The sequence below is a fragment of the Chenopodium quinoa genome, unplaced genomic scaffold (genome assembly GCF_001683475.1).
Source record: "Chenopodium quinoa cultivar QQ74 unplaced genomic scaffold, ASM168347v1, whole genome shotgun sequence".
NCBI classification, from domain to species: domain Eukaryota; kingdom Viridiplantae; phylum Streptophyta; class Magnoliopsida; order Caryophyllales; family Amaranthaceae; genus Chenopodium; species Chenopodium quinoa.
The window spans coordinates 318,431-390,519 of NW_018742951.1; the positions used below are offsets into that span (position 1 = coordinate 318,431).

The following is a 72,089-nucleotide window of genomic DNA, read 5'->3' on the forward strand; positions in this document are numbered from 1 at the left end:
TCAGGATTATTTGTTTCCCTTTGACAAGGGTTTTAAGATTAGTCTCCCCACCACGACTCTTGAAAACAACCATGTTTATGTAAAAAAGACGAGTAAGACGCGGGTATGCAATGTCACAAAGTGATGACATTTTAAATAAAGAAGACTCTCTAAAGACCTTAAAACAATTGAGAGTAGCATAATCAATTAGGTCAGTGTTCATAATTGCGGAAAAACAGAGTCCCGAGAATGATACCCATCTTTCCACTGACCTAGTGTTTGGTTATTTCTAAACCACGATGAAGGAAGGGAAGAAATTACCTCGGGTTTAGTCGGACATTTGTGAACTGGAGACCGTGGAACTGAAGAATCTGAGGAGAACACCGATGAGGAGGAAGGCTCGGAAGACGAGATCACGGTAACCTTCTTCTTAGAGGAAGAAGCGGTTCGAGCAGCTTTTGAAGACGAAGGTTTCGAAGAACTGGTCTTTCTTTTGGGCGCCATTGAAGCCGAACCACAGAATTACGGTGTTTTTTCCCAAAAAGTTCAGAGAGACGAAAAAAATCAGAGAAATTGGACAAGAGAAGTGACGGATGAGAGAGAAAGTGAAACGGGCTTAAGTGTAATAAAGGTAGGAATTCAAAAAAGGCTGGAATTCCCAAAAGCTCCTTACAAGAATCAAGGTTTTGAATAAGGGAAGAGTAAGAGACAGTAAAAGGAGGAGATAGATGACTTCTGTCACGTGACTAGACTACTCAAGAAGAGAAATAAATACATACTAGAACTAGTGTTGTATTGTTATTCAATACACAAAACAATGTTTCAATAGACATAAACCAACACAATTAAAAGCTACTACAGACATAAACAAACACAAGGTTTCAATACACATTTGACTTCTTAGTTACCAGCATCACCATCATCAACATCTGTTAAAACAGTAATATGGAAAAGCCCCTGACCAACATACCGGACCCTGAGAGTATCACCATGCTCAACATCATTGTTAGCCACAAAGTTCTCCCAACCAGAATACATGAACAGACCACGAGCGTGACTAAGATTAGCACCGAGCAATTCCACATGCCACGATGGCCCTCTCGGACCACGTTGAACACAAACAGGACCGGAAAAACCAGAAGCAAAAGACTTCCAACATCTAGGAAGAGGCTACGCAGAAAGAAAACAGGACAGGAAAACAATTAGGCACACGCCTATAATTATTCCACGAATACAAAGATAAATACACATACGCAAGTTAAAAACAATACCAGAGCATATCTGTGGTGGTTCTTATAATTAATTATGCATTCCATCTCAGCATCAACACCACCAACCTCGTTCCGTTCTCCAGGACCTCCTCCAACACCACCTTCATCCCCCACATGACCTCCTCGAACACCAACATTCCTAAGCCGCTTCAACTAGGCCGTCAAAACCCTCAATTCTTGTAGCTTTGCGTTATGTGCCGCTCTAATTGTAGCAAATTCTTCTGCCTCGAACTTCCACTGGGCACGAATTTTAGCCAATTCAGTGTACACCACTTCAAGCTGCTCTTGCAACTCACTGACTTCTTAGTTGTTCACCATGGTTTCGGTGTCGTAGGATTGGAATTACAGCAAAAGATTTCTTACAATTTGGATTAACCCTAAACGGAGAACTGAGAAAAATGACAAAGAAAACGGAGAAGTGAAAAGACAAGTAAAGGGGTTTTTACAAAAAAGGGTCTGATGGCAATGAACGAAGCAATGTTAGAAAGAGAAAATATTACGCTTGTTTCCCATGAACTCTGGCAGTGTTAGGTCATTGTCAACTGGTCAAAACTGTTTGCGTTTCAGAAAGTGTGTCATTGTCAATGTGTCTTCATTGTCGTCAAGTATCACTTTAGCCAAATCTTCATGATTTTGAATCGGCCTTTTACCACACCCATATTTTCACACATGACACATACCCACTTGTAAATCGTATATGTAGTGTTGGTAATGCAATCGTGGTAAGTGAACCTCTTAAGAGCATGCACAATGGTGGGGATTCATGAATCCCCTTAATTCTTCTCTCTCATTCTCTCCTTTTGACACATTATTTATCTTTCTTCCACATCATTTTCCACTATCTCCATCCTCTTCCTCTTCCTCTTTCTTTATTTTTTCCCACAACAAAGGGGATTCATGAATCCTCTTCCTTTTTATTTATGCCCCACCATCTTCTATTAAATTAGATATTTGCAAATTTAATATGACAAATTATTATAATTAGATTAATGACAATTTTAATATATTACAAAAATATGGAGAAAATGAAGATTTTGAAAATATTGAAAATATGGAGAAAATGAAGATTTTGAAAATATGGCAAATTTAGGTTAATTTTATAGAGAAAAAAAAAATATAACCGTTGGTTTTTTTTTTCAAAAATAAGTTACCGTTTTTTTTTACCGTTTGAATAATTTTAACCGTTGTAAATGTCAACCAATTACAAAACAACAAATGTCAGCAAAAGCAAGCAACACGTGGGCCCTTGCCAGCCCGGCCAGCCAGCAGGAAGCTGCCACGTCGCTCTTGCTTGTCCCCTTCCCCACCTTTTCCAATCCCGTTCCCCATCTCTTCTTCCTCTTCCCAAAGAGGATTTACCATATTCCTCTTTCTAAGAGGACTCCCCATTTCACCTCTACAATGAAGGGGATTCCTCTTAAGAGGAGAGAGAAGGCTAAGAGGAGGGTGAATCCCCTCCATTGCACATGCTCTAAGAAAGATCGCTTTTAATTTTTCATCCCCAATTCATCTCAATCAAGACGTGGCCTAAAATTCTGAAGAAAACACAATTAGCTTTGGAAAATAATTAATTACACAAAGATCACTTAAGAAAGACCAATTTAAAAAATTAGAGCAATTATTTAAAATTATTAACTGAATTTTACCATCCATATTATCTCTACTACTTATCAATTAGCTGATACTCCCTCCGTCCTTTAATTTTTGCCCCATTGCAAAAATATGGGTCAAACTTTTAAAATTTTGACCATGAATTCTCGTTGATCTATAAGTGATAATATATTCATGTGGGATTTTTTTAGAATTGTCTTATTGTATAGTTTATTAATATCAAATTTTTATAATTTTTACGCGTATAGAAATGGAGATATATGCGTTTGAAGACGTGTCTTGGAGACCGTGAAAATTCAAATGGGGCAAAAAATAAGGGACAGAGGAAGTATTATTACTAAGCCTTTAAGTGAAGAACGATTCAATTTTATTCGACTGGAGTTGAGGATGCTAAAGGTACACTATACCTATCATATTATTTAGTAGTTGTGTCTAGCTGCACAGTATGTCAAGTGCTTGACCCTTATGTCACGTCCTTGATATATATCGTGAATAACTAAATATTGGAACGACATATTTGGTGAATATTGTTGAAATACTTTTAATGAAAATATCTTTTAACAGTAGCTCTTCAAAATACTTTTGTGAAATTTTCTTGAAAAAAAAAACCATTTGGTTTCTCAATCTTATTTCTTCTCGTGTCTCGGTTTTCCTCTTTACTGCTTTTGATGCATGTCTACTAATTAATCCTCCCATTGATCCTCCCATTGAATTGTCAAATCAAACCTGTGTATAGGGTATTTAATGCATGTGCTACTTCACAATTTCGCAGTGAAAATAAAGTGTTGGAGGCATACAGTTTCTTCATCATTCCTATGTACTCAGTTTCTTCATCATTCCTCTCCCAAATTTGTTTCCCCTTTTAAATTTGGAATTACCAAAAACAAAAATGTCTGAACCTAATAATCAAGCATTGTCACCTTCAGTTGTTAATCCCTCATTCTCATACACTCATCAATTTCCATACCTATTCTCTAACCCTTCTGCCTCTCTTCCTATTTATGGTTATACTCCAGGTTTTAAAGAACAACCTGTTTATTCAGGCCCGGGTGTTGCATCAGCAAACTAGATTGTCAAACAATCTACCCCTTTTACTCCTTATTCTGTGGTATGCTTTCGTTTTCTATGAAAATCGGATACGTTTGTTTGTTTTTTTTAATTGATTTTATGGGTTATGATTGAGTTTCATCTGTTCTTGATACCGTTTATATTTACTGCTTGATAACATGTGTACTTCCAGTGAGTAACAATGCACAACACAACCTTTCAAAAAAACGAAAAATCAAAGAACCATGGTGTGATGTTTGCAAGATCGGGTGCACAAGCAATGATTGTCTTAAGAAGCATGTAGTGGGAAAGAAACACCAAAAGAACTTACGAAAGCTCTATAACCCCATTAATTAGTAATTTCTCCACTGTTGCTGATCTCAGTGCTATCCCTCACCCCACTTATTTCTTTCTGGTTGTATTATACTCCGTACTTATCTAGTTGTCTATTTGAAAAACAATATTAGAAGTGTAGTAGTATATGGTACATTGGTTGGACTATGTGCAGAGAATGCATTTTGCATATGAGCTATTCTGTGGACATTAGGATGTAATAGTTATTAAGGGCTTTGCCCTAGAATTATTGCATGCTTCTTACTGTGTTTATAAAGTTTGTTTAAGATTAGGACCGGATTGTTATCAGCAGTAAACTAATCGCATTAGTTCACAAATCATGTAAACATGTTTTAAAATATCTTTTGAAAGTATATTTTGAAAATAACCGATTACAGTTAATCTCCATATATGTCGAATAACATTATGATTACCTAAAACTCCATGTATACCTATACATTTGGGTGATTTTTGTGCCACTTTAGTCACGATATACGAAATTTTTCAGGGTGGTGTAAGAGAAATATACAAGATTGTACCACTTTTAAGACGGTGGTATAAAAGCCTCATATTTTGTACCACTCTCGAGACATGGTGTTACCCTTTTCAATTTCGCCTTTGCTGGTGAAAGAAGTAGAAGGCGGAGGGACTGAATTTGTTTTTCCTACTTGCCCAAGTGTGAAACTATGTTTTCCTGGTATCTGTACGTTGGAAATTTATTTGGGTTATCTTTGCTCCACTTTAGACACGAACATATGAGATTATTTAGGGTGGTAAAAGAGATGGATTACATGTCATACAAGACATTTTACTTTCCGCATCCTCGTCATAAAGAGATTGTTTAGGGTGGTAAAAGATATGGATATTTGTTGTTTGAACATTGTTTCTCACAGACGTAGTTTCGTAAATAACATGTACCACTTCGGTCATGGTGGTACATTTTATTTACGGAATGGATGATTAATATGTACCACTTTAGTGATGGAGGTACAGTTTATTTACGAAATGGATGATAAAATTGTACCACTTTTGTCACGGCGGTACATTTTATTTACGGTGGTACATTTTATTTACAAAATGGATGATAAAATTGTAACACTTTATAGTGTTTGTGTGTGTTGTTCCGAACTGCGAAACATATCATTACGTGTAACCTCAACACACAGTTGACAAATCATAATCTACGAGTTTGAAAAAAATATGTTATTAATACAGATCATATTCATTACACAGGGCCGGTGAGTAGACCACGTAGTATTTCATAAAATACGCTTATTTCCCTAATGCATTTACATGTTATACAAGACATTGTACTTTCCGCATCCTCGTCATAAAGAGGATCCCATGGGTTTAAGTTCTTCTCGTGCTGTAGTTTTTTTTTACAGAATAATTTTGGCTGTGGCATTATATGCTACAATCATATGATTGCGCATCCAATTTGACACGCCATCTGACGTAACTGCCTTCTGCACTGGACTATCCCTTCAGATCCGACGCTGTTGATAGTGTTCTCCAAAAGCTTAACACCCCTTTCTTCTTCTCCGGTGTATATGTATATGAGGCTTACTACATATTCTGCCATTGAATTATGCAACTCAGTTGCTCTTTCCAACATCGTCAAGCCTTCGTCTAGCACCAGGGTGTTGAAGTATTGTCGCTACGGTAAAGAAAAATGCTAAAACATTGATTAGAAGTCTACAACAAAATTTCTGACGAATAAAATTCCTAATAAATAAGAAAGAAGACGTACAAATCCAAAGTCAAGCATTGCCTCAGGATTTTCATTCTCCACGCACGTCATGAAGAACTTCTCTGCCGCTTCTCGGTGTGGCCAGAACATTCGTGTTTTAATCCAGCGGAGGTGAATTTGTTAAAGGACCCCTTTTTCTTCGGCTATCCTTCACAGTGTTTTACAACTATTATCATCAAGTTATACGGGTGAAATTAGATTATTACATTCTCTGTGTATGTGATGAGAAACAGAGTGCATCTTGCAAGTATAAACGTACCTTAATTTGCACCGAAATAAATCAGCAGGAGATGACTTGGCAATGAAACTTAGAATGGTCGCCAACACTTCTGACACCAGGATGTCAACCATAGAGGTTGTAAATTTTCGCCCTTTCGCTACTACATCCATTTTTGAATTTTTTAGAGAGGGAGATCGCATTGTCCGAATAGAAGGAAGTTAAATTTGTTGCAAAAAGAGTTTAACACATAAATAGACTTCAAAGTGACGGTTCACGGGAGTGGATGTAGTGGGTTGGGAGTTGTGATGATGATGGTGGATAATTGAATTCGTGGGGGAGACTTATAAACCGGCGAGGATTTCTTGGAAACTGCCAATTAGAAGTTAATTAGAAGTTCCGCATGCATATATTAATTTATGGTACATATCTTACGTAATAAATGTACTACTATCCCAATATTTCTAGATGGACAAGGTAAGTTACTAATAATTAAGTACTAGTCAAGTTACTAATCACTAATTAGTAGTCAAGTTACTAATAACTAAGTCGTCATAGTACACTAGAATCTTACTGATTTGTTATTTAGGACATAGTGATATTTACAATGAACTGAGAGCACTGTTGGGAACTCTTCACCTAACGGCAGTGAAAAGGATTCAATACCATTTTATGCCGTAACACATACATGTACCAACAGTAGAGTTGTCTTAGTCCTTAAATTCTGTCTTTAGATCGATGTTGGTGGTTAAACCATTATACAAATCAAACGTGTCAAGTTTGAAGTAGGCCTTGTTTGTTTTGTAATCATGGGTACCACTAGGTGAACTTCGGTACCGTTGAAGAAACGGTGGTACACTGGAACCTATATATGAACCACTAAATACGAAAATGGATTGTTAATAACCAGGGTGGTACAAATACCTGCGTCGTAGTAGGAGGACGTTTGCATCACCCAACTAGTGAAGTTACTAATAACTAATGACTAGTCAAGTTACTAATAACTAAGTCGTCGTAGTACAGTAGAATCTAAGTGATTTGTAATTCAGGACGGGTGGATATTTATGACGAACGTAAAGCATACTTGGGAACTCTTCAACAGCAGTGACCGGGTTCAGTACCAATTTTTTCCGTAACACCTACGTGTACCAATAGTAGACTTCTCATAGTGACTAAATCATGGAAATTGTCTTCAAACTCCCCCTAATCACCTACTAAACTTAACCTGAATTTAAACTTAAAAGGAATTGTGTAGATTACATAACTAAATATAAACAAACCAAGCTAATCCCAAGGATCGTTTTTGGGGAGAGGACTGCACCGCCTGTAAGCATCTGAATTGACCCAGAATCATCTTCTTCATCATCTTCAGCAGCTTCACCCCCGTCCTCATCCCCATGTTAATCATCTTCATCTTCATCTTCTGCCGCTTCCTCATCCTCATCAACTTCATCTTCTACATCTTCCTCATTCTCATCATCATCAGCGTCGTAGTCCTCAACATCTTCATCGTCGTAGTCCTCGTCCTCATCATCTTCATCCTCATCATCAGCATTCCCTTCTTGATTCTGGTCCTCATCAGCATTACCAGCATCAGCACCACAAATAGCCACATCACCACCCCTGTCCTCCTCGATAATCCTCTCATCAGGTTGGTCATTTCCAACCGCATAACCTGGCGTGGAACGGATTGCGTGGATTTCACTCTGAAGGCGTGCAATTCGCTGTTCCCGGAGTTGGTGCAAACGGCCCGACAAAACCCTCGCTTCTTCTAGCTTTGTCGTATGTAATGTTGTCATCTTGTCCATTTCTTCTAACCTTATCTTCTCCTGTGCATTGATTTCGTCCAACTCTGAGTACAACTTTACAAGACGCCCTTTTACCTCAGTCACGTCCCGGTCACCCATGGTAGCTTCTTCGACAACCCTGAGACAAAATTGAGAGGGTAAATCCATGATTCTGAATTGGTACGAAACAGGAGGGTTTTGGTACCATCCTTACTAAAGTGGTACAATGTGCTCATCCATTACTTGTACCACAAAAATCGCCCAAATAAATTTACAGAAATCATAAACCCGAAATTAATGGTTTATAAATTGGGCAGAAAGGAAAAACAGATAATTCTATACCACTGTGAGTAAAATAGTACAATTTCATCATCAATTTCATGTACCACCCTGAACATTGTCGCTGCATCTTTACTACAGTGGTAAAAACCCCAACAATACTCCGTAAAAATTCATAAACCCGAAATTATTAGTTTCAATCCCTCCGCTTCTTTAAGTCTAAATAGGAAATACAAATAAATCAGTCCCTTCCCCCTCCACCCCATTGTTGTCGTAATAAAGCAGGAAAGACTCACCCCATTAATGGCGACATGAGGAACAACAACACAAAAACAAGTGGGTACCAAACACAATATAGCAAATGTAGAATCATGATCACATGTTCACCACACTCCACACTACAACAAGAAACCATTACTGATAAGAAGGAAAACATTGGAGTTCACCACCTGCAGAACGAAATCAAAAAAACCAGCAAAAAGGAAACTACCAACAAAACCACTAAGTAAACAAATAACACATTACTACAGAGAAAAAGCAGGAAACATAATTAAAGAGTCCCAAACCAGTAAACGGCAAAATGTATAGAACATACCTTGGAGCGGAATTCACTTGGCGAGGTTTTTTTAGGTTTTCTAGACGGCTTTAAAGGGGAATGAACAGGTGTTTTACTCTTACAATGAAGTATGGAAGTAAAATGAATACGGTGATGAACTATGGAATTAATGCTCCCAATTCTCGAGGGGAGGTAATGATGGCGTTTCATTTAAGAATTTTAATTATCCAATTTTCCTGTTATTTTTTTTATTTAATTTTTTTTTAATTGGGAAACCTTACCAATTTCTAATTGTATCAATAATTTGTGGTAGTTATGTGTAATCCCCAATGTTCAAATCCAAACATCAATGATCATAATGAAAATCGCAATTAAACATTACATCTAGGATTATTATGAAAGTCGTAGTTAAACATTCAATTGTAATTCATTGTCTAGGATCATTAGGTTTCCTACAAAAGGGGATTCAGTTGATTTTATTTCATACGGCAAGGATCATTACGCTTGTTACAGAGGGGGATTAAGTTGATTTTGGTAATTTGTGATATTTATTTAATATGTTATTTTGACATGTTAGACCTTTACACTGGAATATGGTTCGATATAGAGCGGTTGCGGTTTGAAACAAATACGTTGTCATCATTTTTTTTGCGTACTATTATTTTTTCACCAGGTTTCCTTTATTTTGTTGTAAATTTTTTTACACAAAACGCTATAATTATAAAGAAATAACATAATTTTATTTCAACAAATAAATTGTTGGTGTAACATCAATCAACTAGGTATTACCCATACGCTATCAACCATTGCACAATCAGAACTTTTTAGCGAATAATAAAAATGGGAAAAAGGATTCCCCAAAAATAATACAAGTGCAACCATTACGTAAATTAAAATAACAAGGGCAATGATTTAATAATTAATTGTTATTGAATTTTTTGAGGAGCATTGTAATTTTGTACTAGTCCAATGAATTACTCCAATAATATGGTCTTAAATCTTGAGTATGGTTGAGTTGAGGGTGTTTCTCCTTTAAGATTGTTCTTCTGATTGAGTATTGGTTTCAACGAATTTACGGTTCGGGGCCCGTTCCGATTTCAACATAAGTTTTCGGGCTACGATCGAATAACAACCTTCACAGATTAACTTACATATTATCTTACAAAAATAAATACCAGGTTCAACTATACTTGTACATTTAATTATTATCCGACTCAAATTACCGTCGTATTGTAGTGACAATTATTTATAAACCTCATAAACGCAAATTGATAACCCCGAATTTATATACAAGGTGAATTATTGAATTTTTCTAAGCTCCGTCGAAGAATTATTACTCCGTCACAATTGCATTGCATTACCAACTTTGCAAGTACGATTTACGAATGGGTGCATGGGACACTTGAAACTATGAGTGTGGTAAAAGGACATGAATAAACTATGGTAATTCACCTTCATTCACGTGACACTTTTTCTGACAATGACATTTACACACTTCCTACTTTCCTAGTGATTCAAATATTGTTGACAATGACAACTCAATGCCAAAGTGTCTGAGACATTTGCAAGCAAGTCATTAGGACTGCTGTTGGCCAATTTTCTCTGCACAACAGTGACGGATGAGCTCAGTATCCTTTTGTGCAGAGAAGTAGAGAACCGTGATAAATTTGGCTTCGTTTGTCGAGAATTGATAATTATGTAAAACACAATAAACGAAGCAATTTTCGTTGAAAAGCCACATTTTAGAAAAGCCACATGTATTCCATCATTACTGCATAGAAAAGACAAGTGGGTAATCCACTTATTAATCCTCCCATTGTATTGTCAAATCAAACCTTTTCACTAACTTCATCCTTTCAACTTCACACTCCTACTCAACCCAATTCATTACTTACACCCAATTACTTAAACGGCGTTAAACCCAATTTCTTTCTCACTCTTCACTTTATAATATATGATCCGTGAAAAAACGTACTCGTATGATTTAATTTATCTCACTTAGTCATATTTATAATAAACATTGCAACTCTTCACATATACTCGTATGTGTGACCTCATAGGACCGGATTATTATTAGTAGTAAACTAATCGCATTAGTCCACAAATCACAGTTCGTTTGTAGCAAAACATTATGATTACCTAAAATAACCGATTACAAATAATCTCCATATTTGTCCTAAAGCATTATGATTACCTAAAACATTATGTTTACCTATACAGTTGGGTGATTTTTGTACCACTTTAGATACGAACATACGAAATTGTTCAGGATGGATATAAACTTGTACCACTTTTGTAACGGTGGTACAAAACCCCCCCGTTTTGTACCACTCTCGAAACATTGCATGGTCTGGCCCATTCAATTTTGTCGTATTTTATCACAGTGGTACAAAACATCCTCGAAATATGATGTGACCCTTTTAATTTTGTCCGTGCTTAAGAACGGAACGTACGACATTTTTCAAGGTGGGACATTAGTTGGAAATTTAATACCACTATAATCTAGTGGTACAAGATCTACTGTACATTTAACAACTACGATAACATTTGTACCACTGTAATTTGGTTGGTACAATACCTCTTATGATGAGAAACAAATGTAAGTCTACATCTAATGTAAGTCTACATCCATCTACAAACACAACAATATGACATGGGACTATGGGAGGTTACTGTACTTCTCTAAGATTTAACAGTTATGATGAACTGCTTAAGAAGTATCCGTATTTATATATAATCAAATACCAATAACAATAACAATGCATGTACTATGTTGTCAAAGTGAGTTAATTATGTGTGCACATCTTGGACCTATTTTAAAACCAAATATGAATACAATTAAAGTATCATAACATTCCTCAATTTATGTTGACTAAAACGATTGAATCCTAAAGTAATACTCAATACATTCTGAATTAAAGTTTCATATGGACTTGTCAAGGATGGTGTTATCGGTTTTCGGCTTATTTCAATTTTCTGCAGCAGCGTATCTCGAGGGAATTTTAAGGTGGCTTACAGCGTCATTATCCTGAAACAACCTAAGGATTTACTTATAGAGCAGAAGATTTTATAGTTTGGCTCTCCATCAGATGACTGAATCCCCTAAGACAACCGTCCCAATTGATCAAAATTACGGATAGTAAGGCCAGATAAGGGTATCATATCTCCCTCAAGTTTCGATAACCAATTGTAGACTAATCGAAACTTGAGGGAGATATAATACTCTTATCTTCACCGTTTTGATAGTCAGCGGGCCGTAAAATTCACAAAAGCATACCCGAAACTACCTCTCAAAGGAAGTAAAAACCAACAAATAAATAAAGAGAATGGATTGCAAAGTGCCGAACCGGGATGTTACGGTTCGTCAGAGAAGTGCAATCGCGAAACGGGTATCTCTCGAGGGATTTCTTAAGGTGGCGTACATCATCAATACGGAGAAATAACCAACCATAATTGAGGTAGTGAAGGAGGTTTTACAGAGGGAGAAATGGGAAAGTTTGAGAGAATTTAGAAATAATTCAGGAACTAAACAAAGAGAATTTGGATTTGACAGGCGATGGACTCTTTCGGGCGGCATTGCTAAAAAGAATGAGGCTTTGAGCTGGAGATATGATGGAGTTAGAAAACGGGGGGGGGGGGGTCATCCTTAAATAATGGATGAGGTGACGGTTTAAGAGGAGTGAGAAGGTGAAAATGTGGAGTGAAGAGTTGTGATTTGACAATTCAATGGGTGAAGGCAATAAGTACCGCTAATTCCCTGTACTTGGCAATAATGACATATGCATGTGTTTGGCAATAGGGACGCGGAAAGGTTTATAAAAGAGGTAGTTTCCAAAAAGAGTATTTCAAAACTTTATTTAATCAGTATCGAAAGATATATTCATCAAATCCTTATTTATTGCCATATTTGAAAATCGGACAGGTTTTATAGAAAATATAAGAAGATATCTTCATCAATTATTTTGTTCCAATTTATTATTTGCTGCCATTTTTCTGTCCCGATATTCATCAAATATTATGCCAATATTAAGTGAATTAAAGGGTAACACCATGTTACGAGAGTGATGCAAAACGGGTGGGTTTTGTACCACCGTCAGTAAAGTGGTAGAAGTTCATATCCTCCCTGACGTATTTTCGTGTCTCTAGTGGTACAAAAATCACCTAAATGTATTGTTATACATAGTGTTTTCGGACAGATATGGAGATCAATTGTAATCGGTTATTTTAGGTAATCCTAATGTTTAGCTAGAAACCAACTGTGATATGTGAACTAATGCGATATGTTTACTGCTAATAACAATTCGGTCCTATGACGTCAAACATACGAGTATATGTGAATATTTGCGATGTTTATTACAAATATGACTAAGTGACATAAATGAAAACATACATTTTGTTACTTATCATACATTATAAAGTGAAGAGAGGAAAAGAAATTGGGTTTAATAAATTCTCGTTCAAAGCATTTCCAGTTCTCATCATACTCTTTTTTTTAAAATAAACCCTTATCTTTTCAGTTCTCCGTTTTCTCTGTCTTTTTTTCTAAAGCACCTTAATTCTAATTAATCCAAATTGTTAGACAAATAAAGCTTATGCCGGGTAACTTACGGTGTACATTTTCATCTTATGCCGGATGAGAGAGAACAGATGTTTTATATTCAACATAGGGTCTGTATATATATTCCTGAGCATTTGCACATTGTATATACTTAGAGGAATCATAATCCACCAGTTTGAAAAAGAATGTTCATTAACACATATCATATGTACACAGGACCGGTGACCAACTAGTATTTCATAAAATACGCATATTTCCCTGATGCATTTACAAGTCATACAAGTTATTGTGCTTTCCGCATCCGCGTCATAGTGAAGCTCCCATTGGTTTAAGTTCTTCTCGTGCTCTAGTTTATGTTTGCAGAATATCTTCGTCTTTGGCAAATAATGTAAAATCATATGATTGTGCATCACATTATATTTCGCCGTATCACGTAACTTCCTTCTACACTGGACTATCCCCACGGATCCGATGCTGTTTACAGTCTTCTTCAAAAGCTTAACACCCCGTTCTTCTTCTCCGGTGTATATGTATATCAGGCTTAGTACATATGTTGTCGTCGAATTGTGCAACTCATTTTCTCTTGCCAACATCGTCAATCCTTCGTCCAACACTATGGTGCTGAAGTATTGTCGCTACATTAAAGAGAAATAATAAAACACTGACTATAAGTCTGCAACATAAATTCTAACAATTACAATTCAAAACCTACCACTGCAGTTTTGGTGATACATATTATTTAGAAAATAGATGATAAAATTATACCACTGTAGTATTGGTGGTACATTTGATTTATAAAACTGCCACTTTGGAAAACAAAACCGTTTCACATAGTGAGTAACAGATATATACTGATAAACTTCCCAATAATTGAGAAAGGAGATGTACAAATCAAAACTCAAGAAGAGCTTCAGGATGTTCATTCTCCACGCACTTGATGAAGAACTTCTCCGCTGCTTCTTGGTGTGGCGTCAACTCTCGTGCTTTAACCTAGGGGAGGTGAATTTGTTGAATGACCCCCTTTTCTTCGGATATCCGTCGCAGGATTTTACAACTGTTATCAAGTGATACGGCAGAAATTAGATTATTACATTCTCTATGTATATGATGAGAACAGAGTACATGTTGCAAGTACAAGCCTACCTTAATTTGCACCGAAATAGATCAGCAGGAGATGACTTAGCAACGCAACTTAGAATGGTCGCCAACACTTCTGGCGGAAGGATGTCAACCATAGAGGTTGTAGCGGTATTCGCTTCTACATCCATTTTACTTTTTTTTTAGATTGGCAGATCCGAGATCGCTTGTTCGTCCAGACGGAAGTGAATTTTTTCCGAACACTGTTTAACATATAAGTAGATTTATCAGTGACGGTTCACCTTCATGCCTGGGATTGGATGTAGCGGACTTGAGAGTTGTGATGATGATGGTTGAAAATAAAAATAGTGGGGGAGATTTATAATTTATGGTACATATCTAAGCCGTAAATGTATTAATATATCTATCATGTAAATTTAATTCTTTTTCCTAGTGGGAAAAATAATGTCAGTCTTTGGGAATTAATAGGTAAAATTTTTTTTTCAGGGATTTATCAATAATCAATAACTATATACTAAAAGACACACCGACAATGACACGTGTCGATTTCTGGTGTGTTTTTAGTATATTTTTTTAATAATTAATTACTAAATTTTATTTAATGAAATTATTTAAAAAAAAAAGTTTGATTTTGTCAACTCTATAGATGAGCAATAATAATTACCATTTTTATGTTGACACTCAATATTCCATGCTACTTCAATTTTGTTCAAGATATTAAACAATTTTTATATTTTATGCTATAAATAAATTAATTTGTCAAAAGTATTTAAAATAATGTACCGTTGGCAGCACGGGAGCTAACCTAGTTGTTATATATAGTTATACATTATTGATTGATAAGTATTATAATCATAAATTATTCCAGGAATAAGTATGTGATAGGTTGATTTGGTATTTGCATTTTTAAATTGTTGCATCTAATACAGAAATGAAACAAAAATTTGGTAAGAAAATCTGAGCATTCTTTTTTCTGTCTGTTTTAAACCAGGTCACAGATTATTTTAAGAATATAAGATTATTTTAAAAAATCTGACCATTTTTGTAACATAAAATATGTACAAAACACAATATTATTTTGGTAAATGATTTGTTACCTTAACTAATAGTTTTTTTAAAGGAAAAAAGTCACAATAACACGGCAGGAGATGACACGTGTCGTTGCTTGTGTGTCTTTTAGTATATAGTTACTGATACAAATTCGTTTTGTGCTCCAAGCATTAACCCAAAAAAATCAAATGATTCTGGTCATACATTCGAGTAACTAAACGTATTAGAATTAGTTAACTATATTTCTTGTCACCCGAATTGTCCATCAAAATCGTTTTTTCTAAACTCTGATCATATGGCAATGAACAGCTACAAAAAGGAAATGGATTGTTAATAACCAGGGTGGAAAATTGCCACCATCGTAGGATAACGTTTACATCACCCACCCACCCAACTTACTAATAAATAATTTCTAGTGAAGTTACTAATTAATAAGTAGTACACTACAAACTTAGTGATTTGTAATTTAGGACTTTGGATATTTACGATCACCGTAAAGCAATGTTAAAAACCTTCGACGGCAATGAGCGGGTTCATTCAACACCTACATGTACCAACAGTATAGTTTTCTAAGTGACTAAATCTTAGTCATTCAATTTTGACTTATAATCGAAGAAGGTTGTTAAACGTTTTTGCCAATCAAACGTGTCAAGATTGCAGTACGCCTTGTTATGTGATCCAGGGTACAACTAAGACAACAGTTGTACCCTCATAATTAAAATACAATTGAAAATCCTGAATGAACAATTGTAAAAGAAAGTAAATTACAAACAACCAGGGTGGTACAAATACTAGAGTCGTAGGAGAATGTTTACATCACCTAACTAGTGTGGTACAAGTACTAGGGTGGTACAGATATGCGTCGCACATGACCGGTGAGTCGGCTTTGCAGTAGATAATAAAATACGCTTATCTCCCTAAGGCATTTACAAGTCATACAAGTTATTGTACTTTCCGAATCCTCGTCATAAAGGCGATCCCATGGGTTTAAGTTCTTCTCGTGCTGTAATTTTTGTTTGCAGAATATGTTTGGCTTTGGATCATAATTTAAAATCATATGATTGCGCATCCAATTGTCACTCGCCAACTCACATAACCTATGTCTGCACTGGACTATCCCAGCAGATCCGATGCGGTTGATAGTCTTCTCCAAAAGGCTTACACCACTTTCTTCTTGTCCAGTGTATATGTATATGAGGCTTAGTACATAGTCTGCCATCGAATTGTGCAACTCAGTTGCTCTTACCAACGTCGTCACTCCATCATCGACCGCCATGTAGTTGAAGAATTGTCGCTACAGTAAAGAGACATGGTAAAACAGTTACAAGAAGTCTACAAACATAAACATAAATTCTGACGAAAAAAATTCCCAATAATAAAAAAAAGAAGACGTACAAATCCATACTCAAGCAGAGCTTTGGGATGTTCATTCTGCACGCACTTTTTCCAGAACATATTCGCCTTATTTCAGCTTATACCTGACATCCGTGCTTTAACCCAGGGGAGGTGAATTTGTTGAACGACCCCCTTTTATTCGGCTATCAGTCGCAGGGTTTTACAACTTTTATCAAGTTATACGGCAGAAATTAGATTACTACAGTCTATGTGTATAGGATGAGAAACAGAGAACATAACAGAGTACATTTTCCAAGTATAAGCGTACCTTAATTTGCACCGAAATAAATGAGCAGGAGATGACCTAGCAACGCAACTTAGAATGTTTGCCAACACATCTGGCGGCAGGATGTCAACCATAGAAGGTGAGAATTTTCTTTTCGCTTCTACATCCATTTTTAATTTTTTACAGAGGGAGATCGCTTTGTTTGAATAGAAGGAAGTTAAGTTTTTTGCAAAAACTGTTTGACAAATAAATAGACTTCCACGAGACGGTTTTCCTTCATGCATGGGGTCGGATGTAGTGCGTTGGGAGTTTTGATGATGATGGCGATTCATTGAATTACTGGGGGATATTCAAATATCCGGCGAGAATTTATTGGAAACTGCCAATCAGAAGTTACCCATGCACATAATAATTAATGGTACAATTATTAACCGATAAACGTACCACTAATCCAAGATTTGTAGATGGACAGGGTAGGTTATTAATATATCTAACACATCATTCAAACGGAATAATTTGTCCTATGACAAAAGGAAAAATTCAATGACAAGATCGCAAATACTGAAAAAGGGGAAATATTTTGCTCGAACCATTAACATAAAGAATCAAATGATTCTGATGATACATTACAGTGATTAAACTTATTACAATTAGTTTACTATATTTCAATTAGAGTTATTAAACTAAATACATCATATTGTTACATTTTTTGTAAATAAAATGTTTGTATCATGTAAGTAGTCTGCATGGGGAGTGGAAGTGATGGGTTGGGAGAAGTGATAATGATGATGATGAATAATAAATGTGAATGTTAAGCGCATATATTTAGGAATCCAGCGCGAAAACTCTTAGAAATTGTCGTTTCTCACTTACGCATGCATATAATAATTAATGGTTCATGTTTACGTTTTTCAATGTACCACTAAGATATGCTTAATCCTTGTGCGAAATTCTGTTTGTATTGTAAGAGTAGAATTTGCAATGTTATGTAAGTATGGGACAATGAAAACTGAATAATGTCCTAATTGGGACACATAAACCTTTTTTGACTATTCACGTTGTAATCGCAACCCAATCTTGTAACTATAGTTCTCTTCAGTGACATAATAATAATGGTGGTACCAATACCTGGGTCGTACAAGGCCGTTGACATCACCCGACTGGTTATTTGTAACTCAACGTAGGTTGTGACGCCATTTTACCAATTGAAACGAAAAATGTACCACTGTCGTGGACTTTAATGTTTTTAAAACATCACTTGGTCTGAACACGGCCACACCAATTAAACTAACGTACCACGTTACAATACTAATTTAACTACGACAATCATAATAACACAAAACTAGTCATCCTCATCATCGTCCTCCTCATCGTCGTCGTCCTCATCATTTTCATCCTCATCCTCAACAATGCCCTCCTGGTTCTGGTCTCCCATCTCCTCATCACCATTACCATCACGAGCACCACAAACAGCCACAGCAGTACCCATGTCCTCCTCGAAAGTCCTCTCAACAGGTGGCTCATTCCCAAAATTAGTGTCAATTCCGGCAATTCCTGGCGATGGAGGGCAAGCAACAATTTCACTCTGAACGCGTGCAATACGCTGATCCAAAAGCTGGCTCAAACGGGCCCATAATACCCTCGCTTCTTCAAGCTTTGCCATATGTACTACTTTAACCTTTTCTGCTTCTTCCAGCTTAGCCGCATGTACTGCTTTAACCTGTTCTGCTTCTTCTACAAATTTCTTCCCCTGCCCAGCGAGTTCGGACATCTCTGAGTACAACTTGTCAAGTTGCCCTTCTAATTCAGTCACTTCCCAGTCACTCATGGTAGCTTCTTTGACAACCAAAGACAATAGAAAGGGTCAAACCATATCTGGAAAGCAGTACATAACATGGGGTTTTTGCACTATCATAACTAATGTGGTACATATACTCTTCATTTGTAGTACCACTATCAATGGTGTAAAAATTGGGCAAAAAGATAAACCAAATCATGGTGTTAAAATTGGGCAAAAGGGACAAAATTGAAATGGTAATTCCATGTTTCTAAAGTGGTATAAAGCAGCACCACTGTGATTAAAATAGTACAATTTCATGTACCATCCACAACAGTGCCGTTGCGTGACAGTGGTATAAAAAACCCCATCATAAATTGTAACAATCCATAAACACAAATAATTGGTTAAAGTTTTGGGCAAAAAGGAAAACACTACAATTCACATCAACTGGGTTTAATCCGAACTAAGAGGTACAAAAATCCCACACAGAAAAGTGGGAAAAAGGGATAGGCAAATAATTCTCATCCCCTTTCCCACCCCACCCGATTGTTGTCGTAATAAAGCAGGAAAAACTCACCCACTTAATGGCGACATGAGGAAAAAGAACACAAAAAGCAGGAAACAGTCACACCATTTATGGCGATATTAGGAAAAAAACACAAAACCATGAAAATACCTGACACAACGGAAAGATTAAGAAAAACGACACAAAAACAACGGAACATTAGAGATATAAACAAAACCATGAAAAGGTAAAATACCCTAAAAACACGAAGTGCGAAAAATATAACAAGAATACAGTGTTACAGAGAGGAGAGTGGAGTTCCAAAGAAAAAACAGGGAACATAAGTAAAGAGTCCGACACCAGTACACGACGAATTAAATTGGAACATACCTTGTAGCAGAATTCAATTGGCGAATTTTTTTTTTTTGGTCGAATAATTTTTTTTTTTTTTTGGAGGTTTCTAAGAAGGTTTTGAAGGGGAATGAACAGGTCTTTTACCGATAGGACGAAATATGGAAGTTACGTGAAGGCGGTGGTGATGAACTATGGAATTAATCGTTCCAATTCTCGAGGGTAGGTAATTATGGCGTTTCATTTTACAATTTTAACTATCCTATTTTCTTGTTGGTTTTAACCTTTTTACTGTTTTGTTTGTGGTAGTCATGTGTAATCCCCGGAAGTGCTTAATTGTTGTTTGCAACACATTGTGATAATTCATACAACAAATGTCATAATTAAAATCTAATTAGAACAATCATTGTTCAAGTTCAAACAGGTAGGATGAGAATGAAAATTGCAATTAAACATTACATCGGGAATCATAATAAAAGTCATAATTAAACATACGACTAGGATCACTAGGGTTGTTACCAAAGGGGATTCAGTTGATTTTGGTTCCACAGACACATGACATTAGGCTTCCTCATGCCCTATTTGTTTGTGAAGCAAAATACTTCGTCGCCATTCCTCATGGCCACACCCCGAACATCCATAACTGGTGTGACCTTTTTGTTCTCGTGAAACATAAAAATTTTGTTAGGACTCACACGCACCTTGTCACTCCAAGCTCGAAACAGGCCGTCCAGAGAGTCATCCAACATGACTAGTACTTTCTTCTTCACCGAACGTGTTCGCGGCTCTCGGAGATAGACTAGCTTCTTACGAAAATCCATGTTGGCCTCGGGTACCTACGTGTAAACAAAATTAAAAGTAATTAGTTTAACATGTGAGAATCGCTTTTGCTTCTTGCAGTGGTAGTTTCGTAAATAGAATGTACCACTTTAATAATGCTGGTACATTTTGACATGTTAAATGGATGATAAAAGTAAACCAATGTAGTCAAGGTGACACATTTTATTTAGAATAGAGCTAGTCCAAACTACAGTAAATCACTACAGTTTTGCCACCTTAACAGCAACTTCAATTAAACCACAATAAAAATTACATAACAACCACACTTTAACGAAATTCTAAATTTTCAGAACATGACATTAAATTTTATCTTCATTTTACGAAAGGAAAAGGAACCGAAACTGGCTCCAAACCCACAGGACAGCCCCGTTCACAATCCCGGCCAACATTGGATTATTATGCCAGGGAACAATGCCGTGACCATTCTTGATAGTAATGTCTTCCGGGTGAGAGTCTACCCTCCTAGCGTAGTCATAGTAAATTATCTTGAATGATTCATTGATCGTGAGTTCATACTCGAGGCCGGGGTCGTCGTCATTTAGGCTCCGAACCATGAACGAGATCTTTGGAAAGAAGTTGCCGGGATTTGGAGGGGCAACCCTTGCTTGCTTAGCTACAGCCCCTCGGTTGGCAGCAGGTTGTAAGGCCACTGGCTTAGCAGTGGCAGGTGCCATGACAACCACAGCATCAGCATCAACATCGTCATCTTCTATCTGAACGGGGTCGTCTCCTGGTATGTTAATCACTTGCTGAGGAGCAACACCTCTAGAGGCATTCATTGTCTGGGTCCGGTGTGTATCCTCAGAAATCTGGGGTAGTTTAGCAGCACGTCCTTCTTGTGTCGTTAGGTCAAGTACAGGATCTTCGATGATCGAAGCAACAAATCGTCAAGACTGCCACACTCCACGGCCGGCTTTTCGCCCGCCGACCCTCACGCCACTAGCTACGACCTGCTCCAATGGGCTGTGACGGCCTGACATAGCCTTCCTTTTCCTAAGCGGTGGACGGGATTTGGAATGGACCGGACCCCAGTAAGGGTTCAGGTTTGAAGGGATGTAGGAACTCATATTGGTTGAATAACTGTGTATTGGTGGTAGCGGGTTCCAAGTTCTTTGCCAATTTTGTTTCGCTCGTTTCACTTTCACTGATAGGAATAAGAATATGTGTGAATTACCGATAAGAATATAGTCCTTGTGGGTGTGATATATAATTACTAGTAGATTAGGTCCCGCATGCACGGTAACTTTCAATAAATACTCTATAATTATTAACATTATATTTAATAAAAAAAAAAAACTATTTAAGTTACTACTTTGTAAAATGAATTAATTATGAAAGAGTCTATTATTAGCAAAATATATAATTTAAAATACACATATATGTATATTTATATATTTTCACTAACTATTTTATATCATTTCTTCTTTTAACCAAATGAATATCTTACAACTATGTATACGTATCTAATTCGTAAATAGATTTACTTTTTACACACTATTAATCCATTAATCCCCTCTTACGCAGTACTTATTTTTCTTCTCAATAATCAACTAGCTTAAAAAATTTCATATCTTTCCTAACAAGCTTTTCTAACATAATTAAATACACAAGTATTTTACAAAAAATTAATCCTTGTTGTAAAAATGTAAGAGTAGTATATAGCACTATGTATGTCACAAATTATGTTAAGAATTTGATTTTTATTTTATTAACTGTAACTTATGGTATCAATGTATATAGTGCTAGGATAATACATTTAATCTTCTTAATCTTATATTTATACATAAGATTTGTTTTCTAAATATTTTTTTGTTATTTTTAAACATTTGAAAATGACACGTGTCATTGCTAGTGTGCCTTTTATTATATAGTTATTGATGTTAAATTGACATATTAGACATCTGCATTGGAATACGGTTCGATGTAGAGCGGTTGTAGTTTGAGTTTACCTTTTTTTGCCAGTTGATACGATTACAAGTGAGAAACCGTGCGGTGACTTTATTGTACTTCTGGTTTCAGTGATTTACTGTAGACCCTGTAGTCAGGTTTAGCGCAACTGTGTTTATTTTTAGTATTATGTGATTAAAAAGACTCGTTTATGCATTGTGTATTTAGCAACATTACTTGACTAACATAGTCTACTACACTATTAATCCGTCTACTACACTATAAATCTGTTACGGAATTATGTTGCAATTGTATACCCCATTATCATACTTCTTTGTAGTTGAAGCGTTATTTGCATAAATAATTACAACAAACTAAAGTACACATGGTGGATAAATAATAATACTAGTAAAAACAATGATGACGACGTGTAAATTCACCAAACCTAAAAGCTCTTAATGTCTTAGTTGTTGGTGCAGTGGTAGGTTCTTGACTTGTTGGTGTCACACCAATCAACTAACTACTATATTACCCAAACGCTAACCATTCGGTGAAAAGAATGTGTTTCCGAATGAGAAATATGGGAAAAAGGATTCCCAAATAATGGTACATGTGCAACCATCACGTGAATCTAAATAACGAAGGGGTAATAGTGGGACAATCAAAAACACATTCAACCCCATCGTACTGAATATTATGTTCTAAAATAAACGAACAACCCGGAAATTAAATCCTCCAAAACCCTCGAGACCCTCCAAAACCCTAAAAACTAAACCCTTCAAACCCTAATGGCTAAAACCTTACATAAGTTACATATGATCAAACTCGGGTATGTGGCAGTTGAAGTAGCCAATCATTCAAGTATTTGTATCTACTTCAGCATCAGAAACCAAATGTTACTGTCCTTTTCTATTTGATCGTATTTTTTCAGTCATTGCTCCTTTGGATGATTATATTGTGCAAGTTGTTCGACGTACGGTATTAGACCATTGTTGATTCGTTCATAGTTGAACTAAGCGCACCCTTGTTAGTGAAATAGTTACTTTTCCTCGTCGTCATCTACCGTCGTTAGATTTATCTAGTCTACTAGATCGGAATATACTTTTCATTTTCTCACAGTTCACTAGTGTGGTTCACTTTCTTTGATTAAAGGATCCATATTGGTAGAAAATTTGTTTGTAAAAAATTATATTTATAAGGCGTACTAAGGTCAGGAAACGATTTAACAATCATTTGTTATTTAATATCTTGAGGAGCATTGTAATTTTTGTACTAATCAAATGAATTGCTCCAATAATATGGTCTTAACTTCAATTGTACTTGTACATTTTATTATCCGACTCAAATTACCATCGTATTCTAGTGCCAGATATTTGTAAACCTCATGAACGCAACGGAAATTTTATAACCCCGAATATATATTCAAGGTTGGTTAATTGGTGAATTCTTCTTAGCTCTGTCGAATAATCATTATTCTGTCACAATTGCATTACATTACCAATATTGCAGATACGATTTACGCATGCGTGTATGAGATATTTGAACCTATGACTGTGGTACAAGGACATCTATGGTAATTCACCATGGATACGACAACGCAATGACAACTGAATATTGTGGAAAATGACTTAATTTATTTGTTGACAATGACAATACAAGGAGATAGTGTCGGAAATATCGGAGAAGAAGTCAGTCGTCTGCCAAAGCAATTTCCTCCGCCAAAATATTTCCCCTGCCAAACAAATTCAGCTTCCAATGAAGTGACATAAATGAAAGAATACAGTTGTCCTCTGATCATACTTTATACAGTGAAGAGAGAGAAGTAAATTTGGTTTAAGTTAAGAAGGTGACGGCTATGAGGTGAAAAGGTTTGATTTTGACAATTGAATGGGTTGATTAATAAGTAGTCCAATAGAAATGCATGCATATCAATAAAGAGAGAGAAGGTTTGATTTTGACAATTAATTAATAAGTACTCCGCAAGAAAGATGAAAACTAATGTCTAGTGACAATGACAATTGCATTACATTACTGTTGACAAGACACTCAGTGACAAAATTCGAAGAATATGGCCAATGGTAACAGTTGCACTACAGTGTTGGAGGACGAAAGTTGACAATCAGCAAAGAACCGTCGTAAAATTGGCTTAGATTGTCGTGACTTGTATGGGCCCTATGAACTTGTGCGGGCCGTCTGAAGTACTCCGTATTAATTTATTACTAAACAGTATTTGAAGTACAACATGAACCCTTTACACACGGACAAGAAATCTAGTGCAATGAATGATTATTTTCACAAACATACAACAGAAATTACTAGGCATGTCGTTTCTCACAGTGAGTTGCATAACTGCATCTACCAAGGCGAGTTTTTGTACCTCCCAGATTTTGGTGGAACTTTTAGGTAACGACGGTTGTACCACCGTTAATCTAGTGGATAAAAAAGATTGAATTAAAATATGGTGGAACTTTTAGGTAACGACGGTCGTACCACCGTTTCTCTAGTGGATAAAAGAAGTTGAATTAAAATACAAATTTTTTATTGTGAGATACATTTATGTATCTCACTGCGAGGCACTAGGGCCTCTTAGAATACGACAACTATTGGTAAAGATCTAAGTTAGTCATGAAAATTTTGAAGGAAAACATAATAATTTCTAGTGTTCATTTTGGTATCAATGCTAAATTGCTAAGAGATTGAAGGACATTACTATCCGGACATTATAATTCTCAAAGGCGTTGCATTAGTTTCAAAGGTGGAATAAAGTGATTCAATTATCATAGTTAAGGCTTTGAGATGTACTTCAAGCCTCAACATTGCAACATGGATAGAATAAAATTTTAGTCAAACAGAATTCAGGGGCAAAGTCAATCAAAACAGATACAAGGCTACTCAACTACAGTACAAGTTCAACAAAGACACAGAGCATTATGGAGGGTTGGATCCCCGGTTCTTCATAGATCTTTCCCCAATCCCAGGTGGTGGATGGAGCCGTCGAAAGCCAAGCCAGAATTGAAGTAGTAGCTACCTGGCTCTGCCTCCTCGTCCGAGCTTAACGGGTCATTGTTAAAATGAACTGGTTTCGGAGGCCACGATGGTCGTGGTGGTGGTGGTGGTGGAGCCTGTAATCGTAAACAACAATAAGTTGCCTAAATAATTTAACTCCCACTAACGTAAAATTCAACACAATATTATAAATCAGACAAATCACCTAGAAAAAAGCATCAACAGCCACCCCAATCGGCTCACTTGATATGTGGAAGAAATTGGCCCTTAACATATGTTGTTGCCAACACACAATAACTCCACCAAGACATGACTGCGGACCACATATATGTGCTTCATAATCACTAGGTAGGCTACGAACAACGAGGTCGCTCGCCTCATGTTTTCCAACACGAGCTTCCAAAATGATGAACAACATCGGGTTAAATTTATTGTGCAAGGCTGCGAAGTGTTCTGTGAAGGAGGGCCTTGTGCACCCTCGGGCGTTCCAAATTAGAATGTTCGACCCCCGAGCGAGTACGCCAAACTGTTCGGTGGCTGACGAAAGATGCTCTCCTTTATAGGTAACACGGTTGTACCGTTTACAAATGGGCCACCGATGATTAACACTGGGTTTAAAGGTACAACCTTCAACCTGGAAACTCAGGTGGGTGTTACTAGTATCGACCGTCATCAGGTGGAGGGTATCCGTGAAAGACCCAACAAATATTGTGCGCCTCGTCGTGGGGAAACTCTAAGCAACTATGGAGTCGGTACTAAGACTGGGCTTCAAGTCAACTGCTTCCTCTATTTCAGGTGGTACTGTGAGTGGGGACGCCGAGGAATAGAACCTGTCTATGAGCCAGTACAGCAGGACACAAGCTCCCTCGTCGTAGCAGCCCAACCTCGTCGTAGATACTGTCTAAAAGAGGAAGGTGCCCCGACGTCGCCCTCCCATCTTGTAACACCATGCCTTCAGTTTGGCAGCACATTGACTGGAGGAGATGTGCTCTAATGGACTGCACAGGCTGGTATATCCCATTGTAAAAGGTGTAGCAGTTTCTAAAATACTTAACTAAATTCAGGTTTAATTCGGATTCCCCCCTCTCTGTTTTTTGAAAATACAATATCGGTTGTTCCGGGTGGGGTAAGGGTTGGTGAGGTGAGACACGGTATTGCACAACGGAAGTTCCGGCCATTATTGTTGCTTGTAATGATAAATGGAAGGCAATGGATGCAGAAATACGGTAGGAAGTGAATTTATTTTTGGTGAAAATGTTTCAAATTCTTTTAAGCTGATGCATCAATTGCATTGTGTATTTTCTTGTCAAATACAGCACAACGTCTTGGACATTGTGCCCAGGTACATTTGACTACTGTGGAACCATAAGCCTTCTAGTACAGAAGTAAATGTACCACTCTACTGTACGTATTGTTTAAGCTTCAACCTTCAGTTACAGTGGCGACTTTTGAAATGGACACCCTTAAACAGGGTGTGCATAACAAATCGTTGAGGGATTATGAATGGGTTAGATTACGAAGGATAATAGGGAACGAGTTCAACTATAGTAATTATTGAGAAGTAAGTTACCAACGTCCTCCTGAATATCATCCATTTACTTTTTACAGTGGTTCTTTTGTAAGGGGATTAGTACCACCCATGCAAAAGTGGTACCCTACGTATCCTAGTGGTACCCTGGATCAGATGATGTAGCAAAATGATTTATGAATAAACTTTAACTTGATTTCCATTAACACAAAACCAATCAATTTATAGTACAATGAATAAGATCTACTATCCTCTCTAAAAGTCTAGAAAACTTAGATAAAGTAGGAAAAGATAATTCCTAATATTATCCAAAATCCATATACCCTAAATATTATGTAATTACCCTAAATTTATCTTAACAGATGACAAGGTAGACTATGAACTTTACACGTTGTATGGGTACTGTCGCATAACAATCCACGACGACCGTCTCATGTGATACATGCATGGCACCACTAAGACAATAGGTTGCACCGATACGGACACAGACACGGACACGGGTACGATACGGACACGACAAAACGGTAATCCTAAAATAGGGGACATGGGTACGGAAAATAACAAGACAAATTATATATCAAAAAAGCAAGATTTTGACAACCTATTGAACAAAACCCTAAATAATTAACCTGAAAACAAGTTCCTTACCGTAGCTAAATAATATTTTCCTAATTCACATACAATAATGTGCTATGAAATGTGTTTTGAAGGCGATCGTATTATAAGTCTTACCTTTTTCTCTCATACTTTACCTTAACTTTATAATTCAAAAGGTTAAAAAGATGAGGTGACATATCAAAATGTAAACTAGATCGTATCATAGTAGAATACAATTCATCTCAAAGTGTGTAAATATATTAAAGACCTGGATGTAGTTTTTATGTGTGTCCATCGTGTGTCGAACGAGTGTCGGCGTCCGACACGGTGTCGGACACGGACACGACTGTTGCACGAAGTGTCCGTGCATCCTACCCACTAACACAACATTGGTATCACTATTTCATGGGTGGTATAAAATATCTTATAAAAAGAACCACTAGGAAATGAAATGCATTATTACAAGTATAGTTTTGATTTTTAAATCACAACCTCTTGACAGAATAACACTTTGAAAAACTATTGGATGATAGTGTTAATTCTAACAACTAAGTCACATAGTTTGTAGGTTCTAGGAATGCTTTAGTGTAGGAATGCTACATCGCACGAGAATTTTAACTCACGATTGTTTGTGTTGGGGATATTATATTAAAAAACAAAGAGACAAAGAAGAAATCGGGAAAAAATAATAATCTTTCAGGCGTGAACGGAATCAGTTTCCCAAAAGTAATATTTCGACTGTTAAACTACAACCCCTGGATCCCGAAATCACTTAGGAGATACAAAGAAGACCAATCACAATTATGTGTAGAATAATAATTAGGGTAACACATAAATCCCTAGGAGGAGGGTATAATACGGGTCGGGTTGGGTTTGTTAAGAAAAATTAATCATTGCACGGTATTTTGAACAAGGCTTAGGGGTTTGGTTTATGTTAAACGTTTTTTACCTGACTGATTAATTCCAGAATTAATGCTAACGATTTACCTTGATTTATTGTTTGAACCTTGTGAATTGGTTAATAACCGTTATAATTGCTTGTTTTTTAACCGTTTTTGTATAGTAAACTGTTGTTTGCTGAGTTAACGGTGCGGGAACTTAGCTTGAATCGTGTTAATCCAGCTACAGTACACATCAATTTTCAAAGTTTCAGGGTTCACCGGCAGACTATTTTTCAATCCTCCCTAAGAGCAAGATTATTGGAGAGGATATATGTCCTCTTGTGTGGGGTTTTTGCTGATTTGGAGTAGTCCTCTTTGATGTTGGGTAATGTATAGGATCTTCAAGGGGAAGAAGATTCTCAACAACAATCCTCTTCTGGTGAAGGATTGAGCACCTTGTCCTTTGTGCCAAAGGGATGAAGTGTCAACCTTTTATTTGCTTTTTTGTTACATAATTTTACTAACTCATAAAAATAATAACAGTAATTAATCACAAACGGTAACATATTTTTAAAAACTAATTTTACCAACGGTTGTATTTTTTTTTCTCTATAGAATGAACCGAATTTTGGCCATCTTTTATGCACTTCAATTTTGCATCTTTTTCACTCCTTCTTCTCTTTCCTCTCTTTTTATAATTTTCTTTTGTAATGGATGAAAATAATCATAGTTATGGAAAAAATATGAATTTGGCAGAATATGTGTGGGCAAGATTTGAGCATACTAGTAATCGGTAAGGAAAAAAGAGGATAATTAGTTATTTGTCTTTAATTTCTTGTATTTGTTGTACTTTAGTGTATCAATTAGTGTTTTTATTCCTAATTTCATGTGTTATTGTATCAAAATATTGGTAAAGTATGGTAATTTTTATTATGTATGCTAATTATCGAATCTTAATTATTGTTATTATCATTATTAGACCTTATCATTAAAGAAATCAATAAAAAATAATCTTTCACAAAGGAAAAATTTGAAGGTGGGGCCATATTTATAGTATAAAATATATCAAGAGGATACCTTTTGTTGTGGGAAAAATAAATGGAAGAGGATGGAAGAGAGGAAAGAGATAGTGGGAAATGAGGTGGATGAAAGAGAGTATGAGGTGTCAAAATAGGGTAAGGAGAGAGAATGTTTGAGAGGAAAAAACCATCCTCACCAATATTTATGCTCTAAAAACAAGTCACGACAGTCGGAGCCATTGTTTTGACGGTTTACAGCACATTTTCGTAGAGTACGTCCTACAACACTGTAGTCACATTATGAACATTGACGTAGTAAATTGTAGACAACAGTAGTCATGATATGCTTTCAGAAATCTCAGAGACTTTGGCATTGAGTTGTCAGTGTCAACCATATATCAATTCACGATGATGTGTGTATTGGCATTGCTTTGTCATTGGCCAAAAAAGTGTCACTTAAATTAAGGTGACTTACAATTCTTGAAACCATGTAATTGTCCCTCTACCCCACTCATACTTGGTAATATCTCATACAACCATTCATAAATGATATATGTAGTGTTGGTAATGCAATTGTGACGGAATAATAATTCTTGTACGTAGAAGAATTCAACAAAAGAAGAATTTAACAAAAGAAGACTTCACATTGTATATACATATTCGAGTTTACAAATTTGCGATTATGAGGTTTATGTATAATTGGCGCTAGAATACGATGGTAATCTAAGTCGGATAATAACAAAATGTACGTATAATGGTAATTGAAGTTGTTATTTATGTTTTTACGATAATATTTGTATGCGTTGGGTCGTACGTAAGGGTTTTTTTCCGAATACATACCGAACCCTTTTGCATTGTTGAAAAGTGAATGGGAACCCAGATACGAAATTCGTTGTAACCAATACACACAAAAACAATAACAATTTCAGTGGAGAAACACCCTCAAATTTCCTAAAACTAGTAAATAATTTGACCAATTAATTCTTTATTACCCGGATCGACTGTGACCAAAATATTATTAGAACAACTAAATAATAAACAGAAACCAAATTGGATTAAAACTTTTTAACTCGACTTGAAAATGTCGAGAAAACAAACCGTTTCACTCCGCAACCGGTATGCAGCGACCCGTATTGCAATGCAGCCAATGCAAGGGTCTAATAAAATGAACAAATTATATCTCACACCCACAAGGCCACAACCACTACACAGAAAACCAGAATTGGCATAGAACTAGTTCAGCTGTCTCACCCACACAGACATACTCAATCCAAATGAGTTCCTCCACGCCTCCAAATCCCAACCACCACCGTAGTCCGATCCTTTCCAAATCCTGTCCGCCATTGTGGAAAAGGAAGACCACGAGCCGCCGTCGCAGCCTATTGGCGGATCTAGCGTGCGGCGTCAGGGGCGCCGGTCCAAAAGGACGACACGGAGTGTGCCAGTCATATGTTGCTCTAATCGTCGAAACGACACAAAGAGGACGCCCTCCTAAACTGCTCAAGGTTCGTTCGGAAGAGGTTGTTTCTGAGAAAACCCAGAAAACCAAGAAATTGAATGGTGAGGACAAGCATTTTCCCGCTGAGGTAGCTGTTGAGGAGGAGCACACGGACGTCGTTGGTCCTATTGAGGAAAATAAGGGCGTTGCTTGTGAAGGTATTGTTGTTCAGCAAGTTATTGACATTCCAGGTGAGGACCCCGTTCGGGTAGAAGATGACGACGTCGATGATGTGGTTGTCCTAGCACCTGCCAATGCAATGCCAGGGCCTGTACAGCCTGCTGCGAATCGTCAGTCTGCAGCTAAGCAAGCAAGGGTTTGTCATCCAACTCCCGGCAACTTAATTCCAAAGATCTCATTCATGGTTCGGAGCCTAAATGACGACGATCCTGGCCTCGAGTATGAACTGAAGATCAATGAATCTTTTAAGATTATTTACTACGACTATGCTAGGAGGGTAGACTGTCACTCGGCTGATATTACTATCGTGAACGCTCGCGGCATCGTTCACTCCAATAACAGTCCAGCGTTGGGTGGGATTGTGAGTGGGGCTGTCCTGTGGGTTCGGAGCAAGGTTTGGTTCTTATCCTTCCGTAGTTTGAAGTCTGTCATTTATCTTTAACTAGGTTAGGTCCCGTTCCATGCACCGTAATACTACTCTTTAATTAACATTTTTTTTTAATTATTAAATAATTTTACCAACAAATTAATAGCGTTTTGTTTTTTTTTAATCAAATGAAATTCTTAACAATATGTACTTAACTTATAAATAGATTTCTTTTTTGCAAACTATTATTCATTCTCTGTTATATGTATGTTGCATTTTTTTTTCTGAAGAATCAACTAACTTAAAAATATTTTTTCACATCTTTCTTGGCAAGCTTTTCATACATAATTAAATACAAAAGTCTGGTTTTTCAAAAAAAAATACTTGTTATTAATTGTAAACTAGTACATAACCTTACATATGTCTTAAATTAAGTTAAGAAGTTTATGATATCAATTATTATTTGGAAGGATACACTAAATATTTTCTAATCTTTTTTTTTTTTAGGAAACTGTTTTGCAACATCTTATTTTGGTATAATAATTCTTTCCTATTTAGATATTTTAAAAAATAAAATAACTAAGGGACACACCAGAAAATGACACGTGTCATTGATGGTGTGTCTTTTAGTAAATACTGTAGTTATGGACTTATATATAGGTTGAGGTTCGCTGTTTATGTGTGGGTAATTTGGTTAATGGAGAAAACTGTTTTCTGATGAAATTCGATGACTTCTATGTCCACATAATATAGTTGTTAACATTAGTGTTATTTCATTCGTCTTGAAATTAGGTCGTCCAAAAACAAAAAAACGTTGACTATATGTTAAATTTTTTGAACTTTGCATTGTGACTGTCGTTTGCTGTTCCATCTAAATTTAACATCCTTTTTTTTAAGTGATTATTGTCGTTCAATTTAAGTACGGCATATTCGTATAGTGGAATAAGTACGGTGGCTTGTTTCGGAGTATTACACTTAGTCAATTATACAGTTATTCATTTCGTTTAATTTGTGTTTTAACAATACTAATTTAACCCGTTAATTAAAATACGTTTTAGTTGTTGAAATAAAACTCCAGTATTTACGTGTTTAAACTTAGTTACATTGTGAAACTGAATGTCGTTTTCACGTAGGACCCTGAGGCCAACATGGATGTTCGTAAGAAGCTAGTCTATCTCCGAGAGTTTCGAACACGTGCAGTTAAGAAGAAGGTATTAGTCAATCTGGTTGATTCTCTAGACGACCTGTTTCGAGTTTGGAGTGAGGAGGTGAATGTGTGCCCAAGTAAAATCCTCATGATTCACGAGAACAAGGAGGTCTCATCATTAATGGATGTTAGGGGTGCGACCATGAGGAATGGCGATGAAATCTTTTGCTTCACAGACAAATAGGGCATCTGGAACCCTTAAGTGTTTGTGTTTGTGTACGAAAATCAACTTCCCTTTTGTAGGATTCTAATGATCCTTTGCGTATGGATGTTTCATTATATTTTTTACTATGATCCGTGATGTAATGCTCCGTGTGGGTACAAGTTGTGGTTTATTTGGTGTTAACTAGTTGGATTATATGATATATTTCGTTGAAGTGTCGTTAATACCTGATTATGTTTTCAAATCAGTTATGTGACGCTAAACTTATGTACAATATGACATTGGAGGTAACTGTACATCTTTTCGATTTAGAAATTATGATTAGTATGTTAGTATCCGTATTTATATACAATCAAATACCAATAACAACGAACTGTGTTGTCAAAGTATTTTAATTATGTGTACACATGCTTGACCTAATTTAGACTGAATACAATTAAAGTTTAATAATATTCCTCAATCTATTTTGACTAAAACGATTGAATCCTAAATTAATACTCAATAAATTCTGAATTAAATAATTCTATTTTATTTGTTTATTTGTTTGACAACAACGCTTGAGTAATTGTGATAGTCAAAATCAAGTACAATTAATAGTCAAGTATTATTTTTAATGAAACTTATCGTGACAAGTAACAACAACTGAAATCAAAACTTTAAACCTATAATAAGAATGAAAATAAGGTATGAACTCCATTATAAAGATGGGGAGAAAAAACAATTTCAAAAGTTTAAAACAGAATATTTGATGAATATTGGAACGGAAAATGGCAGTAAATAAAACATTGGAGCAAAATATTTGAAGAATATGTCTTTGGATATTTATTAAATAAGGGTTTTAAAAATTCTTTTTGGAAATTACCTCTTATAAACCTTTCCGATGTGATAATAAGGTTTTGTAAAATTGTTTTTGGAAATAACTGAAATAATTATTAACCTTGTTTAAACTTTCCAATGAATATTGGAACAAGAAAATGGCAGTAATTAAAATTGTATCTGATAAAACCTTTATGATATTCAAGGTATTTATTAACCTTGTTTCCCGCGCTTCCCGCGTCAAAATACATGAATATGTACTTATTGCCAAGTACAGGAAATTAGCGCTACTTATGCCTTCACCCATTGAATTGTCAAATCACAACTCTTCACTCCACATTTTCACCTTCTCACTCCTCTTAAACCGTCACTTCATCCATTATTTAAGCTCCCTGTTTTCTAACTCCACTTATTCACCCTCATCTCCACCTCAAAGTTCCTGAATTATTTCGTTTTTCTCTCCCAAACCTTCCAATTTATCCCTCTCTAAAACGACCTTCCAAAGTTATGGTTGGTTTTTCTCCATAGTGACGCTATTCGCCACCTTGAGAAATCCCTCGACAGATACTGACGCTGCAGATAATTGAAATATGCCGGAACAGTTATAACAGCGCCCTTGACAATCAAAACGGTGAAGATGTAGCCCTTTTTAAGGGTGCTGGTATAACTGTTCCTGCAAATTTCAATCGTTTGCAGCCCGCAATCACTGGCGGGGCTAATTAAGTGACGTTGGGTGACTAAATTTTTTTTATTATAAATTTAATAAAATTGCGTTATTTGGTATCACATGAAAACTGCAAACCTAACCCCCAAGAAAGTTGAGTAACATGTCTTGTTTTTTAATTGAGATTCTTCTATAATTGTTAATGTTGTTGATGCCGCCATTGAACAAGAGAGCCAAAGCAAGAAAATTAGAGTCGGGAAGAGAGAGAAAGTGAGAGCTTATCTAATTTTTCTGGGATTGGAAAATGTGTTGGATTACTTTTTTAATTTGGAAAGTTGATTTCCTCTGCAATTTTTTAAGGATGGTGGTCTACTTTTTTAATGCTTTTTTCTAATTGAGTAAATTAGAATATAAAATCTATTTTTGCCATATTCTTTGGTCTGTTTTCAACATATCTAGTGTATTGGTTTAGCTTGTTTTCGGTAGGCTTTGAATAATTAAAGACTAGAAAGATGCAAGTGTTATTTTAGTTTAATATTTCACTTTGAATTGTAAGACTAATTTTTTTTTTTTAGATTTTAAATTTAAGTTTTGACCAACTACTGTGTTTGGATTATTTTTTTGGTTTTATTGTTTTTGGTTGTGATTTTTGTCAAATTATATGATATCCATAATCCTTCCCCCCCAATCTGACTCGCTTGGCTCCTCCACTCAGCAGTATCTCTCGAGGGATTTCTTAAGGTGGCTTACAGCGTCATTTTCCTGGAAACACCTATCATGCGCGAGGAAGTTAAGGTGGTTTTAGAGAGGGTGAAATTGGAAAGTTTCTGAGACCAGAAGAAAGAGAATGTTATATTTATAACTACCCGGTGAGGTAGAATTTTATCATTAAGGTCTAACTTGCAATGCTCTGATGTGAATATCTGGCCTTACTATCTGTTTGACATGGTTTAATTATTTAATTGATTATCACTTGCAGATTTCGGTCACGGCCAACTCATGCCCAGGCAGCTTAATCCCATCTAGATGGAAGTCAGTGTCATCGTTCTCCATGTCACATCGGGAATCATACCTGTAACTTCTCACACGAGTATCCTGATGTAATGAAAAGTTTAGATGAGTGTCATTAGAACATTTAGTGGGACACCAATCCGGACAGCACAAGCCACAGTCACGCAAATTATCGTTGTTCCTCCATGGCATTTTTTTAATTTCTATTTTGAATTCTTTTCCTAAATGTTTCAAAAGTGTAATGGGGTGATTATGGGTAGAAGAGAGGTGATCTTGTAAGTGCTTTAGGGCTCTAATGGAAGAAATAAAAAAAGTTTAAAAACCTACTGATTGAACAATCCAAGTCGGAGTCGTAGGTTATTTTGGCCGAATTTCGTAATAATATCTGTCTGTTTTCCTGCTGTTTTGCTTAACTTTACCGCTTTTACTTCAGTTTCAGTTACGCTACTTGTTTTTAAGCCTGGAATTAAATCTCGAAGCCTTTACACTGAATTTTATGTCGAACTTGATTTTATGTTCTGTACTTCAGTTGTATTTACGCAACTCGTTTTTAATCTTTGAAATGAATCTCAAAGCCTTGACACTGAATAGATAGATTTATGTACTACACCTTGAAAACTGCGTTCAAGAACTTGAAATTTTATACTTGCGCAGAATTCGCCATACTCTATACAACCCCCCTTGTAGGGTATACTTGTTATTATGCTGTTGAACCTATTGGCCATACATATTAAGTATTGACCCTTCATCCTTGCCGGAATTCAAAAAGAGGACTATAACAACCTTTTGACCATTTTCTGTTGTAGTCTTATTTATAGGTTACACTATAATTTTGTTGTCGTTTATATCAGTTGTGATTGTGACTTGGGTTGTACGCGTTTTTTTATGATTGATCGACGTCAAAGCCTAATAATATGCAAGTTGTATTGTTCAATTCCAACGTATGTGGACATGCTATTATTAATTAATAGCCAAGTATCATTTTCAATGTAACTTATCTTAACAATAATTGGAATCAAAACTTCAAACCTATAATAAGAATTAAAATAAGGTATGAACTCCATTAAAAAGAAGGGGATAAAAAACAACTTCAAAAGTTAAAACAGAATATTTGATGAATATAAGAAGAGAAGAAAGGCAGTAAATAATGTATTGGAACAAAATATTTAATGAATAGGTCTTTGGATATTTATTAAATAAGGGTTTGATTAATTCTTTTTGGAAATGACCTCTTATAAACCTTTCCGATGTGATACTTATGTTTTGAAAAATTCTCTTTGGAAATAACTTAAATAATTACTAACCTTGTTCAACCGTTCGGATGAATATCGAAACAGGAAAATGGCAGTAAATAAAATTGTTTTACTCTAGCTAAAGGTAGAAATAAATAAAAAATTTAAAGCCTTGATACTGAATAGTAAAATCAATTTGTTATACTTTGAAACTGCGTTCAAGACTTTTGAAATTTAATACTTGCGACAAATGAACGTAATCTATTCAACCACCCGATCTACTTATTATTCCATCACCCTATTGAACCTTCATCCTTGCCGAAATTAAAAAATGGGAGATAATATGTGATTTTCTGTATGTTTGTTGGAATTCAAGGCCATTGCGTTATGGATATTACCATGTAATATGTCATGGTGAAGATTCGGCTGTATTTATATGCAATCAAATCCCAATAACAATAACCATGTACTATGTTGTCAAAGTGTTCTAATTATGTGTACACATGTTTGACCTACTTTAAGACCAAATATGAATAGAATTAAAGTTTCATAATATTCCTCAACCTATTTTGACTAATCAAAAATAGTTTAATCCTAAATTAATCCTCAATACGTTCTGAGTTTATTTTAATTGACAACAACGCTTGACTAATTGCAATAGTCAAAATCAATTACAATTAATAGTCAAGTATTATTTTCAATGAAACTTATCTTAATAATAATTGAAATCATAACTTTAATACTATATTAAAAATGTCAAAATCAATTACAATTAATAGTCAAGTATTATTTTCAATGAAACTTATCTTAATAATAATTGAAATCATAACTTTAATACTATATTAAAAATGAAAATAAGGTATGAACGCCATAAAAAAGCAGGGGACGAAAAACAACTTAACAAGCTAAAACAGAAAATTTGATGAATATTGGACCAGAAAAATGGCAGTGATTTAAAAATAGGAACATAATATTTTATGAACATATCTATGGATATTTACTAAATTAGTTTTTGAACAATTCTGTTTGGAAATAACTTAAATTTTTGATAAAACCTTTCCGATTTTCAAGGTATTTATTAACCTTGTTTCCTGCGTCCTTTTATTGCGAAGTACGGAGTACATGCATATGTACTTATTGTGTTCATCCATTGATTTGTCAAATCACAACTCTTCACTCCACATTCTCACCTTTTCACTCCTCTTAAACCGTCACTGCAACCATTATTTAAGCCCCCCTTTTCTCTATCTGATGTCTCCACCTATTTCACCTTCATCTCCACCTCAATGCTTCATTTTTTTAAGCAACGACGCCCCAAACAAAGTCCATTGCCTGTTAAATGCTAATTCTCTTTGTTTAGTTCCTGAATTATTTCAATTTTCTCTCCCAAACTTTCCAATTTCTCCCTCTCTAAAACCTCCTAACTTCCTCAAATATGGTTGGTTTTTCCTCCATAATGACGCTATACGCCACCTTAAGGAATCCATCGAGAGCTACGCAATAGGTCATTGAAATCAGGCGGATCAGTGAAAACAACGCCCTTGACAATCAAATCGTCGAAGATGATGCCCTTGTCAAGGATGCTATTATCACGTTCCGGCTTATTTCAATAATTTGCAACAACCAGGGCGGGTCCAAAGTGGGTTCATTGAACCCATTGATTTTTTTACAAAAATTGACATTTTATTTGTGTGATATATTCAAGAATTAAAGCCCAGTGGTTTTATTTACATCCCACCAAAACGAGTTTTTGGGTTCAGAACCCTGCCTAAAATTTTATACCCATTTACTGTACGTTTTGAACCTAAATGTCTCACTTTTTATACTATTTTCCGAGTAATTTAATCATTTACTCTTTTGGGTATTTGTTTTTTTGTAAATTGGTAATTGATTTTCTACTATTTTTATCCAACTTGTGCTTAAAATTTCTTGAATTTAATTTTGGTAGCTGATTTTGTTAATTTTGTTAATACGGTTTATTTGGTTACTAGTAGTCGCGCCAGAACCCAGATCGAAAGTGATGTTTGAATTTGTGACGAACTTTAGCTATCAATTTTGGGTTTTTGGGGTAAATGGTTGAAATTGGGGTCTTGGGGAAGTACCTCTGTAGGTATTTCTTAAGGTGGCTTATAGCGTCATTATCCTGAAAAAACCTACCATAATTGAGGAAGTTAAGGAGGTTTTTGAGAGGGAGAAATGGGAATATTTGAAAGAGAAAGATGAAATGATTCAGGTCCTAAACTAAGAGAAAGAGGATTTACCAATACAACAAAAGATTTTAACAGATAAGATGGAAACAGCGGAAAATTGGTTATCGATACTTGACGGGAGATATAACCAGAATGATGTGCTTGGATTTTGAAAGAGATGCTATATTTACAAGTACGCGGTGTGGGAGAAATTTATCAGTAAGGTTTCACTTGCGATGCTCTTATCTGGAACACCAATCCAGACTACAGAACCCACAGTCACGCATATGATCATTTTTCCTCCATCGCATTTTTGTTATTCCTATTTTGAATTCTTTTACTAATTGTTTCTAAAGTGTAATCGGGTGATTACGGGTATAAGAGAGGTGATCTTGTAGGTGCTTCAGGGCTGTAAAGGGAGAAATTAAAAAAAAAGTTTAAAAACCTAGGGGTTGAACAACCCTAGGCGGAGACGTAGGCATTTTTTCCCGAAGTTCGTAATAATACGTCTTTTTTACTGCTTTTTCAGTTTTTTGCTTTATTTTTACTTACGCAACTTTTCTTTAAGCCTTGGAGTAAATCTCAAAGCCTTGACACTTTACTAACCTGCCATTTATTTAAGCCTTGTATTAAATCTCAAAGCCTTGACACTGAAAAGTTAAATCAGTTTACTACACCTTTGAACGGTCCTAGGCGGAGACGTTCGCACCTTTGAACGGTCCTACTGCTTTTTTGCTTTATGTTGCTGCTTTTACTTCAAAATGCAGGTTGTATTGTTCAAGTCCAATATTTTCTAAGTATGTTTTCAAAGTTATAATCGGGTTAATTTTAAAAAAACAAATTGGGATTAAATATTCACTTAGCTCTAGGCCTTGACCTTAAAATATTCACTTAGCTCAAGGCCTTCACCTCAACCCTTCAATGAAATACAAATAGAAATACAAATAACTGAGCTTATTGATTCCTATTTCTTTAAGGCCACTTTAAAACTGATTCATTCAATCATTAGTTTTGAACACACTGTACGAATTATTTTACAAAGCCTCGAAAATAATCTCAAGACCTTAAAACAATTGACAATTGGAAAAATATTCTATATTATTAATACAACAATAGGAATGAATATCGTCAACTGACAAACTTTTTGAGTATTAAACAAAGTGAAAATAATAACCATATCCTAGAACATTACACTTTCCAAACTGAAAAAAATACAAATAGAACATTATTTAGAACATTCCACACTGAAAAAATTACAAATAGAAATACAAATAGAAATGAGCGAATAGAAATACAAGTGTAACTGAGCTCATTGATCTGTCAGCTCAGGCATTCGGCCCCTCCTTTGCCTGGCCTTGAAGTTAACCCCAGGCACTGGTAAATCATGCATATGCATCCAAACAAAGTTACATTGGATTCAGATTCAATGTACACAGGTGAAACAACTACTTTAAGGTCAAACCTCACATTATTTGCTCCAGCTTGTAGGGGTCCAGCACTATCCCTTGCATCCCTTGGGTGATGTTCACCGTAAGCAACATCCAATAGCTTCAGCCACACAGCCAATTACCAATGGAAAAAAGGTTACTCTAAATCAGAACACTATGCATACTATGCAATATAATACAAATACAAAAGTGCTTACCCCTAGTTTCCCGTAGTCGCCGGACAGCAATTTGTCTGATTTTGCTGCCTTGCCAATCTGCTCCATTGTCCACACTTTAATTCTTGGAAAAACATCCCACTGAATAGGATCCCTATCCAACCGATCCAAGTAAAATATATGCCACATAATAAAAGCAAAACAAGCAATTACTAAACCACAAAAGCACAAGACAAAAAAGAACAACCAACAATACACTGAAACACATACTACGACAAACATTGCACACCCGCCGCATCCACTAGCAAACCCATTAGCATAGAAACGTCGAGCAAAATTTTGTACTCAATCGTACTCAATCGCCTCCATAGCACAGCTTACTGCAGGTAGTAGGTCAGACGCAAGCCGAGGTAACTGCGTGGGACACAACACCATCTCTAAAGCAATTATCAAGAACAACGTCTTGAATTCCTCTTCCTCTCCAGCATCAAAGTACCCCTCCAACTGATTCATCATATCTGAACTTAAAGGTATGCCTACAGACGTGTAGACCTGACCAGATTGTCTACTACACTTGGACTCCCAAGATTTACCATACTTGAAAATAAATCTCTGAACCTTCACACGATCATGTTGGGTCATGGTTTTAGTACTAGGAACAGTCCTAGAACCCATTGGTATCCCTAGTACCCACCGAACCTGATTCTTTGAAAGCCGAAACTCAAGTCCGTTGGGAATTCTAAGCATTTTATTGATTGGATCCACCCGTGTCATGACCTAGTATGCCAATTGCCTAGGTAAATGCATATCTAAAGCAAGATGTAAAAGACTGCCAAATCCCATCTCACAAACCCAACGTCTTCGCCTGTCATCAAATTGCTGACATATGCGCCCAAATGACTCGATGCGGCAACTCATGTGAGGAGGTTGCCAATGAAATTACAGTAATTAAGTTAATGTTGCTATCCCACACCCACTGACAACTGAATTAACAAGCAAACTTACCCGACTTCTGGCCTTTGAATGTTCAGCCATCACCTCCGCCCTACATTTCACGACCCATCCATAACTTAATCCGTCATCCTAAGCACACCAGCAACTCAATTCATGCATAAACCTTAACCGTGCTAACAAAACAATTTCACACACGCAGAATTACGTAATGTAGTACCTTAAACAATTCTGGATACAAAGGCATGGTCTTCTGCTCACGTACATTACTCTTCTTAATGAGCCCATACCCCTCTTCATCTTCAGCCCCAACCTTCATAACCACAACATACCAAAACATTATACCATAATTCAAAACATAATCACATCCCCATAAAACCACAATTCAAAACATCAACACATCACCAGCCTACAGACTCTCTTTTAAATTTAAATAACCCTCACCATTGTACGTTTACGCTTACCATTCCCCGCTGACATTTTCAAAATCTGTAACATAAGAATACCCACAATAACCAATCAAAACGAATCGAATATTCATACGATTTCACACCACAACACAATATCACATAGAACGAACGAACAATGACCATCAATGATTGCACAATTCACCTCATTCCATGAAACTTAATAATGGAATGAGCAGCATAATTGCACCCGTAATTTAAAAATTCCAATTAAATTCCGCAAATTCCACACATTCCATTAATTTATTCCGTTTACATCCAATCAACAAACATAATCGCAACAATTCCATTTTTTAACAAGTTTCACCAGCATAATTGCACCTGTAATTTAAAAATTCCAATTAAATTCCGCAAATTCCACACATTCCATTAATTTATTCCTTTTACATCCAATCAACAAACATAATCGCAACAATTACATTTTTTTAACAAGTTTCAATTACATTCCGCTAATTCCACAATTTATCCTTCCGTAGTTTGACTATTACCATTTTTACCTTTGCTTGTACAGATCCGAAGTGGAACTGCAACCCTAGCATCGAATTATTTTTGTCAACAGAAACAATCGACATACAGAACATCGAACCCCAACCATAAAAAATTCGAAATACCGAAAAACAAAAAGCCAGTTCGAAATTACATTGAATAAGAAAGAACCTGAATACACCAACAATTCGAGTTGGGACCTCCTCGCCTTGAGTTCCGCCCGGAATTCAAGTTGGACCTCTTTGAGCCTCTTCGGGTTCGGTTCCACCCATAGTTCCAGTTCAGCTTCAACGAAGTCCAATTGAAATTTTCTTCGACTAGGGCTTCGGAGTTTCTAAGAAACTCCATAAACGTCCAATGTTAACGGCGTCAATTGTGACAAACCCAACATTAGTACAATTGGCAAACCAAGTAAAACACGTCAGCAAAATGAGGCCACATCACCCATCCACCAAGTGACTTATAGTAGGTGAAAAGTCGCCTATACCCCTGTGAGTAACATAACCTGTTACTCACTGTGAGTAATGGGGGCGCACTCCTTTTGCCCCCACTCTTCCATCACTTTTCACACCTTCTGAAATCAATCAAATTTAGATAAAAAAAAAGCCCTAGAATACATCCACACACCACTAGATCTAGCATAATAAACACCAAGACAAGGTATTATGTTCGGTTGGAAACGGAAAGGAAAGGACACCGGTGGCACCAGCGGTTGTTTCGCACCTGGGCTCAGACCACTCAGTTTATGATGACCCTCTGGATACACAATCAATGGATGGTTGTGGGTGCCGATTTCATCATTTTTTGTATAGATCTTTCAACCATCTTTTCTGATCTCATAAGAAATCTTGATGTAGAAAGGACATGCATTGACTTCGGTTTTTGTGTCCTTCCATATCGCGTTCACCAGGTCCCTCGGTTTGCTCTTCCGACCACGGTCACATTTCAAATATCAATACGGCCGACCATCATGAGTTTTGATGTTTGTTGTAAGAATATGTCACCAAAATAAATCCAAGCTAAGTGGTTTGGAAATGTCATCCGCCTATTGAGCAACATCATCATATGTAGGAAATACAGTGTCCGTTGCAAAATTAACACTATAATTCACGCCATCACCACCGTCTTCTTATTTCGATTCCTATTAAAACACACACACACACACCCCATTAAAACCCCTAAAACAACAACAACAACAAATTAATAAAATAAATTCACGAAAAAATGACTAATGGGTGAAATGCTTGGAAATTTTGGAACTCCAAGGGGGAAACGCATGGATTTTCATGATCCCCTTGGAAGATTCGGAAAAAACCAGGTGTTCAATATAAACGCTTTGAATTTTCGAAACTTCCAAGGGAATCCGGAAAATCCAGGCATTTCCCCCTTGTAGTTCCAAAATTTCCAGGAGTTTCCAAATAAAAAATAATAAAAAATTACGCCATTATGTTCGTACAATATGCTCCGACGAATTTTCTTGTGGTAATGCAAATTCGTTGTCGTCCATTGTGGTGTTTGTGGTGGGGTCGGGACGGTACGATTGCACGTGGTAAAGTATATGTGAATCGAATAATATAATTAAATTGAAAGGGGACCGACCATAGGGGAACATTTTATAAGGAGGGCAAGTTCGTACGTATATGTCAAAAAGGGAGCGTTACCTGGTAAAACGGGAGGTTGGTGTAGCGATTTACTAAAAGTATAATATTCAGTAAAAATAATTTCAGTTTAGTAAAAATAATTTCAGTTCTGCAAAAATAATTTCAGTTTAGTAAAAATAATTTCAGTAAAAATAATTTCAGTTCAGTAAAAATAATTTCAGTTCAGTAAAAATAATTTCAGTAAAAATCGGTAACTTTAAAGAAGAAATATAACCCGTAAAAATAATTTCAGTTCAGTAAAAATAATTTAAGTTCAGCAAAAATAATTTTAGTTCAGTAAAATAATTCATTTCAGCAAATATAAGGGGAAGTGAACGGGGCCTTAGAGAAAATGGGGCAAAGCTCGATACTTCGATAGTCTAATGGTGGTACGGGTGTCTATTCGGTTTTCGGTTTGGATTTTGGCCAAATCCAATCCGATCCGAGATAAAATTCGGTTTTTAATTTTCAAACCCAGTCCGATCTGAATTTCTCATCAATCCAATTCGATCCAATCCGAATTAAAATTCGGTTATTTGGATCCGATCCGAAAATCCAATTAAAATACATTACAAATTCTTAGGACCTAAAGTAATTGTAAAAATAAAAATGCAATTATAAAAATTTTAGTTTTGAAAACATAATTGTATATGATTAATACAAGTATTGAAAACATAGTTTTACAAAATGTAATTATCAACATAATTTTACATGATTAGTATTAACAATATTATTTGTAAATGTATGGTTTCATATTTCGGTTAATTCGATTTTTTAGATCCAACCAAGGTTAATCTGATCAGATCCGAAAATCCGAATTTTAAAAAAAAATTCAATTCAATTTAATCCGAATTAAAATTTGAATCCAATCCGAATTAATAATTTACTTTGGATTGAATTTCGGTTATCCAAATAATGGATACCCCTAAATGGTGGCCTAACTAAAAAAGAATATAAGAAAGAGAAAGAGATAGTCGACATAGGAATAGAGGCAGTGGGGGAAAAAACACAAGAATGGAGGACGATGAAGGAGGACCAAGGTTAAGCAAGAGATTTTCAGACAAAGATGGTGGTGAGGTTGATTTCAAGACAAAAGCAGGCACTGCTTGGAGTCATAACTTTCTCAATCAGAAACCTTGGCATCCTCTCTCTTATCCTAATCAACGCCGCAAATGGATCGCCGAACAAACCCATTCTCAGCGCCAACGCCGTGCCGAAGAGATCGCCCGCGAGTATTCTCAAGAACAGGAGTACCTCCGCCAGACCTCCCTCCTTTCTCAGAAAGAGAAAGAAAAGGTCATTTTTCTATCGTTTCTTGTTTTGTTTGGTGTTGTTTATGATTTGTTAATAGTTTTGAGGTGAATAGTTCATTTATTTATAAGTAATTATCATAGTGGAAGGACATTATGTTGATTTCTTTCATGTTTTGATTTGATTTTGAGGTGAATTGTTTAGTTTTAGTAAGTTTTTTGAAGTGGGTATTTTGTTAAAGGATGGTTTTTTTTACTATAAATTCACAATATTGGAATTGGGTTTTCCTTTTCTTATTTATTTATTTATTTTTTTTGTGTTTTTTATGATTTGGTTATGGTTTTGAGGTGAATTTTTTGTTCATTTATTTATAATCGTTTTGGTAGAGGAAGGACATTGGGTTGATTTCATAGCTCATGATTTCCTCTAATCTGGGTTTCTTTCATGTTTTGATTTGATTTGAGGTGAATTGTTTATTTTTACTAAGTTTTTTTGAAGTGGGTATTTTGACAAAGGATGGTTTTTTTGACTATAAATGCACAATTTTGGAATAGGGTTTTCCTTGATTCTGGGTAATCTATGCAACTTTGAACTTTTGTTTATGGGGTGTTGAGAATTTGAGATTGTTTTTTTATTTTTATAGGTGGATATTATGCAAGCTGTTAGCTTTATGTATGTGCGTCCACCCGGTTACAATGCCGAGAGTGCAAAAGCAGCTGAGATTGCTGATGAGAGAAGGAAGATTGGTGAGAGTGACCCAACTGCTGCTTCTTCCTCTTCAGTGTATCTATCTTACCCTCCTTTGGTTTTATCGCGAGGTGATTTGATTGTGTATTGCCTGACAAAATCCTCGGTCTGAAACTTGATGTATGTTGTAGGGCACAAGAAGCTGTAGCTGTGAAGGAAGAGAAAAAGAAAGCTAGACCTAAGGATGTTTTTGGCCGGACTTTACCAACTGAAGAAGAATTTGCTGTTCTCAAGAATGCTCCGAGGTAAAATTGTAAGAAACTATCTTGTTCTGTATCTATACTACGTATCATAGTTGTGGTTTTGGTCAACATCTTTATTACTTAATCAAAGCAATTCCAAGGTTTAATCTAATCTTCCAGTTATGATTTTAGAATGTAATTATATAAAAAACCTTCTAATAACATGGTCTAGCTGAATTTGAGAAACAGCCTGTAATTTCCACAAGTTTGCTCTCTGTAAATTACTTTCATTGCTTTGCCAATCCTCTCTCCTTTGCTAATGGTCTCTTGAAGCATAATTGTGCATATCAAAGGACCAATCATTGGAGAAAGTGAATGGTAGCTTTGTTTGATTTGCCATTCTGTCTTTTTAAAGACTGCATTGACTGAATTTTCATGACTTGTGATTCTGAATATAAGAAGCTACGACAATAAGTTGTCATTTTCTTGATCTTGGCCAACTGGGAGGGTGTGATGCTTCATTCTATTTTTTGTACACTTGCTTAGTTTATCCTGGATCTAATTTAGGCGTAGCTGGGTAGCTCCTCTACTATGTTATTTTTGTGAGGGGTATATTGGCTTGTTCTAAATGGAAGGATTCAATGTTGGTTCACTTTTAGCGAAGCGTTAGGAGTGATTCTTTGATGCCTTTGTTGGATATTGCTTTATATACATGACAATTGCTGGTTGTTTCTACCTTTCACGGCCCAGTCAAAATTTGACCAACCAGCTATAAAGATACGGTGGCAAACTGTAGTCAACCAAGGGCCAGGGCTTAGGAGAATCCAAGTTAAATTTTGGTTGCTAGGGTTTGAAGAGGTTAATCTGCCACTTCACACTCACACCTCACCCTCACCCTCACCCTCACCCACACAAAGAAGCATTAAACTACATACTCTAATACACATGTAGGTGTGTGCTAATGTTGATTTTCTCATATATTAATCACATCATGTCTCTTTGCAAACATTTTAAAGGAAGATATTAGAGAAGGGGAACATGCAGTTTAATTAAAATAATTTAAGCACCAGTAATTTGACCCATTCATTTTTATCCGTGTTCTAGAAATTTTAGTTAATTTCTCCATTTATATTCTTTAATATCTTATGTGAAATACATGTAAGGGGACATGCTGCGATTAGATTAAAAAAAAAAACAACAGAGCAAGCATGTCAAGTTTGGTGGGTATAATTGTTTGTCTCATGTAGGCTAAGGTATAGTTCGTGGAAGACTTAAGGTTTGCAATGTGTTAAACTGAAATCATCCATTTATGTTTCTTCTTGTACCGATTTTTGCGTACATCCATATGTATCATGTTGAATCTATGATGGACCATTATTTTTGTGGCATGATGGTCAAACACTATTAATATGGTCAACTCTCTTTAATCTTAAGAGTAACACTGATATTGTTTTATAAGATAAGTATTGATGATTATGTTTTATGGGTTGTTGCTATAAGATATAAAGCAAAGCCCTGTACTCCTTACCCGATTTTCAATGTATAATACAAACTGATTTTTTTAACTGATAGCAACAGCTTTAGACCTGATTTCCTATTGTTTTTTCCAATATGTAGATAAAGTTTTTTCACTTATTGAAAGTTTTTTTTATCTATTAAATTTTATTGAATGTTTGCATTTCTAAGTTGACGGATAATAGGGAATTAATTACATGACATATGTTAGGACACTGTATTAGGCTGGTCTATACTTATGGTATCTAGCGTAAATCGTAAAGCCAAGAGAATGTGTACAACACCTAGCTCCTCTGCTAGTGCTTCCACTTTTAATTTTATATTAAACTCCAACAGCTGCTTAACATTTTTAACAGCTTAGCTCCCTTTCATTTAGGGTAATGAAGTCTATGATCGTGCTTACAAACCCTTCAAAAGGTTGATTTTGTCCTTCCAAAAAGTATTAGGTGGTTGGGGATTTAACAGGATACGTTAAAATTGACACTTATTGTAAAACCTAACTAGTACCTCTCCAGGGAGGAAAAAGCACATTTGAAATGGCAAAGGTAGAACCTCTAGGCTTACCTAAGAGTTGACTTGGAATCAATCTGAATCTAAAACTCCCCACTTTAAACTCTAAAGCAATCAGAAGAACATATCTAACTTTAGTTTTTGACTTTCAATCCAGTAATGTGGTAGGAATATTTGTCACTTACTACCTAGCAAACTAGACACTTTGTCAAATATTACATTTTAAAAAAATTGTTAACTACTACCTTTTAAACCTGTTTATGATTACTATTGCTATCCTATACTTTTTCCAGCGACTTTGGCCTGAGAATAACATTGCCATTGTTATTTTTTCATTTTTAATCTAATTTACAATAATCACATGTAATTAACCCCATTGCTTCTTTTGTCCACCCCAATCAATTCTATCTCCTCTCTTTGAATGTTCATCTTCATCAAATACCTTCGAACCTTTTGTTCATCTCTTAAAAATTTCAAAAATAATTTAAAATTACTTTATAATTCAATTTACAGAAAGAAAACCTCTTAATTGTATATGAAAAATATGAACCCTTTTTTTTAGCCCCAATTAAGTTTAATTGGTTGTAAAATTTTGATTTCACATGCTAAATTGTCAAAGTAATTATAATATGTTTGAAATCAAATGTCTTGTGCTAGATTATATGCCTAAATACTAGCAAAATTCGCTTGAAAACATACGACTTACACTCGAAAAAACTAAATATGAAATTGAGTTAGAGAAGGTGCATAATTTTTCTGTAGGTGTCATAATGGTCAGTTGGTCACAATGCTTTGCTTCGGCAATGAGCAATTTTCGAACTGTCCAATTTTGCGCAGAATATATCTTGGTTAATCTGGTTTGATGGGTTGGCTCAGGTTATCATACCACTATGCTCTTATTTATTATTTTCTTTTTATTTTTTTAATTAGTTGTTTTCTGTAAGACAAAAACTAATTGGATTAGTACTTTTGACCCATGTGGGCTCATTGGGCTTTAAACTTGCGAGTTCCTTGTTGAACCAGTATACATGCTCAGTTTAGTATAATTTTCAAAACTCTTGATCGTAGAGATATCATTTAAATATCTCAATTCATAAATTCCTACACTTATAGCAATTTATAGTTTCTGTGATGTCTTGCTTAATACAAAATTTTCATTATCTTCTTTGCATCTGTTAGAGAAAGATTGGCTGCCTTAAATTGTTGACCTATCCAGCTACTTATCCTTAAATTGATAGATTGGCTGCCTTACGCTACTCACCCTTGTTCCATTGTTTACTATGGTAAGATTGTAAGACTGTACTGTTTTCATCAATTACACTGCAAAATGGTAGATTTCTTTGTTCATGGACAGGCTCACAACTCACAAGTGCACAGTGAAAATTCTTGACTTATTATGGTTGCTGTTCAATCTTGCATTTTATGCATATTAAGCCTTTGGATTTTGTTAATTATCTCCTAATGCTATTGCTTGTTTTTTTGGTGTTTATGTTATGTGATGTGGCTTCTAAATATTTAATTTATAAATTGCAGGTTGGAGACTGGAGTTACTGGTAGGGTTAAACCCTTTGCTGTAGAAGTTCGCAATGTTAAATGTGTAAGATGTGGAAATTACGGGCATCAAAGTGGAGACCGTGAATGTCCACTGAAGGATGCTATAATGCCAAATGATGAGAATAGGCTGAAGAGAGATGACCCCTTGACTGCTATTATGGCGCAGATGGATCCAAGTGAGGTGAGTGTGGTTATTACCGTTTGCATGCTAAATTATATGGATTGTAATGTGCTTATGCCAAACTGTGATGCTGGCACATGAGTAAACCCGAACTTTTAATGATACAATTTTGAGTTGCTCATGGTGTATACTCCACAAATTCTTTTAACTTAGACAACTAAATGTTTATAATTAGCTATTATGAATCCATATCCCTCTAGTTGCCCCAATTATGCTGGCTGTTCTAGCACTTTTCAGTTAGTTACATGTCTAGACCTGTGTTTTACTTTTAATATCTTGACTTCGTGGTGTAAATGTGTAATGGTTGGGGGTTACACCATTCAACCTGCAATGCTGGGATCCTCTGCTACTGATCATGCTTGTTTGTGGTAGTTTGTTGTGTTCTACTTAACTAATTTTAGCACACATGTCTAGAATGGTGTTGTTTGTGTTTATGCTCTTCTCACTGGATCTTTTTACCTCAACTTTGTTGCCATGTTGCAAACTTGCAACCACGGAACTGTATGGCTTATATAGGAAAAATATAGCTACTATAATCTGGTAGATGTTTGATCTGATCTCCAGGCAGATTATTGTTGTTCAATTATTCTGTATGTTGGGAATTCTCCTGCCACCGCAGCCAAAATATAATAGGGTAACTCATGCATTAAAACTAATATAAAACTAATTAAATCAAAATCTAAATTTGAAACTCAGGTCATTAACCTTTTGTGGCCACTCACTTTTTCTTAAGAGTGGGGTATAGTTCTATAGGAAATCTTGGTTAGTGAAATTTGTAGCAGAGTAGAATATTGACTATTTTAAACTGAGCATCTTTATAGACGTAAAGTGATTGGTTACTACAAACATTATAGATGTTTTTTTATTTTTTTTATTTTTTTATTATTATTTTTAGGGCCACCATGTCTCTCTATCTCCAGTTGAAATCGAGTATGATGGATTAATTTTTTTAATACCTTCCTCCATGTGTGCCCATAAATGATATATACATACATACAACACTGTATTCTGTAGATAAGATTTTATATTCTTACTATTTTATTTGTGGCTCCTTGATGGCGGTGCCATCTTTGTACATTACCAAATATCTCTCGTGTGCTTAGATGGTTCATCTTCTGGTTTGTAGTTCTAATGATTATACTCTCTAATATATGACTAATTTTGCAATTTGGAATCTCTAATGATGGTAGGCAGCTTAATTTTCTTGTATCTTTGAAATAGTGGACGAATACCAGGGTAAAATGAAAATGTTAAATGTTATGATTGCTTGGTTTGGCAGGTCTTTCTGTCTATTAATAGTTGGTAGATTGGTAGTAGTATACTAGCAGTGCAGTGTTGCTGGTGACTAAGACATATCTTGTTTCTTTCTTTCATGTTACATTTGTATGCATCGTTTATCTGCTATATTTCCTTTTGGGAGTCAGGAAGGTTAGTTTAGAAAGACGTGTAGCATGGTGCTGTGCTAGGGATCTCTAGAGCCTAGGTGCAAGGTGTAAGACTAACTGACTAAACATGATCAATTGAGAAGAAGATTCAACATCAACTGAGAACACTTAATTCAGGGAAATAAATAATCAATAATTTCAATTTCAAATGATTATGAGTAATGGTGTGGAAAGAACAAAAGGCAAGTGAATCATAAGACACAATAGCCTTTATGAAGATTATTGGAGTTTAGTTGGCACTTGTTAGTTTTAGAGGTTGTTGCCTTGCTCTTTGGGAATTCTTTTTTTGAAACTTTTAGTTTAAAGTTGCCTTGTGAAACTTCATAGTGACATGCCCAATTAGACGGTATTTCTTCTGTAGTCTAACTTAAATTAATGGTTATTTTTCTTTATTTCAGTTTTGCAGATTATTAAGATGTTAGAGTTTCATTGGATGAACTATGTTCTCTTAAGGGTTCATTACTTCATTATGCTATCTTTTAATAAGTTGTTAAACCTGCTCAACATAGTCTAAAATCCTAAACTTTGATATGTTCTTTTAAAGTTTTATTCTTACATTTGGCACCTGAAAAAGTGGTTTAATCATGTGGAAATATGTCATGCTCCTTTAAAAGAATTTGGGTATGCTTCCTAATTAGATAATTTTATATACCTTAATATCGCAACTAAATGTATGAATGTCTGCTATTTGATTTTTAAGACCGGAGCATCAAACCCATGGATTAAACATGGATTTATGACATGGATCTAAATTTGTGGCATTTTGCCTTTGAAACTACTATTTGGATTGGCTCATATAAGCTAATGTTGTGGAATAAAGACTTCTTGGAAGCTTAATTAATATTGAGGAAGAAGAGCATGAGGAACAAAGTTAGGTGTGCCAGATCTACTCTAATAGTGTGCCCACACCAATTCAGTGAGTTGCGCCCACACCTTTAGAGGGATATCAAAATTATATTTCTTGCTTAGGTGCGCTTGCTTTTTTCCTTGTGATGCGTCCTCACGAATGCTACACTAGCACATTAAAGTTGATCTTGATCCTTGAATTGAATTCTATAGCTAATTTTAATAATGGTTATACTGGCTAATTATAGAAAGGGTGAGAAACTCTTTGTATTGAACATTTTTGATGATTTATGAATTGAAGAGAAATATCTCTTGCCTCTTTGTAAACATCCTAATCTTTGTGTTTAGGGAATCAAAATTTTGCTCTTCAATTTGAATTCATAAATATTTGTGATTAGTGAATCAAGTTTTGTTCATTCTATTTGTATTTCTTTTTGTTTCCTCTAAAATCCCAAAAACAAAGTTCCGTTTAGTTTTACATCAAACTGGAACATTAGCTAGAATGATCCTTAAGTTAAATTTCAATCTTTGAATTTCTCTCTTTTCTCTATTTTACCTAGGCATTTTACGTTTTAATTTGATGAAAATTTTCCTTATAACCTTGAATTTTACTCAAATCTACAATCGTACATGCATCTCTACAGATGGTGACCTAAGACCATCACCAAAGGTGTTATGTGGCACACTCCTTGTCTTGCCTTTAGACTGCCCCATGCTTTTGACTTCTTATATAATTTTTTGTTACTCCCTGACTCACATTGCGCCCTTGCCTTGTGCCTTTGATGTGCTATTTAATACTTCCTCCGTTCCCCTAATATTGCAACAATTACCATTTTCAGAAGTTTCACAAATATTGCAACATTACCATATATGTGCATGCTTTCTCTGTTTTTCCCTCCCTCCCTCTCTCTCCTCATCACATGGTCCCTAGCTTTATTTCTCTCTATCTCTCTCCTTATCTTAAATTTCGTGTCTTCTCCCCTTGTTGCAATACTAGGGGAACGGAGAAAGTATAAGCTTAGCAACATGGATAATAGATTCATATATGGCTGTGAGTATAGAAGAGGAAATGAGTATTGCCTTTCTAGATGCAAAACCTAGAGAGCATTGTTGATAGAATATTTCAAAATATCATGGACTTGTAATATGTCCTAGAAGAAGGGATACAAGTCGGAAGAACAAGGTTGTTCTATGTTCATAGACAAGAACTAAAAAGCACTCTTGAGTTGATGAGATCTACATTTTGGTTCCTCAATTTTTTATGATGATTTCAAGGTTAATTTTGGTGCGTCATTCTATGACTAGGAAGCCATGCCTCCAACATATCTCACCTCACTATATAGTGTAGCTCATCTGTTTTTTTATTTTTATTTACATATTTAATTTATTTATTCTTCATGCCATGAGGAATTTAAATTTCATGCTAGTATGAACGAACTACCTTATTACTCTTACAATTTTACACCTATTTGAATTTGAATATTAGAAGGATTACAAGTGGACTATGATCATTATTAAGATCTTAATATGGTTGTACTACATGTTTGATGAACTCGGGATTTGTATTGGACCTGCACTTGTTGAATGTGTTTTTGATGAAGCGTCTTTTATGCTTAGTTCTTGTTTACCGTAACCATATTGTAAGAGAATTGTTTGAATGTGATATCTTCTTTTATGATGCGTAATTTGTCTTTGATTCATGTAACCTTGAAGTTAGAAGTTTAAATTGCTTTCTCTCTACTAAAGTTGTATTATATGATTTTTAATAAGCTTTCTTGGTCAATGATGGGTTTACTCTTTTTGGCAAACCGCCATGGTTGTCATATTGTTCTCACATTGGATGCTTGTGATTACGGATTAACAATAATTGGCGTTGGATTTGGGCCGATGCAATGGTTCAAGATGGTTTATTTTGACTAGGTTTAATAGTTTTTAACGAGGCATCATCATCCATTTGGCTGTGTTAGTTCTGTTATTACCTCTAGAAAAATGAGGTCAATTTGTTTTTAACAAATAAGATCTGGTGTGGGAGCATATAAGAAGCCCATGAGTTGAATATGGATGTATCACCCAAGTCTAAATTGCTAGCATTTTGGCTTTGAACAACTATTTGGATGTGCTCTTTAGTCTTTAAGCTAATTATGTGGCGTTGGTGAATAACTGCAATAAGGACAATTTAGAGGGTTAGGATTTCCTTGGGTAAGATAGCTATTAGAACGTTAGGTGTGGCCGTGTGCCTAAACCATATCATCCTGAGGTACTCCCCCACTTTAAGTTGATTGATGGAAACGATTTCGAGCTTCGGTTCGTTCAGACCTATGTTTGTGTTTTGCCCGTACCTACAACTTTTGGTGCACCTCCCACAATGCAAAAGAATGCAGATTTAAACTTTCTTTTGTATATACTAAAGTCCTTGATTTTTCAATTTAATCTCAGATCTATCAGTAGAAGTTAACTAGGATTATGTTGGCTATAGCAAAAAACACCTTTATGGTGACAGCATTTGATGAATTATGAATTGATGAGATTTTCTCACTCCTATTGCCTCTTTGTCAGACTTTGTGTGAGGTTAAGATTGAGTTCATTAAACTTTGTGAATCACATTTATATCTTTGAATCAAGTTTTAACCCTTTTATTTTTCTTCCAAAAATTCGGAAACCCCAACAACAGAAGCTTCTTGGAAGTTAAATTTATTAATTTTGAATGATTGTGTGGTAATTTCACATCAGCTTCCATCGATAAAATGAATTGATTATGGAAGCGTGAACTGAAGACCCTTTTTTAGGTTTTTATATGTAGTATCTTTTTATTGATTAATTCACATTTCTTTTTTTTTTTTTTACCTTGTATAATTGTTGTGTCAATTGTAGGTTGTCAATTTCGCAGCGCCTTTGTTTTAACAGTCAAATAATATTTTTTTAATCCATAGTTCTGATGTCTTGCTTGTTCAAGTTATAATTTTTTTCATTTTATTTTTATTTTTTATTTTGTTACATTGTCAGCCTTTAAAGTGGGAGTTGAAGCAGAAACCAGGCATCAGCCCTCCACGTGGTGGATTTCACCTAGATGATCCTAACCAGCAGATAGTTGCTGATGAGGAGATATTTGATGAGTATGGAGGTAAAGTGCATTCAGTTTAGTTCATGCACACCCTGTTACTATTTGGCTTCATACTGTTTAGAATGATGCTTAGTTTGTTGCTCATAATCTTGTGCAGGATTTCTCAATGGGGGAAATATACCGGAGTTGCTGACTAATTTCAACTCTTTAACTCATAAAAAGAAGTCTAAAGGTAAAAGCAATAAGAAGAATATATCGCGTAGAAAAGATCATGAAGACAGCACTTCTTCTTCAGATAGGGACAATGACCGAAGAAGCTCAAAAATGAAACATAGCAGCAAAAGAAAACAGAAGTGGGCTTCACACAGACAAAGTCATGAAGGCAATAGTCCTGTGTCTCATGGTGACAGTGGTAAATTAAAGGGTAAGATTAGTAGTAAGCATAAGAAACGGAGATTACATTTGGATACTGATCAAGAGAGCAGCTTTAGCTCTGATAGCTATGAGCACAAAAGAAGATCAAGAAAAAGGCGCGTACATAACAAGACGAATAGAAAGGATTTATCTCATTCTAGCATGTCAGAGGATTCAGTGGATGAAAGGTATCATGGAAGGAGTAAGCATAAGGATTTACGTAGACATAAAAAGTCGAAATCTTTGCATGAAGGTGGCTCATCAGGTGAAGAGAAGTCAAGCAAAAAAGGTAAAAGATGCAGGTCTAAGAAGCCCCAAAATGATTCTGAATATTGTTTATCAGAGGATTCAGAATCTGAGAGACATACGAGGAAGCACAAACGTTATATTAATGGTCGATGACTATGTAATCTCATGGGTTTCTGCACTGTCAATAACTTTTTCATGAAGATCGTTCAGTCCATAAGGTAGATGGCAGCGGCTAAAAGATTTGTAACAGAATATGCAAGCATGCAGTTGGGGATCAAAGGGGGCGTAAAGGAATTAGAGCCATCTCTTGTGTGTCTTCAATCTTGAGACGCAGCAAGAAGTTTTCAATTATGAGCTTTGAATGCGCTGTACAAGAACTTTGATTGGATATTCCTTGGGTATAGTTGGTCAACTTTTTCTTAAAGCAGTGCTTTCAAGCCCACTTGAGAAAAGCTGGATGTCAATGGGTGATCTGGAGAACATCTCTGGGTTTGTTTAGTCAAGCTCAAGGCTGGTTTGAATGCTACTGAACTGTGCTCTGAAGTTTAGGTAATTTGCAGCTAATCACATCTTCTGACTAGGAGAATTTTTAACGTACAGTGAGTCAGTGACTAGGTTCTTAATATATCAGGTCCATGATATGTAGGATTCATTGTAATGTATATTTGAAAGATGTGGATTTCTGCAAGGTTGTGGTATCCTCTGTTCATGCTTTTAATTAACCAAGTTTGACTTTCACTATCCATACACTTCATTGACCGTTTTTTGGGATTTGTATGCAAGAATTTTATAATCATTTGAAATTTCATTAGATTCAACTTAAAATACTATACAAGAGTCTATATATTTTAATTTTTTACTTATTGGTGTTAAACATAGGCTAATGTCATTTGTACATTTGCTGTAAAAAACACCAAATAATTATTATAGTACGGGTACATGCTGCCTGTTGTATTAGATTAACCTAAGGAAGGGCAATATTGGTAGTCTAGTATTATTAGGTTTATAGTCCTTAGTTTTAGTATAAATAGATAGAGAGGGGAAAGGAGAAGGCAGATAGAATTTTGGAGTATTTCCTTAGGAGAGTTGTGACCTTAAGTCACTATTAGGAGAGTTGTGACCTTAAGTTACTAATATGAGCTTTGTCGGCTAAATCTACTACCTTTTGTAAGAAATTATCAATTTGTTAATCAAATTTCCAAGCTTTCCCCCTCAAATTTCCTCTTAATCAGTAAATTATACGAGTCAGATTTTCAGTCTATAACAGTTGGTATCAAAGCGATGTCTTGGGCCTTTCGCTGTCGGAAACAGTCACTCAGATTATCTAAAAAAATAATAAAAAAAATTGGAATTTCAGACTCCCATAACAGCAACCATCGATCGAGCGGTGGAGGCTGCTCAACGTGTAATAGCTGAGTACTTTGAGGCATTGAGGGAGGCAGAGAGGAAGAAGCGGGAAGAGAGGGAGTCCCTTAGGGCAGTGGTGGAGGCCGCCGTTGCCCAAGCGATGGCGGCGGAAAGAAAGAGGGCAAAGGAGAAGTTTGGCCATTGGAAACCCAAAATCATGGAGGTGGAAGCTGTCAAACAACCTTTGGCCGAACCTGTCGTTCCGAAAACCTAGGGCTGATTGGGCTTTGCCTGGACCGTAGGAGGCCACTTGCTCAGTTGGCAATTATGCCTGCCACGTGTCGTGATCTGATTGGTCCACCTTGGACCTCTCACGAGGTGATACGTGACGGACTCTGATTGGTCCACGTGGATGACACGTGGCAGGGAAAAATCCCCTAATCATTTGCCCCTCACAGGGGTGACGTGGCATGCCACGTGGCGCCTGTGACATGTGTCACGCCATGATTGGAGAACGGTTTTTAATTTTCTTTTTAATTTTTTTTTTTATTATTTTTTTTGTGACCCTTGAAATTCTTCCCCTATAAATAGGGGGTGTCCAAATCATTTGGACATTCTAGAAACTTTTAAGACAGGACTTTAGACGACTGCTCTGACTCTCTGGATTACTGCCGCTTGTTTTTACAGACCGCCTGTTCCTAGTACGCCTGCATCTTCAGCTGTTACATTTTTCAAGGGTTCAAAGACTTCTCTACTTCTAAGGTAACTGCATGTATCCTTTTTCACTTTCTCTTTGTTTTTTCCGTTTTAAAAAATGGTAGCCCAAAAGCACCCGGCACGGCCTAGGGTAGTGATCATCCGGTCACCGCGGACGGCTGAATCTAGAACTAGGAGTGCCACCTTCCCCATGCTGGACCATCCTTTGCAAATTGGACAGAGTCTGATTGTCTATGTGTCTGTGCAGGACACCATGGCCAGAACAAAGAGAACGGCCAGGATTACAAATTCAGACGGCTCCTCATTTTACGCGCCCATAAGTGAGATCTCGGACGTGCCGCCTGGCGTCCCTAGTACCCCAAGTGATTCCATTTTGGCGGAATCAGGGGAGGTGGTTCAGAATGAACCTTTCGTCATTGATTTATCCGAGCAGGCGACTGCTTTGCCCAAGAGCTCGGATGACGACTCTGAGCCGAGCACCTCCATTCGGCACTCTGACGATTCAGAGGAGAAGCATTTTCGGCTGCATACAGCGAGAGAGAGCCATGAGGTGGAGAAAGGGGAGAGATGGGCAGAGCCAGCTGCCACCCAAAGGGAAATTTACACTCCCTATTTCTGTCATGTTCCTAAAGGCAGGCGCAAGGCCATGTCTGAAATAATAGGGAGCTTTAGGGCTGACCATGTGATGGGACATGGTTACATTCTAATTGTGCCGGATGCCGAGGATACGGTAGTCTGGAAAGAGTCGTCCAGCTATAGGGACGAGTGTTTTTGCTGCTATGAGGCGGCCATTAAAGCTGGTTTATGATTTCCTCTACATCCGGCTGTAGAGAGGATTTTGGATGGGTACCAGCTGGGTCTCTGGCAACTGGCCCCAAACTCATGGTTCAACATCTTGGGCTATGTTGCCGTCTGCGAGATGTATGGGGTAGAGCCATGCTTTGAAGCTTTTGCTCACATGAACTACCTCAGCCGAACCCCCAAAACAAGCGGTACCGGCTGGTATCAGATTTCTAGCCACAAAGGCTACATGATGACCATGGGGAAGGAGAACAAGTGGAAGGATTGGAGGAACACCTTCTACATAGTCTCCAACCTTGACATGGTCAAGAACAGAAAGTACAACAGGTGGAACAGGGATCCACCTTACCTAACAGGCGGCTCTGATCTGCCACCTGTTTTACAGCAAGCAAGGGAAGAGATCTTGGATAGAGGGCTCTTCAAAGTGTACATACAGGCGAACCCCGAGATTGGGGTGAGGGAGTTTGTCCCTCAAATTACATCCCAAAGTATAAATGGTTATACGATGGGAAGTACCTGGCCGCCTGCGGCCTTAGCGAGGAGATGCCGAGAGGTAGAGGACCGCCTATTTAGCGTGTCTTGTTAGACTTGGTTAATTTTTGTGTCTAACCATCTGATTAATCTTTTGCAAATAAAGATATGGAAAAGATCTCGGCCTCCAAAAAGATAGTCGCCTAACTCCGCGCAGCCATTCTTGGCAAGCGATCTACAGAGGAGTCGCCTGCCAAACAGGCGCCTAGGGTGAGCTTTTTCACATTAGCACAATTTCCCTTCTTTTTAATTTGGCAATCATTTTTGTCGCCTATTTTTTATTCATTGTCGTATTGCAGAGCGACACTGTTAGACCCTCCTCCTCAACTCAGCCGGACCCCAAACGTCAAAAACAGACGGCTGGGGAAGTGCCGACTCCTGGCGGTGCCAGAAGACAAACGGGTGGGAGGCAAGGTAGGTTTCCCCAAATTGGGGCGAGGACTCCAGCCACCCATGGAAGCAGCCGACCCCCAAGGTAAAAGGAGGCGACCACAGGTATAACTTGCTCAAATTTTCGAAGTTTGATCAAATTACCGACTTCTCTGATTTCAGGCGGCTGGCTTTCTGTTTTTATGCCACGCACTAATTTGTTTTCTTTGCAGACGCCCCTCAAGAGCCAGACCTGGTCTACATGGCCAAGGCCATGCTAAGGGCCATCCCTGCTGAGGACAGGGACTCTGTTAAGGGAGTCGGCACCCTTAACCTTGAAGCCATTCTGGCTCTTCTCGCCGAGGTAAACTTAGTAAAAAGTTCTCTATTTTCATTTTAAACTTTTGCATGGTCGCCTGTAACTGACGAATGTTTTTTGGCCGGCTGCAGTCTATGCTGTGAGTATATGGTCTCCTCAAGCCCATCACCGAGAAGAACAAAGAGGTAAAAGCTGCGAAGGCCATGGCCGCCTCTGATTCTGATAAAGCTATGTTCCAGATAGCTCAAAACGAGAATCTAACAACTGACATACTATATTACCAAGTGAACGCCACTTTTCAAGTGAAGAATGACTTAGAGGCGGCCAGGAAAAAGATCATGGAGCTGGAGAAGTCTGTAAAGGACCTCAAGGCCGAGCTCGGTCCTCTAAAGGAGGCGGACAAAGAGGCCGAGGGACTTTGCAACCGGGTGAACAAGCTCAAGGGCCGCCTGCAGAATCAAGAGACTGACCTCCATCCAGAAACTTAACCAAAAAGCTGATGAAGAGAAGATGGCCATAGTTCAGGACATGATGGAGGACACAAACGCCATCATGAAGATGACTTGGGTGGCCCTCTTCCCTGATACCAGCTATGAAAAGTGGCAGAGCTAATTCACCGTCTGTACTGATCAATTCAACAAGAAGATCATGAGGCAGACAAACGGTGATGAGGAGGCCGATGAGAAGGCATCCGACTCTACTTCCAAGGAGTCGAACTAGGAAGAAGAGGAGAAGCAGGAGGCGGAGGGTGATGAGGAGCCGCCGCAGGAGGTGGCGAACGCCGATACAGAATAGGCGCCGGTTGATGATCCAAATTAAGCAGCTGCCAACACTGAAGGTCCTCCTCCAGCTGCTTAAATTCAATTTGTATGTAAACCTTTTTTTGGCATGCGTGCCGTTTGTTTTGTATCTTTACCCGACCAAGGGGTCAGGGTTCATATACAATTTTTAATTTAAACATTTCCAGTCGGTCATCTGGCCGACTGTTTATATTAACCATTCGGCTATTTTTGCCGTTTTTCTTCAAATTTTGAAGGTTTTGAATTTTTTGCTTTCATGAATTTTGCTAAGTGTATGTAGCTTGCTTTTTGTTTTCATGAATGCATTATAGACCGACTGTTCTTGCCCCTGGGCGAGTGGTTTTCAAAGGTGAGTTGATTGACTTAGAATTTTTGATACTTTTTCAGTATTACTAATTCTAGGTCAATCAATCACTATGGTGATTGCCCCAAACCAGGCGGCAGTCGACCATTGCCCAGGCGAACACCTAGCATCTCTCGGCTCTCGGCCTCAATAATGTTCTTAACGAACTTTGGCTTTATACTTAGCGAATTCCTTTTTTATTACAAGTAGTCCGTCTTTTTGGTGCTTGTATAGAACCAACGCCAATCTGGACGTTTTTTTAATCAAGATAGCCTCATGGTGTTAGCAAAAATAGGAATAGTGGCCGAAGATTCCAAATGTAGGTTGATCAATCTTTGTTACTCATACTTGAGTAATAATCGGTTATGATCGGCTGTTATGTATGCAACTTAGAGGAATAGTGGCCGAATGCCGTCTGTTTGCCAAAAAAAACAGGCGGCTTGGTTTACATCGTTTAGGTTCCATCTTAAGTTTGCGAGTGACCATGAGTTGACCCTTTAGATTGATCAATTTGCCACTGATTTGAGTGAGTAGAAGAAACAGGTGGCTTTGGCCGCATGGTTCCTCATATGAATTGCAATGTACAAAGTTTAGTACTTAGTTTATTTTGTTGGATGTTAGTTAGCCGTCTGCTATGGTGGCTGCATAGGAGCAGGCGTCAAACGGAATGTCCAACCAAAGTAGCCACGCCTGTTGGGTTACAGGTGGTAGCTTTAGTATTGTCTAGTAAGAAGAGTGGTTGAGTACCTCTGTTTACCAAAAAACAGGCGATCTTCTCATACCTTTTTGGTTCCGTACTAGGTTGAGAGAGTGACTATGAGTTAACCTTGGGGTTACCCAGTCTCTGTCACTTTGGTTTGAGTAGTAGAGGAATCAGGATGCTTAGGCCGGCTGTCCCCCTTTATTTGCCAAGTTTTGCTTGGCTATTAACTCAAAGGGTGCCGACTGCATTTATCCCATGTAATGATAGGCGGTTTCTGACTTAGATTTGAAATTTCTACCGCTTGTTTAGGGAGCGGTACGTTTATCTTTGTCTCTGGTCAAACGACTACGAGGTTGTCAAGTGGACACTTGGTTGGGCCGTTTGTTTTAGGTTTATAGAGCAATATGCCACCCAAATGGGAGATGCTCTCTACGACAAATTCACCCGGATGGATGTCGCCGGACGCCTGCTCAGGTTTTGGGACAAACGTAGTTTAAATTTAAAAAGATCATTCGGCCATGGGCCTTAGGTTGATCATCCGGCCTGTGGCCTCATTAGGTTGTTCAGAAAAGAACAGATTGCTAAGTAAAATATGGTCGACTGTGTTTTGCACAGGCGGCTTGCCCCACTGAGGAGACTTGTACAATAATTGAAATAAATTGCAAACTTTATTGATATGTTTACAAATAATTTACAAATCTCAGAAGTAGTACTTTTTTAAGTTGTCTACATTCCAAGTTCTGGCTAGGTGCCTGCCATCGGGTGTTTCCAGTCGATAGGTGCCGCCTTGTACTTCCTCATAGATTTGGTAGGGGCCATCCCAGTTAGGAGTCAGCTTTCCCTGTTCGTTGGCCCTACCGACTGCTTCCATCTTTCGTTACACAAAGTCCCCTACTTTTAGGGGCCGCTTGTGCACTCTTTTGTCGTAAGCTCTCGTCATTCTCAGACGATAGATCTCATGGCGCAAGGCTGCATTTCCCCTGCGTTCTGGAAGTGAATCTAGTGTTAGCCGCATGGATTCCCAGTTGGCTTCTTCGTCATAAAGCATGACTCGAAGAGTCGGCTCATAATGCTCAATAGGCTGAAAAACCTCTGCCCCATAAACCATGGAAAATGGAGTTTCACCAGTCGCTCCTTTTTCAGTCGTCCTGATGGCCCACAAAACATGCGGTAGCTTGTCAGCCCATAGGCCGCCGGTTCTTTCAATTTTCTTTTTGATGCCATTAGAGATTAACTTATTAAATGCTTTAACCTGGCCGTTTGCTTGGGGGCGGCCGACTGATGCAAAACAATGAGAGATCCCTTGGTCTCCCAACCAGTTCTTGAGAGCAGGCGTTTCGAACTGAGGCCCATTTTCAAAAACCATGGACATGGGTACCCCATACCGAGTGATGATATTTCTCGAAATGAAGGAGATGACATCTTTGGTTTTGATGCCCTTGACTGCCTCTGCTTCTACCCACTTGGTGAAGTAGTCGACTGCTACCAAAATATATCTCCGTCCTCCTTTAGCAGGCGTATAGGGACCCAGAATGTCCATGCCCCATTTGGCGAATGGTACTGGGCTATGGATAGCTGTCAGATCAGTAGCCGAACGATGGATGAGCTTGCCAAACCTTTGACACTTGTCGCATTTTTTAACCATCTCCATGGTGTTTGCTTCTAGGGTAGGCCAGAAGTAGCCTTGCCGCCTGGCTCTCTTTGCAAGTGTCCTGCCGCCTATATGGGAGGCACAGAACCCTGAATGAAAATCTTCGAGAACCACTCGGCCCTTCTCTGGGGTGACACACTTCAAAAGAGGTTGTAGATAACCCTTCTTGAAAAGTTCCCCTTTGTGAATCTCGAAGTTAGACGCACGCTTTTTCATCACAATCATCACTAGGTAAGTATCCGGTAGGGTGCCGTCTGTTAAGTATGCCCGGATGCCATCCATCCAAGTTGAGCTTCGATCAAGGACTCCAATAGGTTCCTCCTCAATGCTCCTTTTTTCCATCATTTCCTAGAAAACAGATCTTGGTGTGTCACAGGAGGCAGATGATACCAATTTGAAGAGAGCATCCGCCTGGTTATTCTCGGACCTAGGCACTTGACTTAGGTAAAATTCTTCAAGTGTCCCGGCCTCTTCTTTAACCGCTTGTAGATACTTGATCATAGCCGGATGTGTGGCTTCATAGTCACCATGATATTGGCTAACGATCAGTTGTGAGTCAGAACAGGCGTTCACTTTCTTTACCCTGGCCGCCTTGCACATACGGATGTCGGCTAGTAGGGCTTCATATTCTGCTTCATTGTTTGAGGCTTGGAACTTGAAATGTAGTGCATACTCATACTTGTCTCCCTCAGGAGACTGACATATGACGCTTGCATCACAACCATTCATTGTGGAGCTCCCGTCCACATATACCTTCCAGACTTGGTCAGGATTTTCTAGATCAGCCGGCCTAATCATTTCAACAACGAAGTCGGCAAGTGCCTGCCCCTTTACTGCTTTCCTTAGCTCAAAGGTAATTTCTAGGCTTTGCATTTCAATTGCCCACTTAATCATTCGGTCGGATGATTTCATGGTTTTCAGTGGCCGCTTGATTGGCTGGTCGGTGTAGACCACGACCGGATGTGCCAAGAAGTAAGGCTTCAGCTTCTTAACTGCCATATAGAGGGCCAAGCCAAATTTTTCAACCATGGGGTACCGTAACTCAGCATTCTTCAAGACATCGCTGATGAAATAAATGGGGAGCTAGCAGCCGTCTCTTTTAGCAAGGAGAACGACACTAAGAGCATGATCAGAGACAACCAAGTACATGTACAACACTTCCTTTGATAGAGGGATGACGAGCCTTGGCAAAGAGTGCAAGTGTTCCTTCAACTTTTGGAAGGCCGCCTCTGCATCCGTCCCCCATTCAAACATAGTCTTCTTCTTAATTGCCTGGAAGAAATTGAGACAATTGTCGCCTGACCGACTGAGGAATCTCCCCTATGCCGCCAGACAACCCGTTAGTTTTTGAACTTCCTTTACAGTGCGGGGCGACTGCATGTCTATGATCGCCTGAATTTTTTCCGGATTGGCCTCTATCCCCCTTTGATCAATCAGAAATTTGAGGAACTTCCCAAACTTAACACCAAAAACACATTTCTTGGGATTTAGCATGACCTGGTGCCGCCTGAGTGTGGCGAATGTTTCTCGGAGATCTGTAATATGGTCCGTCTGGTGCTTGGATTTAACAATCCTATCATCAATATATGCCTCCACGTTCCTTCCAATTTGATTAACGAAGACTGTATTAATCATTCTTTGGAAGGTGGCAGGCGCATTCTTCAAACCAAACGACATCACAGTATAGCAGAACAGCCCCTGATCAGTGACGAATGTCGTGTTTTCTTGATCTTTCTTCCATAGGGGTATCTGGTGAAAGCCTGAATAGGCGTCCATGAAGCTCATCAAGGCATTGTCGGCTGTAGAGTCGACCAGACTGTCGATCTTTGGGAGAGGATAACTATCCTTCGGATATTCCTTGTTGAGGTCTGTGTAGTCTACACACATGCGCCAGGTTCCATTTGTCTTTTTTTACAAGCACAACATTGGAAACCTAATTAGGGAAGTAGCATTGCCGAATGAAACCAGTATCTAACAATTTTTTCACTTCGGCAGCTACCGCCTGACTTCTTTCTTCACCATGGTTCCTCTTCTTTTGCCTTACCGGGTTCTTTTTAGGATCCACAGCAAGTTTGTCGACGGCTAGATCCGGGCTGATGCCTGGCATCTCGTCTACTTCAAAGGAAAAGATGTCTTTGAATTCTTTCAGCAATTGATGCAAGTCTGCACCTAGTTCAGCAAAAGCAGTCATTTCGACCTTAACAGTCCGGTCAGGACGAGAGTCATCTAGGACGATGTCCATGTGTTCACCAGCCGGCTGGGGACGGAGTTCATCCGGCCTTTGACTTGTCAGTGATTGCTATTGCTTATCTTTTTTCTCGGCCATCATTTGGCCGACCTTTCTCTTCTTGCCGGTTGCTGTTGTAGCAGGCACGACTTCCTTAACATGGTTAAGATCAGTTGTTTCTCCACTGGGGCCGACTGCGACAATAGTGGGCTTGACATCTGAGAGGTAGCACTCCCTGGCCATTTTCTGGTCTCCCCATAGGGAGCCGACTGTTCCATCATCCCTCTCAAACTTGAGAAGCATAAGGGAAGGGATGATAAAAACTTTGGATTCATTCAGGATAGGGCGCCCCAAAATCATGTTGTAGGCCGTCAATTCTTCAACAACTAAGAACTGGACCACCATGTGACGTCCCTTCCCCTTCTCGTCCAGACGAATGGGTAGGTCTATTCGACCTACCGGATGTACCACACCACCCCCAAATCCTACTAAGGGATGAGAGATCCTGTGCATACTCTCAGGCTTGTACCCGAGCTTGGCCAGGCACTTGTGACTGATGAGATCAGACGAACTCCTAGTGTCAATGAGGATCCGGCCAACTCTTTGGTTGGCTACTTTGCATTCGATGACAATAGGATCATCATGCGGCCTCTTGATTTTGCCCTTGTCCTCCTCAGTAATAACGACTTCGGGGAAGTAGTCCTTGGACGCTTGTCCCTCGTCGACTGAGTTGACATTGAGGCGCCTGACATAGTCTTTATTGCCTCGGATGGTGGGGCCGCCTCCAGCGAAGCCGCCTGCTATTGTATAGATCGGAGTTTTATCCGTATCCGAGCTATTAGTAGAGTGGGGCTTCTTCTTGGACGACTGTCCAGGGTTAGTCTGCAAGGTAACCTTGGACCTCAAGATGTAAGACCTAAGGACTCCGTTATCAGCCACACGGTCCAACAGTTGCTTCAGGCTATAGTATTCGTTGGTGTCGTGGCCAATATCCTCATGGTAGTGGCAGTATTTGTTTTTGTTCCGATTTTTGGCGGAACCCTTTATAGGAGCCAGCTTGTCAATAGAGACCCGGTCCTTTATCTCCATGAGGATGGAGTAACAGTCTTTATTGAATTCGTACTTTGGGGAGTACGTCTTCACTTCTCTCTTTTTCTTCTAGGACGGCTGTTCAGAGGATTCAGCCATCTAGACTTGTTTTCTTTTCTTTTCTTCTTTCTTAGCTGGCTGTGATGGCCGACTTTCTTTTTTATCGGACCACTTTGAGTCCGACTGCTTAATGATGTTGCAGAGTTCGGTCGCCTGTATATAGGCGTCCGCCTCCATCAGTGCCTCTTGGAGGGTAGCCACCCTCTTTCTGACGAGGTCGAACTTGAAGGCCGATGCATCCTTCAGACTTTTGAAAAAGTCTGTGTAAGCTACTTCATCAGACAACCCTTGAATCTGAATTTTCATCAGATTGAAGCGCCTGATATATGAGCGCAACCCTTCCTTCTCTCCCTATTGTATGGCACCCAAGTCAAGACTTGTCTTCTTTGTAGGGATATTCATTGAGAAGCGCAAAAAGTATGCCAGCGTCTTAAAGTTATTGATGCATCCGGCTGGCAGGTTGCCGAACCATTGCTGGGCGACGCCCTTCAATGTGGTCGGGAAACATCTACACTAAGTAGCATCATCCAACCCTTGTAAATACATAAGGTTGGTGTTTGCCATCAGGTGGTCTTCTGGGTTGGAGGTACCATCATAAGTGCCTACCAACACATTCTTCACCTTGGCCGGTTGTGCAGCCTTAGTTATTTCCTTGGAGAAAGCTGAAGGCTGTTCCCCAAGTTTGAGCAGACGGAGCTGCCAATCCAAAGGCTGGATATTGGGTGCCGCCTGCCCCCCGAAGAGGGTAGGCTGCATGTAATGTGGTCCATACGGCATGTATGGCTGTTGAGGCACATACGAGGTCGCCTGGAACATCTGAGGACTAGAATGGGTGAACAGGCCGCCTGTGTGGTCTTCATGGTTTGAATGAGAATACCTCAGCGAGGCATTTTGAAAACTGTCATTAAAGTTCGACGTCGAGGCCCACTCTGACAATTGCATATTATTCTTTTGCTGGATTATCATCCGAGCATCGGAATATGTTTTCTTAGAACCATCCGGCTATATACGCCGGATGACCTTCCTTTGCCCTGGCTCAGGGAACCGCAGTCCAGCCAGGTTTATCAAAGGCTTACGTCCCTCTCTTGGTTTAGGGTAAGGAGTGGCCTCCCGAGCTTTGGCCGGCTTCTTCCTCCCAGTATAAGAGGGTTTCTTGGCTGACTGTTCCTTGGTAGGGATAGCCGTCCGTTTATCAATAAGATCCTTTATCTCCCCTTTGAAACTTGTCATGAGGGTCATGAGCTCATTTCTTGTGATGGGGGTGGATCTTTCGGCCGCCTGAGGCTAACATGATGGCTGGCCGACTGTTTCACTAGGGCCTGCCTGGTCAGTGTTTCGTTCCCTCCTTTCGGTGGGACGGATGCGGTGTGTCCTTAGGGACCCGTCAAGGGCCGTATGGGTGGCGACTTCATAGTCATCATTCGTATCTTTGTCTGAGAAGACCTGGACGTCAGCCGTAGGCCGCTTCTCATTAAGAGGTGGTACAGGTTCTTGTGAAGTCATCTTTGAAATACTCTCCCCACAGACGGCGTCAAATGTTTCGGGGTTTTTCGATATCCTTCAGGAGAGTTACAATTTCAAGACTGACCTTTGGACGCCTGTACCTGCAAAACAACGGAGACTACGGTGGGTGGGAGCTTCGCCTCCGACGATCAAGTTAGAACGTTTATGAGGAGTAAAGTGCGGAAAGTAAAGGGTCTCTCTCAGATTCCAAGAGAGGATCTGCAATGTATAACTGCTCGGTTTTGGGGTGTCGGGTGTTTGACATTCTCTGATGTAGAGTTAATGTGTATTTAATATTTCTGAATAATTGTTCCTAGGAGGGAATCATCTCCCTTTTATAGGGTGTTGGAAAACGTGCCCAATACTAGGTTTTAGTAAACCTAGGGCTGATTGGGCTTTGCCTGGACCGTAGGAGGCCACTTGCTCAGTTGGCAATTATGCCTGCCACGTGTCGTGACCTGATTGGTCCACCTTGGACCTCTCACGAGGTGACACGTGGCGGACTCTGATTGGTCCACGTGGATGACACGTGGCAGGATATCATTGGTCCACGTGGTGGGGAAAAATCCCCTAATTAGTTTTGGTGGGGTGAAACAGGGCAGTGTCACTAACATGTACTGCGGTGGGGGGGATTTTCGTGAGGGGTGGTGCTGTAGGATGTGGATCTGGCGCTGGACTATGAGTTTTAGCCGGAGAAGTTGTGAGTGGTGGTAAGAGCGCCGCTAGTGGTGGCCTGACCAGGACGGAGCTGGCTTCATGAAAGGAGGGTCACAAGCAAGTAGGTCAGGTGGTTCGGATTGTGGGTGTGGGGTGTGTGAATGAAGGGCTGCAGGTGGTTTGGGATGTTGGGTCGCCGGAGAAAAAGGTGGGGATGGAGCACAAAATTCCATGGCAGTGGCGGTGTCTTAGACGGAATGGGACTAGGTTCCTATGATGGCGGCAGAACTGAAGGTGGGAAATGGTGGACATGGGTGCTGAAGTATTCAGTGGTGGCGTGTGATAGAAGTTGTACTATGATTTTGGTGGAAAAGAATAAAGTTCTAGAAAATGGTTGTAAGGGCATTCTGGTAAAAAGTTGGGAAGGGGACAAGAAAAAGGGGAGTAGGTGTAGTGGTTTGACTGGTCTCCACTCATATTTACAAGGCAATTTATTAACAAAGCATAGCACGTGCCCAACCAGTGAAAATGAGGGTAAAAATTCTGGAGCAGTAAAGCATGTAACTGGGCCTTTGTCTGATAAAATCAACATTCAGCCCATTTTCCTAGTCCATGTTTTAAGCCCAATTTCCATGATCCAATGATCACAAGTCAGATAAGCCCACTTTTGGTGCCACATCCATTTCATTCCTTTTGCCCAATTAATCTAGATGTTAAACTCATCATCCTGACTAAGTTTCTTGATCCCTCATTTTCTCAACTCCTCCTAGTTAGTAGCTCCCAATATCATCTCACACTAGTTGCTTCACATGAGACATTAAGAGAACTCACCACGGAGGATCTCAATCGGTTGTGGAAGCTAGGCACCAATGATGGTAGTGAAAAATCATTGCCGAGGCTGGATACGTGTTGATTTTAAACCACCTTGAGGACAAGGTGAAAGTTTAGGGGGGCGATATTGTAATAGATTAACTTAAGGAAGGGAAATATTGGTAGTCTAGTATTATTAGGTTTATAGTCTTTAGTTTTAGTATAATAGATAGAGAGAGGAAAGGAGAAGGCAGACAGAATTTTGGAGTATTTCCTTAGGAGAGTTGTGGCCTTAAGTCACTAATATGAGCTTTGTAGGCTAAACCTACTACCTTTTGTAAGAAATTATCAATTTGTTAATCAAATTTCCAAGCTTTACCCCTCAAATTTCCTCTGAATAAGTAAATTATACAAGTCAGATTTTCAGTCTATAACACCTGCCCGATGCTGCTGTTCTCATGGGGTTAGGGAGTGTTGCTGCTGGCCTGCTAGTATGTTGCTTGCTGCGGTGGTTGTTGCTGCAGTGAGTATGGGGTTAGGGAGCAAGGGGGCGGGCAGCGCTTGGAGGGTGTGATATAATTAGTTGATCTTTAAGGTCATGTTCATTAAGCATTACTGTATAAGTTTTGCTTTTTTTAGGTTCTAAAGCTTGTCAAATTTTCTCATTTATGAGAATAAAGATTAAAAATAACATAATTATTGCTATTTGAATGAAAAAGGGTGCTAATTCTTTCATGTAAACAACAAAAAAGGGAAAAAAAAAGGCATTTTTAGCAAAATTTGAGGTTTTGTATTTTAAATAGCAATAAACTTGTCAAATTTGAAAATAATAAGTGTTTTTTTTTTCACATAGTAAGGTCAAATGGGCCCCAGTAGAAGGGTCCAATCACAGGAAGCCTGGCTGACAATGCCTGGAGAAGCGAACCTTGCACCTCAAGGATGCGAGGTGACCTCTGGGACACTGCTGCAAGAGGTCTTTCTCAATAACAAGTGATGTTAAGATCTAGGCTAATATGACTAACCATATTAGAACTAAATAGGTCTTATTCCCTTCTTTTGGCTATCATATACAAGAATAGGAAAGATAGAAGACGTTTTAGGCATTTTTTCCCCTTTTTTGTTCCAAATGACCCTTAAACTTGTAAATTTACACATATAAGTGATATTAAGGCCTAGGTTAACATTATTAAGTATACTAAAGTTGAACTAGGTCTTATTCCAAACTTTTGTAAAAGTTCTATTATGGTCATTCTTAAAATGATCATCACTAATCTTAAATCTTATTAATTAATTTTTCCTTTTTTAAAAAAGTTTGGTCAAACCTCTTTTTTATTCTTTTTCTATTTTTAATTTTTTTTTCATTTTTCCAAAAAATAATTTCTAATTTTTGAAAATCTTATTTTTATTTCCATAATAAATCTTATCATATATAGGGTCCTCAAAATCCTTCTTCTCATCTTCGTATCCGTCACCATCCATTTCACGAATCATCATAGCTCTACTATTAGGACACTCATTAGCAAAATGTCCATAGCCTCTACACTTGTAGCAAACCTTCCTATTAGTCATCTTGTTTTGGTCATCCTTGCTAGAGGAATGCATGGGAGCCTTGCCTTTATCATCCTTGGCAATGGGCTTGCTTGTCTTACCCTTTGGAGAAAAAGGATTCTTAAAGGTAAGTTTAGAATACCCACTAGCACTACTTATCTTGTCATACTTCTCAAACTTCAAAGCCTTTTGCACAACATGATCAAAACTTCCATGGGCATGAACATCAACCTTTTGCCCAAGCTTTCTCTCAAGACTACCAATATGCCTAGCAATCTTATGCTCTGGGGCTTCTACAATTCCACTCAAAATAGAGAGATTTTCAAACTCCCTAGTATACTTGTCTACCGACATAGCACTTTTCTTTAGAGCATTCAATTTAAGATAAGCATCTAGCAAATAATCTCTAGGCACAAAATCCCTATTTATATGTTTCTTTAATTTATTCCAAGAAGTGATTTTTTTATTTTCTATCTTTCCTCCTACGATTCCTTAAGTTCTCATACAACAAAGAAGCATGTTTTTTAAATTTAAGGATGACCAATTTGCAACGTTTTTCATCATTATAACCCTTATATTCAAACATATTCTCCATACTTCTAACCAAATCAAGAAATTCATTAGGATCAAGGTT

At 37.7% G+C, this 72,089-nt stretch overlaps 3 protein-coding genes across 3 annotated transcripts; 1 reads left to right on the top strand and 2 right to left on the bottom strand.

The window, feature by feature from the left end:
* Positions 1 to 7,608: 7,608 nt before the first annotated feature.
* On the bottom strand, positions 7,609 to 16,991 carry LOC110728451 (glutamic acid-rich protein-like). The gene is made up of 3 exons (XM_021908095.1): positions 16,932 to 16,991; positions 16,634 to 16,830; positions 7,609 to 8,134 (listed from the first exon to the last, which is right to left on the bottom strand). Exons 1-3 carry the CDS (start codon positions 16,989 to 16,991, stop codon positions 7,609 to 7,611), a joined length of 783 nt encoding a protein of 260 aa, XP_021763787.1.
* Positions 16,992 to 18,499: 1,508 nt separating this feature from the next.
* Positions 18,500 to 18,985, bottom strand: LOC110728452. The gene has a single exon (XM_021908096.1). It carries the CDS (start codon positions 18,983 to 18,985, stop codon positions 18,500 to 18,502), a length of 486 nt encoding a protein of 161 aa, XP_021763788.1.
* Positions 18,986 to 44,963: 25,978 nt separating this feature from the next.
* On the top strand, positions 44,964 to 56,791 carry LOC110728486 (uncharacterized zinc finger CCHC domain-containing protein At4g19190-like). The gene is made up of 6 exons (XM_021908126.1): positions 44,964 to 45,321; positions 45,920 to 46,059; positions 46,155 to 46,268; positions 49,764 to 49,965; positions 55,260 to 55,377; positions 55,475 to 56,791. Exons 1-6 carry the CDS (start codon positions 45,040 to 45,042, stop codon positions 56,131 to 56,133), a joined length of 1,515 nt encoding a protein of 504 aa, XP_021763818.1. The 5' UTR covers positions 44,964 to 45,039; the 3' UTR covers positions 56,134 to 56,791.
* Positions 56,792 to 72,089: the final 15,298 nt, after the last annotated feature.

Bases quoted from the DNA above. Each gene is read 5' to 3' on its own strand.
- LOC110728451 (XM_021908095.1), bottom strand. From the start codon at position 16,991: ATGTTCTGGAAAAAGTGCGTGCAGAATGAACATCCCAAAGCTCTGCTT. The intron at 16,831-16,931 runs GTACGTCTTCTT...TCTTTACTGTAG, and splicing joins CTCTGCTTGAGTATGGATTT to CGACAATTCTTCAACTACAT. The intron at 8,135-16,633 runs GTTATGTGAGTT...ATTTTGTCTCAG, and splicing joins ATAGTCCAGTGCAGACATAG to GGTTGTCGAAGAAGCTACCA.
- LOC110728452 (XM_021908096.1), bottom strand. From the start codon at position 18,985: ATGAGTGACTGGGAAGTGACTGAATTAGAAGGGCAACTTGACAAGTTG.
- LOC110728486 (XM_021908126.1), top strand. From the start codon at position 45,040: ATGGAGGACGATGAAGGAGGACCAAGGTTAAGCAAGAGATTTTCAGAC. The intron at 49,966-55,259 runs GTGAGTGTGGTT...TTACATTGTCAG, and splicing joins CGCAGATGGATCCAAGTGAG to CCTTTAAAGTGGGAGTTGAA. The intron at 55,378-55,474 runs GTAAAGTGCATT...AATCTTGTGCAG, and splicing joins GATATTTGATGAGTATGGAG to GATTTCTCAATGGGGGAAAT.